Genomic DNA, 57096 nt, shown 5'->3' on the forward strand with positions numbered 1-57096 from the left:
AGCATCTAATTACTTTCAAATTCTTTGCGTGGGGTTTAACACCAACAATCAACAAAACAAATATTTATGACCTAGTCCCTGTGCTCTTATAAAACAAATATTTTAGCTCCTTTAGTCATAAAAATTATTAATTAATCCCTTGATCGTCAAGTCAGGAACAAGAATTAACGGACAAAATAGGCCAGCTCAACGTCTCACCAACGAAAAAAAGTAAACAGAGGGACTAATTTATTAACAATTATTAAAATTAATTATTTTCGAGACTATAGGGACTTATTTGTTTCTTCAAACTAAAACCAACAACAGCAAGCAAAGACAGTAGTATACTTCTTCATAAGGTTTTAGTGTTGGCAACTGTCATCTCCCCATTTCCCTCAAACAACCCCGCGTTTCTGCCATAACTGAGTGACCGTCCATGGGATCAATGAGGTCAGGTCACTTCTCTTGTCCTCCCTTTCTCTTTATCTCAGCATTTTTTTTGAACACTCTGTGAATTTTCTTTTTTTTTCTTTGGTGTTTTGTATGTGCAGTCGGCACCCAGAGGTTCTATGGGCTCAAAGATCAGACAAGGTTTACTTGACAATTGCATTACCTGATGCTAGAGACATATCAGTGAAATGTGAAGCTGAAGGGTTATTTAGCTTCTCTGCTGTTGGGGTTCAAGGTGAATCGTTTGATTTCAGTTTGGAACTCTTTGGAAACGTTGTTCCCGAGGTTAGTGCTTTATTATTTATTTCCTCATTGCATTTTCACTCTTTTGGTATAGAGTTGTGAAATATTTTGTGGGTTATTGTCATTTTATTGGAAAGTGCACAGTTGTATAGTTCACGGGTTGCAGCCATTTTGTTTCATTAGAAGGATTTTAATCATGGGTTCTTCGGTCCTTTTGTTTTAGGGGCTAATGTCAGTTTAGCTTTATGGTTTCTGAACAATTTCTGCATGCTGGTTTTACTGGTTTCAAGAAGGAAAAAAAGACTTGATTTTGGTAGATTTGAAGCTAAGCGGGGAATTGCTGCATACCTTTTGCCATACCTTTTGGCCACACTTGTTAATGCATCTTCATGTCATGCATTTTTGTGTGAAAAATCAGGCTTAGTTTGGAGAAAATTAACTCATGTATGTTGTGCTTCATGCTCTAATCCTTTTGGATGGGAACAATTAATGGATTAAGTAAGTCTGAATAGTTGTCAGGATATCCAACACCGATCTATGTAACCGTCACTACCGCTCCCCTTAGATTGTACAAAGTGCTTTTCTCCTTTCTATCTGTCATTATCGCTTCCGCTTTATCACCTCTCCCTTCACAATTTCTGTGTTGATTAGTGTTTTGTTCCAGCACGTCAGCCATCATTGTCTCTGGCATCTGTTTTTGTTGCCCACTAGCTCTAGAGCTATGGCCTACGCAATGCCTTTGCCTTTATTTTTTCTGTGCCCCTCCTCCCCCTCAAATGGGAGCCAAAAGGAGAGAACTTAAATTATGAAAAAATTGCCCATGCTAACTCAATGCCAAGTAATGCCTTTCTAATAAAAAAAAAGATGACCCCCCCCCCCTCTATTTGTATGTTGGTGGTTATCTTACAAGATAATGATCAACTATTGACGAGTTAGGATGGAGCCAGTTAGTCTTCTAGTTGTATTGTGATGAACGAGTTCACATGAAGCCAGGCTTCCAGTTCACCCTGATGAAGCATTTCTACTCAGGACAGGTTCCATCTTCTACTTGCAGAGATATTCTTTAGTCTATTATATACATCACATCTTTAAGGACATCAGAAGGAATATTTTGTAGAATTATTGCTGAGTGTTCATAAGCATCAATTATTAGAAAACTCTTGTATCTTAAATTTTTTTTCTCTGATCAAGCTTTTTTCATGCAATTATGATCTGTTACTCAAAGGTTTTGACGTACCATATAATATCCAATGTTTAGAATTTTCTCCTCCTACTTTTTCTTTGTTTGACTGACCCTCTCAAGTTAAAGAAACTTGGTGCCACATAACTGCGCATTTTGTCTAGATGACATTCCAATATGTAGTATTTGTAATATCAATGTTTAAATGCGAAATTCCTAGTAATTTTCTCTGTTGTTGTTTTTTATCGCAAACTTTTGAAACATTTTAAGTCTCATGCTTCAATTCTATGATGCTATGCAGGGTTGTAAAACTAAGGCTGGGTTGAGGAACATTATATGCTCGATCCAGAAAGAAGAGAAAGGTTGGTGGAAAAGGCTGTTAAAATCTGAAGAGAAACCTGCTCCTTACATTAAGGTGGATTGGAACAAGTGGTGTGATGAGGATGACAACGAGTCAGCTTGTAAGTTCTTCCAACCTGTTCTTTGTATTATGATATGAGGCCTCAAAGTTCTGCTCCTGGTCCAATTTTTGAAACACATCATGATTCTGCCCTGAGTTAGGGTATATATTATTAATTGAACTTTATGATATTTGAATCCTGGCCCAAAGTCCTGTCACGTGATGGTTTAATGCATTTAACTTGGGTTGTTTAATATCAAGATTTCTAACACAAGCTGGATTTTCCTGCGTACTGTGTTGCGCTGAAAATTATCGCCTCTTGTGTAATTTATATGTGGTCCTGTTTTCCCTTGAATAGCAGTGAGTGTTTTTCTCTCGAGTCCTGTTTCAGGCTTTTTTATTTATTTATTGATAAAGCAAGATATTGTTCTAACATCATTATAAAATGGGAGTGCACATAAATGAGGTTCTAGTAGTGTGGAAACTTTTGTTATTTCAGCTATCCTAAACTTAGGCATATAGGAAATTTAGATATTATCTTCTTAGCTTGAAGAAGAATTGTATGCTAAAAGACTCTTAAATAGTTGTTTTGACTGCTTCCACCCAGTGAGTTGCATCAACCACGTATGTCAATATTGCTATTGTATGGTTGGCATTCATTATCTTTCACAATGAATGCAGAATGCGTAATTCTGATATTTATAGAAAAATCAGTTAGCTTACACTATTCAAAGTGTTCTTAAGTCTTGATTTTTCACACGCTATGAGTCTGCGTGGCCTGGAATGACTGAACAATGCTGGAAATTTACGAGCAATACCATGATGGTGATGCTTTTGAGTTTTGTAAATGCTCGTGTTCTTCAATGGAAATAAAGGCTCAATCTTACAACCATTATTGCATCCCAACACAATCCTTTGTAATGTGGGATGCATGAATTTTTCCGTATTACTCTTTATTCATTGCATAATTTGCATGGTGGTTAGTTATTATAGAAAGCTTCCCTGAAAGTACTATAGCTTTGGTGATATATAATACCAATTACATAAATATGAATATGCATTGTCTTTGTTTGCATGCTATGTTGCTTTATGATCTCTATTAAATAACTCGAGAATATATTGTTCAGTATGCAAGAAATTACAGCTTATGTTTCTGATTGAATTTGATCAAATTTCCTTTGTCCCATGCAGCTGATGCCTCTGATGACAATAATGCTGCGGTAATTTTTTTTATTTTTCCTTGTGGTTATTTGTTAATATAAAGAATGTTTTTACCAGTGCTTCATGTCCGTGATTGATTATTCAACACCTGTTCTTTTGCAGCATGGAGAAGATGATGAGAGCAGTGATGATGATGGAATGCTTTGTAAGTTAGACCTTCATTGCTTTTATGAACTGTCATCAAAGTTAATACTTAGTAGCCTATGTGTGTGCTTTACATGCATAGATAGGGTTCTGCAACAGTGTTGTACACTCACTTTTATCATCTATATATGCATTATCATTGATTGTCATGAAAAGAATGCTTTGTTGTGGCTTTCAGTCCACATGGAAAATTTTAGCCTTTTGATTCCAAAACAATGAACTTGCTATAATTATTTCATTATTATACGGTCCATATCATTTCAAGGAAGTGTCAAGTTATGATTATGCGAATCAAATAAACTGCTTTTGTGCCTGTGCGACTTTACCTTTAAAAGTTTTGCCATTTCATCTGATATGGTTGTGATACCTAACTGTATTAGACATTACTTGCAGATCTTCCTGATCTTGAGAAGGCAAGGGGAAATTGACGACAATCAAGTACCATAGTGTGTTTTGACTTCAATTGGAGTTCCAGTGATTGCAGAACTGCATCAGTGATTAGTATGCTAGGAGATTGAAGTTGAAAATATGCAGATTGCAGAACTATTACAACGGAAGACTGTATATATTAGTTGTGTCAGTTTTAGTAAAGTAGAGGCTGGCTTGCAGGATTGATCCCTAGAAATTATGACTGAACTCTACTGAAATTACTCTTGAGTTATCTGGGGTTTGACTCGTATTCTCCCATTTCCCTGGTCAAGTGGCTGATGAAAACTTTCAAAACTTAACCATCAAGGGACTCGCAGTTACTGGACCATGGTACCAGTTGCTTGACAAGATGAAGGTTATGATTTGACCACTCTCTCAGCTATATTATATGGCTTCGGTAACTTTTACTTATCCTTTTACTTTAATGCATCCCTGCGATTTCCCCATGAAACGTTTCTTACCTTTATGCCATAAGGGAAATGTATGGGTGCAAACCGGCAAATTCTGTGTCAATTAAACAGAGGCTTAAAGTTTAGTCGCGGGCGCTATTACTTGGTGATTCAGTGTTCTACCGAGGTCAATCGGATTGAAGATGTATCAGCAGTGTAGATTTAGTTCTGGCGATTCAGAAATTGGGAGTGGTTTTTCAATAGTCATTCTAAGTGTGGCTCAGTAATAAGTTCTCGTGGTTGAGAAGACATTCTCATTCCAGTGGTTTTGGCATGTTGTTCAGTAGAATTTAACCATAAAAAATTAAAAATTCCCACAAATTGTGCCCCAGAATTAACCTCTTTTGAGGGTAAACCTAAAACATGATCCATCGACTTTCTCAGAAGAAAATAAAAGGTCCCAACTTTTAAATGTACAGATCATTAGAGGTTCAAGGATATGTAACAATGCAAGCCATGTCCTTGAGAAAAATTGAAACTGTCTTTCGGGCGAGCGTTGGAGGTAACAATGGGGTGGGATATTTTTGTAACCCCAAAAGTTTTCATGAACATGATCAACGGCATAAAAGTGCAACACTCTTGTGGATGATATCTGAGAGCAAGTCCATCAAGCTTCTTTTTATTGAAGATGGCCACAAGAAATTGAAAAACATATCAAAAACCGAAATACATGTGCAACATTTATGAAGTACATTGCCATGTTACTTTTCTTCTATGTTCTATAAGATCAAACCCTTATTAGATGATGCTATTTTCTGTTTGTCAACTGCTGCAATACATTCTTCAACCAACGGATAAAAGGGAAAAAAAGAGAGGAAATGTTCAATCATGCCACAGGAGGTTTGCCAACTTGAGCAGCAGACACTAATCCATGGTGCATTTCTAGCAGTTATTACTGTAGCTTTTATAGCAAGCCAAGGCTGCTAACAAACTATGACGGGCATTGAGAAGCGTCTTCTACCACATGAATGGGGACAATTGGGATTGAATCCCACCATTCTTTTAGCCTTCTGTTCCCTTGTGCATTTCCAAAGTGCCTCCCTAGCTTTGATGTCATGATGATGCTGTGTAATGTGATGGCTATGAGCATGTATTTTAAGGGAACCACTGCTAAGATTATTGCCAATACAGTCATTGCCGCCATCACCATATCAGCTTGCTGCAAACAACGACAAGAACTTTTTATTGATGCAAAAGACATTGAGCCAAGAATGTGAATTAAGGTAATGGAGCTCGATAGAACAGATCTTGCAAGAAACATTAGCACGACATGCAAATCAGTCCAGTAATGCCTAAGGAATTTAGAAACAAACATTTCCAATTAGTTTCCATCTGTCAGAATAGCAAAAGGTGAGAAAATCTCATATTCCTTGAGAAGTGAACAGAGCATGAAACTTAGAACACTGGAAACTACTTTTCAATATTACTATTGCGAGCCATTAGTTACTTGGGGAAGAGTTACGAGCATTCTGTGTGAAGCGAAACCAGGCTATAACTTCAGGAATCTGTTAAAATGGCACTCATTTTTATTCATGAAGTTCTGTGCAATTTATATGATGGAAGAGAAGACATGTTTCTTTTGCTCAAAAAGTTTTCAAGTAAAGATTGCTTTAAAAAAGTGGAATCATGGATTGGTGCAAGAAATACCTTGCGGGCTTTTGCGTGTATAAGTGACTGGATTTTCAATATCGATATATTTGCCAGCTGCATCATCTCATGAACATTTTTCAAACCAAATTGAGCTGCTACTATGCTCTCCATTGTAGTTTTCTGGTTTGAACCACTGCACACTACTACCTCGTTGCATTTGTCTTGAGATCTTCCATACCTTGCCAGAATCATCTTTAACACCAACCACAACAAGCCAGCAGCTATAGCCTTTCCAACCCACTCCCTATATTACCGAATACAGATATATTCTTCATCAGTCATGCATAACTCAAAGATTTCTTCACGCATGGTTTAGAGGATTAGTGTGAAAAAACAACTTACTTGTAGATGATAACTAAAGATGCAACAATCATGGTCAGGGTGGTGGCTGGTCTTCTCCATGAAATGACATCTTGAAACCACGGCACCACATTTTTCAGTGGCTTTAGCAACTCCTACGATACAGAGTATGAACCTATGAGATCTTTATTTTGGATGCATGACAATTATTTTACAAATCACAAATATGCTACCTTGCATATCCCTTGAAAGTTTAAACAGATATCAACTAAAAAATTTTAAGCTGGAAAATTTCTCCTTTGTTAGCTGCAACACCTACCTTGTTAGCCACTGAAGCAATCATGGCAGGCTACATCATGATGAGTGGACATATTGTTTCTTTGTTTACTTTTGAGATGCGATGAATCAATAATCTGTTATTTCTTATTTGTTTTCTACTGAAGCGAAAGAAAGATTACCATATCATGGTTTGTGTTGGAAATAAAGTTTGGATGATTTGGAAACTTACCATCAGAACGGTCGCACTTTCACCAATCCCTTCTTCTTTCAACACCTCAGTAGTAGCTTTGGCAATTTCAACTTCCTTTGCTTCCTCTCTTACTTGATTAATAGCACTCTCCAATGAGGAGGGAATGTCGTCTTGACCACTTGCACTTGTACATTCCTTTCCCACTGCTTCAACTTCTACACCTGGGAGCACTGACTGAGACATGTTCATTGTTCTTAGAATCGAGCAAGCGCTGCATGGATGCCCACTATTAACTTTCTTCAGGCTCTCGGCAAGTTGTTCTAGTACATAATCTCCCTTGGGTAACTCATCAAACAAGGCAAATATTAAGAATTTTGTTGGAGAAGGGGGCGATATTCTAAGCAATTCTCTAGCTGCATGCAGCCTTATGATTCCAGATATTGTTCTTGCATGCATCTCCCATGCTTGTATTGGACATTCCACATTATAACTCGACAAGAACTGGTGCATTAGCATAACCTCTTTGATGAGTGCAAGCCAATGATCACGTCTTGTGGAACTTGTCATCTCTGGAAACTCTAGCACAATTCCTTCCGAACTAGAGAATTTCAGAGGAAAAATCATTCATAATAACACAGACAACAAGATGTATCAACAAGATTAGCATAATTGTCACGATGCTCTAGCTTGAGGTTTTGGCATGCATGAAGGCAGGCAATACTAAAATTTTAAGTGAGGCATGCACCCTGAAACTGTCTACTATACCAGTTCAAGCATCAATATCATTAATATGCATATCAGATGGGATCTAAATTTAAGGTTGCCAATTTTCAAAAAAGAAGAAAAAAAAAATAGCACAACGTCAAGCAGCAGCATTAATAAACTAACAATAGGAATTTCATGCCCATTAGCTAGGACCTTGTTTGTGATTTGGCCACTAAAACTCGTGACAGTCTTACAAAGGCATAGTAAGTCTTACAATTCAGGAGACTCGTAGATTATGGCCTTGTCAAAAAGTGGAGCACCCCATGGACCAGTGGCGGCTGGCTTCACAGTGTGTGATATGTTTTTTGAAAGGTCAATCTTAAGTGCATCATCATACGTTATCACTCCCATAGCCTCAAAGTAGACAGCATAATTGGTCAGAGTAAGCCTACCTAGAAAAATAAACTTTGAAGTCAGATCACCATAGAAGAAGAAACCTCTAAAAATCATTAGAGGACCTATTTATTATTCCTTCGGATCATAAACACAAAATGAAAAGAGAGGAGGGTATACCAGGCCAACTTGTTCCTCCAACATGCTGCACTACTCTCTGTGAGCTTGCAGTGCCTTCGACATGCAGTATAAACTCATCATCGGCAAGCTCCACTCCCTTGGGCTTTGCATGCTTTTGCAAATGCTTTATGCATCTTATGACGAAGAAACCCACAGGCAATAAATCAGAAAAATTGCATTTCAAATGCAATTGTATCCCACAAACATATATTTATATCTTGTACTATTTTGGGCCATTACTATTATCCTGCAACATAAAACATGGGGCACATTGTTCTGAAGCGGAGCTGTTACCATATTGAGGCGGTGAACTATTTTACGGTCATTGTCCATTCAAGGTACCTGATTTCTAATAACTAAACGTGTCCAAAATAAACGTGTCCAAAATTTGAGCGGTTAAATAAACTGAGACCTTCAGCTTAATGCCAGAATGGTGCATGGCCAGCACTACATTTGTTTGCTATTTTGCACCTCAACCTGGTCAAAACTGGCTAACTGTGTTTAGGTATAAGTTCCAGGTTGAGATCTATGTGAAATTCAAAACTGGCTAACTGTGTTTAGGTATTAATTACAGGTTGAGATCTATGTGAAATCATCACATCAAAACTGGCTAACTGTGTTTAGGTATTAGTTACAGGTTGAGATCTATGTGAAATCATCACATGCCAAGTTGTTTTCTATGCCATCCTGTTATCCAATTGGAAAATCAAGCTTTTTACAACTAATTTCATCCCTTCATTATATTTTTTTATTTACTCAATCTCCATCAATAGATTAGCATACTGACTCCTTAAAAGTACAGTTCAGATGCATTACTTGTCAATTTCTTGTAAGAACTTTTTGTAACCAGGAAAAAAGAGCCGGTGGCCTGTAGGTGCTGTTAGAGTTTCAAATGCAAATCTTCCATTAACAACATCCACAACTAACGGAACCAATGATCCAAGCCAAACAAATGCATCTTCTCCAATGCTTGGCTCCTCATTAACCTAGTCACAGAACACAATCAAAACATAATCCAAGAAAAGAGCAACGAAAGAAGGAAGAAAAAATTCAAGCCAGCTGAAACAACTAGATAACCAGTTATACATGCCATGTAAACTAAATGTTAGATGGCTAATGTAAAACATATTCTATTACTTAAGGCGGACAAAAAAAAAAAAGAAGGGGGGGGGGGGGTTATAGGACAAATTGATGTCTGTTCTGCGATATTAAATTAGCAAAAAAGAATTTCTTACAAGAAGCGGCATAAGGTCGGTATAGAAAAGAGGAATGTCATCTTGTTCTTCAGGAACATTTGCTGGTAGCTTCCTGTCTTCTCTTCCCTTCCCCACTTGCTCCTGTGATCCGAATAACACATTAACATAAAAACTGAAATGGAAATGAAGGAGACAACAGATTTTATAACGATATTGAAATGTAGAATCCTTCCCAACGGTTCCAATCCATTTGAAATTGGCCAGACATATTTAACGATTACAAAGAATCTGTAGGACAACAGAATTTGAAAATTTGTAGTGCATATAACCAATCTCTATGACCCTAAATTTTTACTAATATCCTAAAACTTACAAGGCAATCACATATTAATGGTTCTACTAATGTTCTGATATTCGTATGAAATAAGTTCCCATATTTAACTAGGAAAAGAATGTACAAGAATTTACACCACTGCATAATTGGTTGCCTAGAGGAATACCATGGTTCTTGAAACCATACATTCATGTGACCAACAACCGTGTTTGCATTTGCCTGAAACTGATATATATAGACACAAAAGCATATATACGTAGGGAAAAAATCACAACAGAGAAATATATGCAAAACTGAAGATATGCTCTTAATTAGCCACACAGGAAAAGTGAAACATGTTGCGCAGATTGACTCTATGAGCCTCCTTGCAAACCAAAAACGAATCCTTCTAATCAGTTGGAATTAGCAGTAAATATACTTGGACAGAGGGCAAATATCTGTACCATATGAGATTCTTCATCCTGGGAAGTGGGCATCTCCCAGGCCAGCATCATATCAAACGTCAACCGGCTGAATGATCCATCAATGATTTTTTCTTGTATATATGGACACTCTACAGTAAGTGCCTTAGAGCAACAAAATTCCACTAATTTCCTTGAATAATCACCTATTTCCTGCTTCCATCCCGCTTCAAACTCTTCCACCAATTTCTCCACAGAAATACCCAATTTTCTGGACAAAATTTAACCAAACAATATGTTTCACAGTCATAAAATATGCAAACGGAAGAGTGAAATCATTTTTTTACAATAAGAAAAAAACTTTATAGAACACATTAAGGTGGTATCAACTAATGATGGCATGTACAAACATTGAAAGTTCTTGAGCCCATCAGCTCATTAACAGCAAGTTCCAAACCAAGAGAATGATGCAATCTATGTACATGGACATTTGGACATATAAAAACTATGAAGACACATGTATAGACAGAGATTTACTGGGCACATCTGTGGATAACATCATTAGCAATGGAGGATTGATGCTTCATCTTCAAGTTGGCTTTGTGAATTTGCACTCTGAGAGAGGTTAATAGAAGCAACCCTTTTGTGGAGAGACCGAGACCTGTTCGTTTCTTTGGTTGACACGTTGGGTTGGCCATGCAGACACTTGGTGCCACGCCCCTTATTTGCTCAGCAGTGTACATCTTCGCATTGCAATAAGGAGGATAGAAGGTGAAGGAAGAATTCCATTCCAGCCCATTTCCAATTTGGGTTATGGGCAAGGATTGCAAGGTATTTTCAATACTCTTGCTGCATGAAAAACACAAATGGCTTCCAATTTTTTTAAAAAAAATTCACCGAACACTTTTTCCCCTGGAATTTAGAGAAACATCTACAAATATATATTTTTTTTTAAAAAAAAAGAATTGTCAACCGGGCTCATAGTCAGCACTCTGTTAGATGCTGCAAAATAGGCTCAATCCTCTCTCTCTCTGACATTAATTTTTAGGTCTGTCAAGAACAAATAGAGTCTTTTTTTGGAATTAAAACCAAAGGGCTTGAAGTATACCTTTATGGTTTTTAGAAGAATACTATTTAAATTCTTAAAAAATAGTTTTTTTGCTAAACGAATTTTTTTTTTATTCATGCAATTTTTTTTTACCAAGTGGTATATTTTTTAATTAAAAGTAAAGGGAATTAAAATATAAATAAAATTATATCTCTTCAATCTAAACTACATTTCTTTATTACATAATTTATTTAAAAAAATATTTTTTTAATCATAATGATTGCTTTTCAAATTAAAAAAAAAAAACTTATCATAATTTGAAAGGCAAGATTTAACAAAAACTCTGGTTTTTTTTCGCAAATCAAGTCTATATAGTATGCAATTGAAGAAAAAAATAATTAATTTAAAAAGTTTTGTTAAAAACTTATAACAAAATAGAAATTTTAGTTTTATTGAATATTTATTATTGTAAATTTGAAAACATTTTGCATATTAGTTTCATGTATAATAAATAACAAAATAATTGCTAATATTATAAACAAAATACTAAAAGCTTATTTGAAAATAAAGGCAAAACTTGATGGTATTCAATAAAGTAATATTTTTATCTAATTTTAATTACTTTATTTATGACAATTTTTTATTTAAATCTTAAAAAAAACTAAAAAAAATGGTTTAATAAAAAAAATCAGATGCATGGACTTGGATGATTATGTGCGTAACCTAATAAATAAAAGCCTAGACACACGTGAACTTGCAAGATTAGGCACACACATCTAGCCTTCTTGTTTTTTCATCTAATAGGATAGAGATAGAGAACATATATTTTTACAAAATTAAATAAATGATGTGTTTTTTTTTTTTTTCAAGAGTAGACAACTTGTCATCTACTAGTAAAGGTTTCGTCTATGAAGATGACCTTTAATCGGGGTCTGATTTTTTGGACCCTCAAAATTCATTTCAACTCTTTTTTCATATGATAATTTTAAATTAAAAATTAATATTTTTTCATATGATAATACCTACAAAACACCATAAACAATTAATATTTTTTTTTATTTTTAATTAATTTTTTTATGTTTTTAAATGGTTTTAATGTACTATGTTAAAAATAAAAAAAAAATTATTTTAATATATTTTTAAGTAAAACAACTTTAAAATACAACTATTATCATATTCATAAACATCCCTTTAATAATACACGACAAAAGCCTCACTGTCATTATCCTCTTTAGCATAGTACTTGTAATATTCTCAAACTCTTAATAAGATTTTTGAATTGATGAAGAAATTTTTTTTTACTAGACTCAAATTGAAGTGTGAGATTAACAAAAATATTTTCCATCCGTTTGGAATATTTGGAATTGAGTTTAGTTTCAAGGGTTAAATTAATTTTTTTTATTTGTAATTTTTTTAGGGTATTTATTTGAATCTCATTTAAAATTTAATTACTAAAAAAATAAAAAAGAAGAGGAAGAAATACCCTCTAATTTGCATTACTAATTTCTCTTGGGATTGAGATTAAAAAAAATATTTTAAAAATACCATAGATGGATAATGATCAAGACACTGAAAGTAACAATATTTATAATTAAGGGTGATTATTTTTTATTCGGTTTGGTTTTTATAAAAAAAGTAATGAAACTGATTTTTTTATTTTAAAAAACTGAAACCGAATGGTTTCGGTCTGGTTCGGTTATTTTAGAACAAAAACCGGTTTGACTCGGTTTTTTTCCGGTTTCGGTTCGGTTCAGTTTTTTGGTTTCAGGCTTATAAAACCGAAACGAAACCGAATCGGTCGGTTTTTTAAAAATTCTAATTGGTTTTTTTTTTACGGTTTGGTTTTTTCAGTTATTTTTTTTTAATTTTCTTAATTTAATTGATTTTTTGATTTTTTCGCTCAGCTCTCTTTATAATCATTACATTGGTCTTTGCTTTTGTTTCTTTCACACACTCTGTTGCCTTCATAGTTTTTCATGGCAAGCTTTTTTGTATTATTATTATTTATATGCTATAGTTTTTCTTGTTATTTTCATGAAGAACACGTTTGAAAACACGGTCCAACCTGTATTTTTAATAATTTTGAATTTTTTTATTTAAAATTAATATTTTTTAGTATTTTTTGATTATTTTGATACGCTAATATCAAAAATAATTTTTAAAAAATAAAAAGATATCTTAAAGATATCATCTTGATGCATTTCTAAATAAAAAACACTTTAAACCGCAACCACTACTACAATCCCCAACTGACCCAAAAGCCAATTATTCATTTCTATTTTTTTTTTATGGCTAACAACTGATAAAGGCCATGATGGTCATTTTAGTATCATTAACTCTTTTTTATTTTTATTTTTGGTTTAGTTGTTTAGCCACCAATTACTTGCTTGGATATTGTTTTAGAAAGCAATTTATTGCTATAATTCTTCTTAATTGTCAATCATATCATTCTCTGTTTCAAATTTAGGTTGCCATGAACGAAGATTGAAAGTGGTATGGTTATCTTGGATTTTCATTTTCTTGAAATTAAAAAAACTAGAAAATTTTTACTTGGTTTTTATTTTTATTTTCTTGGAATTTCATTAAGTGGTTTAATATTTTATCTTAAATATAAAAATTATAATAATTTATTTATTGAATTTAAATTATATTTTAAATTAAATTTCATATGTGATTTGGTTTTAAATATAATGTGAGAAAAAATATAAGAATATAGGAATATAAGAGCACAAATCAATTTAATACAAGTGGTTAAATTTTGATTATTTTTGTGTTCTTGGAGAAGAAATTAATTAGATTTTAAAATTAATTTAGAGTTGTTTTTGTGAAGAATAAATCTTGACTGTTTGTAATTTTCCAATAATAACAACTCCTGAAATTCACAAGCAATCCACGTGTCGATTGTCCATAACGAAATCCACATCATGCACATTTTCCCTCCCCCTGGGTTTATCATTCTCCACGTGCATTTCAACTCATATCACGTGACCAAAACCTAACAACCTCCCTCTCCTTCTTTCCCACTTAACTATAACACTGAAACAGACCTCTCATTCTCTTCAAGAATGTCACGTGTTTAAAACCCAAACCCTAACAAAACCCTCCTCCCGCCTTCTCTCTCAACACAAAAACGATGACCCAAAACGACGCGGATATGGACGAAACGGAAGAAGAAGAATCCCCCAAAGAATCTCAAACTTTACAAACCCTAACAGCTACCCAATTATCTAGCTCAGTTTCAAACCTCTCCGCCTCCTCTCGCGCGATTCCATCGAACAAAGACTTCCATTTCTACTACAATTTCGACGAATTCAAGATCCCGATTCAAGAAATCGCAGAGAAGTCGCAATCGCTACTCGAATCAATAGGGTCTTCCTCTTCAAATCATATTTTCAAAGACAAGTTACAGTTCCCTACTGATGTCGACATCGACGAGGCGTATGATTGGCTGGTGAATGTAAACGACGAGATCTTTGAGCGTTTCGATGCTTCAATTGATGAATTTAGGAGAGTCCGAGAGGAAACGGGTCGGGTCGTGGGTGTAGATAGTGAGGATGGTTTTCAATTGGTGCTAGGGAAGAAGAATAAGAAGTCAATGAAGAAAACGGTGAGTGATGACTCAGTGAGTCGTGCTGGTGGTGACTCAGGAGTGAAAGTGGCGGATAACAAGAAGTGGATTTTGGGAAATAAGGCCAAGGTTCCGTTTCATATACCGACGATAAGGAGGCCGCAAGAGGAACATAATATATTGGTTAATAATTCGAATAGGGCTTTTGATCATGTTTGGTTGGAGAGAAGCGAAGATGGGCTGAGGGTTATTCATCCACTGGTTAGTGATTTACACATTTGAGGATTCTAAATTGTGTTATTCGGTTTGATTCACATATGGTTAATCTGTTTGTTTGTGGTTATTGTTATATTTGTAATCTTAGATTTTTGGAAAGCATGCGTGCAGAGTTGTGTTTTTTAGGTTTTTCTCAAGTATTATTGACTAACATGTTATCAATTGCAATATAAGTACCACAGGTTTACTCTGTCGGTGAGTAGTCAATTGGATACTAGTTATAAGAAAAAGATGAAGGGATAAAGTCTTAAAAAGAAAGAATACCATGCAGGAGCTGTTTCGGAAAAATGAATATTTTCCTTATTAATTTTATTTTTTTTCTAATTTTGTTTTTCTATTCAGTATTATTAGGCTTTTCTAGTTTTCTTTTTGTTTTTCAATTCAATACTAATAGGGTTTTCTAGTTTTTTTTTCTTGTAATTGCCTTTTGGCAAATGAGACTTGGATGGATGAAAAATGAGTATTATGGTGTTCTTAGCCTATGATGGCTTTGACTTGTAAGAAACCCAGTTATTCTTTGCCTCATTAGTTTTGGGACGTGAATCATAGGTCGATGATTTGAATAATCATAGTTAAAAGAGGCTGCAAAACAAGAAGTGCTTGTGTAGGAGGACTCGATGATGTTGTTTTGCCCTTGGGAAAGAGACGTCCAAAAACTAGTGTGTTGTTTCTGTTTGTGTCAGTTTGCTGTTTTTGGAAATCTTGGTGGCGGGATTCATAATGGGGGCGGCTCACACAAAGTTATTGTGTTAGAGACCCACAATAACGTGGCCCACACAGTTAGAACTACGATGGGGCGGCCCACACAAAAGTGTTCAATGGGTGGTTCACATTGACCCACGAGGAGCTTTTTTGGAAAAATAAATATTTTTTTATTTAATTTTATTTTTTTCTATTTTTATTTTCCTATTAAGTATTATTAGGCTTATCTGGTTTTTCTATTTGAAGTGAGTAATTCTATTTTTTATTTTTCTATTCAGTATCAATAGTGTTTTCTAGTTTTTTCTATATAAAGGGTCGTGATAGCTTTTTGACAAGTGAAACTTGGATGAATAAAAATTGAATATTTTGGATGTCTCTTCTTGTTCTTTGAGAATTTTGACTTGTAACAAATTTCGTTATCTTTCAAGTGATCTAATGATAATAATTTTGTAAAAATGGTGCAATGTGGTTTGCATCTATATACATGGTTGAAGAAGTGATGAATGCACACCCTCATTTAGAATTTTCGATTCATGATTTCTTCTTTTACAGATATTTTGGGATGTTAATTTCATTTCCCAAGCACCTGGAATGACCTCTGATTAGTTAGTATCTGTAAATATTTTGATTGCTCTATAAAAATATAGCTAGTCTTGGTATCTGGCCTGTATTAAAAGAAGTTCAATTAATCTTTACTGTTATAAGCATCTCTTGTTGTAATTTTTATCTTACATGGATCTGAATACCTAAAATATTCAGTGTTTTTTTTTTAATTTTTTTTAATTTTTATAACAATTGGTTGATGTTAGTATTACTGCCAAAATGATTCCTAAGCTGGAGACATAGCCAATGAAGTTAATTTAGTTATTTCCACAGGATTCATTTGTTACTTTCGTTTATAGGTGTCCAACTGCCCTCCATGAGATCTGCTGGGTGCATTGTTTACAGTTTTCCCTGGCTTGGAAATATCCTTATTTTCGAAATATTCTGTGCCACAAAGTTTTAATCCTTGAAAGGTGATTTCCATGATCGGGAAACCTTTCTTTTGACAATAGCAGGGTTCTTCTATTATCTTCCCAGCCTAAACAACCTTGATTGAGGGATTTGTGAAGGAGTACTGAATATCACCCATAGGTTTTCATTGCAACTAGAATTCATAGCAAAGAGGCAGATGCTGACAGCTCTATCCATGAATGAAGTATTTGTTTTCCCAATCCATTTACATGATCACGCGACCTTCTGATTATGTTAGTTCTATGCATGATTATGTTTCAATTGGTGATGGGTTCTATATAATCTGACAGAATATGTGTTCTTGTTACATCATTAACTATCTTTTGGTGTACCACTATGTGTTTGAAAGGCTGTTGGTTTTTCCTGTTTATACATGCTTGCTGTCTAGAATTTCTTTACCAACGCAATAAGATTTGGATGTAGCTATTGATTTATTGTTCTCATTCAACTTTAGTAGCCTTTTGCTTTCTGAAAGAGAGAAGACTCTAGTTAGCTTCTAATTATTGCTCTTTCATGTGTACAGGAAAGGCTATCTGTTCTTGATTTCATGGATAAAAGTACTGGAGATGTTGAGCCTGCACCACCTCTTCCAATAGAGAGTACTTCATTTAAGCTTGTGGAAGAAGTCAAGGATTTGAAGGAATTGGCAGCTAAATTGCGTGGTGTAAATGAATTTGCGGTAAAAACTATTTCAATTGTTGTTACAAGATATAACCATTGAATAACCAAACATAGATGTCTTATGAATGCCATTTGGTTTCTTTCTAGAGTTTTCAAATGCACAAACTTTTTATATTGTATTGCAGCTTTCATCATGTGATTATTTTTTTCTTATCATAAATCATTCTCAACATGCTTGATGGAATGTTCAGGTTGATTTGGAGCACAATCAATATCGATCTTTTCAAGGATTGACATGCTTAATGCAAATTTCTACCAGAACTGAGGATTTTATTGTAGATACTTTAAAACTTCGAATACATGTTGGCCCATATCTTAGGGAAGTTTTCAAGGATCCTGCCAAGAGAAAGGTCTGGTATTGAAGTTCTTTTTTCTTGCTTCATTGTGTCAGGTTTCTTCATATTTGTGATAGCATTTAATTTAATTAGGTCATGCATGGAGCAGATCGAGATGTTGTGTGGCTTCAACAGGACTTTGGCATATATATCTGCAATCTTTTTGATACCGGACAGGTCTTGTACTTTGACTTTATCACTTCTCCTAGTCACTTGATTTTATTTTTCTTGTTACTCAATGGTTCTTTATGTCAACATTGTATACCATGACTCTGCAAACTCATTTTTGCAATGTTTTATTCAGAAAATCTGGCATCATAGTTAGTTGATGGTTTGCTTGTGCCAATTTGGCAGTATGCCATATGATCTTGTGCAATTTGATTTTTCTCATGTACAACCTCTTCTGTCATTAAATAAATTAGGTTGGTCATTTTCTTTGTTATCTATCAAGTAGTTTCTTAATGTCGATTTTTGTGTCTTTGATTCAAGCAAGGTAGGAGGGTCTGGCTATGGAAATCAATTGTTAAGTTCCTGTGCCTTTTTTAAACAAATGTGTTAAGACCCCTTTTCTTGCACATATCAGTGGATAAAATAACCAATTTTGTGTTATTTTTTGTCCGAAAAAATTTCTTTCTTTTTTTCCTTCTTCTATAGCATCCATTAGCATTTGGTGCTTCTTATGATTAACATTTGTTTCAATCCTCAGGCCTCAAGAGTGCTGAAGTTGGAAAGAAATAGTTTGGAGCACCTCTTACATCACTTTTGTGGGGTTACTGCCAATAAAGAGTAGGTCCTCTCATGTAATCACTTGATCTGCCACTGCTTATGGCTTGATTCATATAACTTCGCACATTTGTGTTTTACCAGAGTGCAACATGTGCTTGTTTTCTTGTGCGTGTTTTTTAATACAAAATTTTAAGTAAAGATGACCTGTTTGTTCATTGCAGATACCAGAATGCAGATTGGAGACTACGCCCTCTTCCTGATGAGATGATAAGGTGAATACATAATTTTGAAATTGTCTTTTGTTTTCCAAACTTGTCCCTTGCACATTTTATGTTGAACTTGCCTGAATGTAAGCCATTTGATATAAGGAATAGTTGTTGTCAGTAATTTACAAAGAATCAGAAATTCTTTGGATGACAAAAAAATAAAAAAAATCAAAGAAAGAAAGAAAGAAATATTACTGTGATGAACTTCATTTTAGACTACACTGACTATATATTGTCAGATATCGTGGACATCTTATGGTATCATTTTTCCCCAGAGATTGGAAACCATTTGATATTACACATTCTTGTAGTAATGTCGCATGGCAAATATCTTCGACTGCATAGCTGGAAAAATTATCCTTGCCAACTTTTTGAACCTAGTTGACTCTTGTAAACACCAAAAATATCCTTGACTGTCCATCTAAATAAATCTGAGTTTACCTGTGCATTTGTAAAACTGATTATGAAATATTTGCTCAAGACTCCAGCTTATGCTCTGATCTGATCTCTAATGTGGGGTAGTAGGTTGCAGAAGCATGAAAAAAAATGGCTGTTGAGTAGTAGTTTGTTTCATGCAACAACTCCTCATAGTGCTCTTTTAGTGGAGTGTGACAGCTTCTCACGTACAAAGATTTTCTTGCTCATGCTATTTTATTCACTCATGTCAAGTGTATATTTCAATCAAAATTGATCAATTTCTGTCTAATTTTCTGTTATACCTGCCAAAAATTTCATCTTCTGAGCATGAGGCTGTTCTTCTGATACACGGATATCTGGTTTCTGGAAGAATGATGTTTCTATAGTTGATTTCTTTTATAAATATCATTTAAGAACTTCAATTTAGATAATTGTAAATGTTAATATGTCAATAAGAGAATAAAAAAATTGAATGGGGAAATCGTGGAGGAAATAAAAACAAGAAATCTATAAAAAAGAAATAGAGGCACAGAAAAACATATCTGTTAAATACTGTTCATTAGTGAAAAATGGAAGAAAAAGGCCAGTGTTAGTTGCATGGTCCACAAGTGAGATGGGCATGGAAGGAAATTTCACTTTACAAAGCGAGATGTTTCAGGTGTTTATTAACACATTGTTGGTATTTTGTGCAAAAAGTTCCATCTAGTAGTAAAGTTTCTTTCTAAATAATTTTCCAATTGTGCAAGTTTGTAATTCATCATATACAATTTGTTGTTTAGAAACAAGATGGGTTAGGACTTGCATGATACTCTGTGAAGTCTTTCTAGCTCGCTCATATCGCTCTGTTGTTTTTCCTTCATTGTCATTTGCATTATTAATTTTGGTTTCGGTGAAAGCTGATGATGCTAACTTTCTTCAATTATCTAATTGGCAACTCTTTTTTGGTGACAGATATGCCAGAGAAGATACCCACTATCTGCTGCATATATATGATTTGATGAGAGCTCTGTTACTCTCAAAGCCTATTGACAATGAAAATGCTGATCCTCCTTTGTTAGAGGTATGGTTTTGATAAACAATAGGCATTTTCTAGATTGTTCAACTATATGAGAGAATGAGACGACGGAGAACAGGGGATGAAATGTGACTTGTCATCTGTCCTTTCCTCTGTTTTATATGGGGTATGAGTCGTTTATTTTGGCTGGCATTATTCTTGCTTGGCAATATTTCTCATATTTTCTTTGATTTGCATGTCTCTGGGTAAGTGAAGACACATGAAAAATACCAGATTTCTTGAATGTCTGTAAAATTGAACATTGTATTTAACATCTCTGTTTTATGTTGTTATGAGTCTTTTAGTGCTACAGTTTTGATTTCTTCCATGTAATCTTTTGTGGGAACTGGGAATGCTTTCCTTCATCTGATTACTGCAGTCGATTATGATCTTAAAAATAGGATATGGTAATTCTTTAACTACAACATTACAATATTGAGTGAGTTGTAGTTGATAACAGGTCTACAAACGCAGTTATGATGTATGCATGCAGCTGTATGAGAAGGAGCTTTTCACTGAAAACTCGTATCTCAACATGTATGGGTATGTTACTGACGATTTAGTTATGATTCTATGTACCATCACATGAGCTGTGTGATATTTCACACAGCAATGCTGTTTTTTTTTTGGAATGTCTTTCTTTCTGAAAATTTGGGCTGTTTCTGTGCCTTTCTTTTTCTCAGTAATTACTGTATCTTGGAACAAAATCAACCAGCACTAATTTCTATGCTTTTTTCTGGGTGTAATTATGTCTTGATTTAGGTTGCCTAGTGCTGGTTTCAATGCTCAGCAGCTTGCCATTGTTGCGGTAAGTAGTTGCTTATTGTCATTTACTTCTTTAATTTGTCAAACTGAGTGGACTATACTGCATAGATATAACTTTGTTGCCGAGTTATTATAGTCTCCTGTTTTAACCCAGGGTATTTTGTGTACTCCATTTCTTTGTATGAATTCCAGGGGCTTTATGAGTGGAGAGATGCCATTGCCCGTGCAGAAGATGAGAGCACAGGTTATATATTGCCTAACAAAACTCTTCTTGAAATTGGTAAGAATCTTCTCAAATTTGCCATAACTTCAACTTAGTTTGTTTGTGAATATCTTATGGTAAAGGCTGACTCTTAAATCCTCTTTTGTTTGGAAATGGTGAAAGCCAAAGAGATGCCTGTTACAATTAGCAAATTACGTCAACTGCTGAAATCAAAGCACTCATATATTGAACGGCACCTTAGTTCTGTTGTTAGCATCATTAGGCACTCCATGCAAACCTCTGCTGCATTTGAAGCTGCTGTTCAACATTTAAAGGAGAGACACATGGAAATAGTAAGACTTTGCTTGCACAAATTTGATGATCTCCACATATATTATAGAGGTGTCTCAGTCCTGTATGGGGACTATTATGAATCTTAACTTACAAGGATGCCTAGATTACAAATTCATGTGTTACTCGTAGATCAACTAACTATTTAATTGAGGGCCAGCCCCCCTACCTGGCATGATAAAAGGCTGAGAATTCAACCCATTTTGTGTCATGTTATCTTGACTTCAGTTCTGAAATAAAAACTATTGATATTCTTGATTCTCAAAAAAAAAAAAAAGAAAGAAAGAAAGAAAGAAAAATGGAAGACTTGATATTCTAGGCAAAGCAGTGGTTTTATTTGCTTAAAGTGAAGCAACCTGTTCACTCAAGGTTAACGAGCCTTGGCAACTACAAAGTTGCACTCTAATTTGGAAAGCTGGGCAAGTAGAATGAGTTCAGGGCAAGCTGAATTGTCTTCCTGCATGGCTAGGTTTGTTTAGTAACTGCTCAAAATTCAGAAGGTCTTTCGAAATAAATTTGTAATCATGTTACCTGCAGGGCTGGAGACTTAATGAGGATAAACTTTGGATTCTTACTTTGCTGTGCATGCTGCTGCTGCTTTTTTTCTTCTTTTTTTTCTCTTCCTTTTGTGCTTCTTATAACTGAAAGATATATTTTATTAAGCCCTCACAAGAAGAGACAGAAGCTAATGATGGATCTGAAGCGCAAAGCATTCCTGGTGGCAATGGAATGAACAGCGGTGTGGCTGCCTGCCATGAAACTTCTGCGCAGCTGGAAAAGGGGCTTCTGAAGCAGGGAAGCAGTATTGTTGAACTTGGCAGAGGTGGACAAGGAAGCTCTGCCAAACATCATGGTGCAAATGGTGAAGTGAATACTGGATCCAGTAGTTATATTTCAGATGCATCTCCAACAGCTAAGGTTGTAAATATTTGATAAGTTGATCGAAACTTATCCTTGTTAGATATCCTTAGACTAACATGTTCACTTGTTTCTGTACAGGTTGCTGGAGCAACTGTTCAGGTTCTCAAGAAGCCAACTGGTGCTTTTGGAGCACTTCTTGGGGGTGCAGTTGCAAAGAGGAAACTTGATACTGATAAAAAGGTGAACGTTCTACCTTGACTTTGCTTCCTTTTCAACAATGTAGACAGCAGATAATCTAGAAAATAGTAATGGATCTTTCACTTGGGTGGTCTGCTTTGTGCTTGAATTTCCGAGCATATTAATTTTGGATTAAAATCAGTCTCTCTCACACACACTAAACTGAGAGTGAAGGAATGGCAATGTTTTTGCCCTTTTTGTTTTTTTTTTTGCCACTTGACTGTCATTATTTGGAATGGGAACTTTCATCCTTATTGGCAGTTCCACTGTGCAACTTATTCATACCATGGAACAAAACTTGGATGTCAACATGCTCAACTGAGGAAGTTGTCTTGATGCATCTTTACTGCCTTTTTATGCTTGGTTAAAAATCCTTGTATCTATTTTGACTTCTGGTTGACTTTTTTGTTTTTCAAATATTTAGGTCAAGGAAAAGATCAAGTTAGAAAAGATAAGATCCTCAGTAAACCTTCCATTCCATTCATTTATGGGCATCAATGAACCTCCAAAAGTAGTAGTAGAAGAGCCCATTGGAGTTTCTGAAATTTCACATCCTGAAGAATCTTTGGATGTCCCAGCTACTGGTTCTAGTTTGCAAGATATAATACTGTTGGACAATGATTCAGACATGGAACAAAACACTCATATTGCAGAACCAGATAGAGACGATTCCAAAACTACAAATGCCAATGGGGATGACAAATCTTCAGGATCTGCTTTGGAAACAGATGGAGAGGAACCTGTTTCTCTAGCTGATTTGTCTATGAGTTTCCAAAAGTGCTTCCCATCCGGTAATCAAAATAAAAAAACTGCAGAAGTTAAGAAATCTGGAGAACCAAGTGGCGGTTTGAAGCTGAAGCCATTTGATTATACTACTGCACTAAGATCTGGTGAAGATCCGGCAGGTAGGTTGAAAGTAGGGAGTGCCAAAAATCAGAGGGGCGTGCTTGACTCTGTGGGTACGATAAAAAGTTCACCAGGAGCTAAAATGCAAAAGGATGACGAGACAGGAGAATATCGCCAAGGCAGAAGACGTCAGGCCTTTCCAGCAACTGGGAATCGGAGTGCAACCTTCCGATGAGGGAATTTTGAGTCTTAGTTGTAAAAAAAGAAAACAACGCTTCAACTCTTGGAAATCTAATGCAATCTCACAATTTACTATAGATCCCGGATTGCAGCATTTTAGTCTACGGTTTCTGTCCTCCTATCATAAGCAACCTCTACATTGGCGTCGAAAACTTGATGCTTTCATGGAATTCATGCAACATGGAATTCATGCAACGTGGTTGGGATCACCACATGTGAAATGCCTCGCAGCCACCCCTACGAGTGAAAAACTTATTTAAACTATCTAGGTGGTGACCTAGTGGTAAGAACTTGGGATCAAGATGTTTGTTTTCTTTATGGTATCAGGTTTGAGCCCTGTGGTTGCTCATATGATAGCCACTAGAGGTTTACATGGTCGTTAACTTCAAGGCTCGTGGGATTAGTCGACGTGCGCGCAAGCTAACCCGGACATCCACGTTAAACTAAAAAAAAAACCCATTTAAACCAATGTTTTCATCCATACATCTTAGAGACCTCAAATGACCCACACCACCCATTTGAGGTATTAAATTACCATTTAACCTACCAAAAAAAAAAAACATTTAACCCAAAACAAAATAAAATTCCGATCTAAATTGAACTTCCATAAGAAAATGAAATTTATTGATATAAAAAAAAAAGAGATTTGTCGTTAAAAAGTTGGTTTTTGTCAAATTTCTCTCTTCTTTATTGTAATCCGATAATCTTGTTTTTTAAATTCAGAGATTCAAATGAAAGAAAAATGAAATTCTGGACCTAACCTTGTAATTGCAAAACTGAAAGGATTAAAAATGATTTTTTGACAAAACCCAAAGGCAAAAAATATGGAAAAGAGACTGTAACATTCTTTGTTTAAAAAAAGGGCCTTTAAATAATTCACTTATGTAATTTTGGTCCTCTACTTTTTAATCATTTTTAAATAATAAAATTAAATTATTTTTTTATCAAACAAAACATAAAAAAAATAACGAGTTTTAGTGATCAATATAACCATAAAAAAATAATAATAAAAAAACACTATAAACCTCAATTCTCAAAAAACACATCACAAAAAACTCAAATTAAAACAAAAATCAATCACTAAAAAAAATAGAATTGACACCATATTCTTTATAAAAAAACATGTCATTTGTTTTTTGTTTTATTTTTTATTTGCTGATGATTTTCAATCTTTTATAAATAATAATTTTTTTTTTGTGAAATTCATCGTAAACTTAACATCAAGATAATTTTATAATATAACAATAACCACATAAAATAAAAATTGAAATAAATTGGTAACCTTAAATCCTAATAAACATAATATTAAAGAATTAAATTGATAAAAAAGAAAAAAAAACATTGTTGTAATCCCAAGTGAATTGTGAGTAAATGTTTTTAATGTAATTCACTATATGACGTGACGTGGCACATTTTTATTGGATCAATGACGCGTCCCTTCTCTCTTTCCGACACCAATCCATTTCGTTCTTGAATTCATTTCAATGAAAAATCGAATCTCCTCTTCTTCTCCTTTTCTTTTCTCCTGGGCTCTTTCAATTTCTAAGAATTCATTTCGTAATTTATAAATAAAATATAAAATAAAAATCGCAACTATCTTTCTTTTATCAGAGACAAAAATCCTCCCTCAGTAGGATAACGAAATCGAAGAACGGCGATGGAAGGAGGAGGAGGGACACTATCGGAAATATACCAGAGTGCGAAGAAGTTGCTAATGAGAGCACAAGATGGGATCGAGAGACTGGAGCGACTGGAGAACTCGACTTCTAGTGGAGGATTAGATTCACCTGAGCTATCTTTCGTTGTCAAGAAGGATATCTCTCAGGTTCTTTCTCTTTGTGCCGATATGGATCGTCTCTGGCGCTCTGTTCAAGCCAAACCTCAACGCGATCTCTGGAGAAGGTATCCTATTCTTTCTTCTCTCTCTTTATATATATAAGTTAGGGTTTCTGTTTTGCGTGATGTGAATGTGTAAACAAAGGCGCATTGGTTTTGATTGTATTTTTTTCTTTTTCAATTACTCTCTTTTCTTGATTTTTGATGTTCTTTTAATTGAAGGATCAATGTGCTTTATATATATATATATATATTATTATGATCTATTCATTTCTTGCTAAATGTAAGTGATCTTCTGAAAAAGAGTGTTAAATTTGCAGACTGTAATTGATCTTCTGATTGCAAGGATGCTTAAAGCCCCTTGAATTTTAGATTCAAAATTGGTATTCGAAGGTAGAATATAGGAAGCCAAAGTTAGTGGGGATTCAAGATCTTCTATTTTGTTGTACGTTAATGTCAAGACATCCGCCTGCTTAAATTTATTTCAACCACCTATCTATTTCATGATAGACATGGGGGATAAGTTCTCTACCAAGAAAACGCTAGAAGACTATTTTGATCATGTATGGTTTATCTGTAATTCATCATTTTTATATTCACATTTACTACATGCCGTAATTTAACTACAATTATTTATAATCACTCACTTTGATAAACATTCTCATTGTTTTTGATAAACATCAGATAATATTCTATCCATGAAGAGTGTTTGGGATTATGGCTTTCTACATAGTTGTTGCTAAAGAGCAGAGCCAGAAGATGTATCTTATTTATTATACATGTGATTTTTGTACTATCAAAGAACCTTTTGATTAAACCATCCGCATAGTTGGGATGATAGTACTTTTTGTCTTTTGAACTCATGCCTCATAATTTTAACTTGAGATATTTGGAACAAGTTTCCATCTAGGGAATCACCTCTATTAGAGCTTTTCACTTGAGTAGTTGAATTAGGCTCTTTCCTGGGATCGACTAGTGGATTTCTCTCATTAATATTTAAATGATTACAGCTATTTCAGATGTCAAAATATTTTGTGATATTGTTTCAAGCACACTGTGGCCTTTTGAAATGTTGTATTCTGATATGTTGTTGTATGCTCCCTATTTCAAGTTCAGGAGTTTTCTTAGTAAACCTCAGCTTGCCCATTTCGATATATCTAATGTTGACAGAATGAAAACCAAGTTGTGTAGAAACTACACAGGTTGTCTTTTCCTTCAAGCAACGGGCTTCTATTTTTTTTTTTTATGATGATGATGACGACATCATCATCATCATCATCATCATCATCATCATGATGTGATGGTTGGGATATTGATTTGATAAACTTGATGCTTTATTGCACAGAAAGGTGGAGCTAGTAGCTGAAGAGGCTGGGTCATTGAAAGAGAGTTTGGATAGGTATTTTGCAAGGAATCAAAGACGGATGAAGGAAGCTCAGGAGAGAGCAGAGTTGCTTGGAAGAGCTGTATGTTTTCTGCTTATTGTTTAATGTATCCAACTGGTCAGAGAGCTCGGAAACTTTACTTACTATGTGGTGTCTATTTTATATTCCAGAATGGTGATTCAGCTCATGTTTTGAGAATATTCGATGAAGAAGCACAAGCAATGCAGTCAGTTCATAATTCAAAAAGAATGCTGGCAGATTCAATATCAACTGGAGCAGCCATTCTTTCCAAATATTCAGAACAAAGGGAACGCTTAAAGGTATTTTTGATAGTGTGATCAATTCCTTGCATACTCAAAATCGCATATCATCTGCCCATAGAATATGCGCTGCCATTCTTCACTAAAAGGCATATTTTGCAATTATGTGGGGTATCGTAATATTGCAATAATCCCATCCACATTTATGTTTTCTAATCCACTAACAAGCAAAATAACCACCCCAGTTTTATATGTTTAGAATTATTGATAAAACAAACAAATAATGATAAGCTCTATATATATTTGTCTTGTTATCAAGGGGCATAAGTGGCTCCTGTGTGGTGCTGGCAGGGGTTGAACTCACTAGTGATTATTTTAAAGCCTTGTAGAGCTAGGAAATTCTTTAGCTATAGAAAACCTAGATGGAAATGGTGGTTGCCTTCAACTGTGCACTTTCTAATTACCTACATAACTGGATCACAGTGTATGGATGTTAATGTTTTCATGCCCTAATTAACCTCTCTATCTCTTAAAAAGAACAGAGAGAAATTGCTGTCAGTTTACAAGATGTTATCGGTGGGAATATAGGTTTTAGTAGATGTTTTAAATAATTTTATATGTTGTGAGTTGAAAAAAAAAAAAATTCATCCTGAAACCATCTTTCTTGATTGTAACTGTTGCCTGGTACAGAGGGCACAACGCAAGGCATTGGATGTGCTTAATACAGTGGGGCTCTCCAATGCTGTACTGAGGCTGATCGAGAGGCGCAACCGTTTCGATAGATGGATCAAATATTTTGGAATGCTTATTACCCTTGTCATCTTGTATTTTCTCGTTAGGTCAAGTGGTTGAAGAGCGCTTGTTTTTTCATCTTCATAGATGGCTGTTCGGTTCGAAGCTAAGGAATTTGTACTTGAAAAATACATAATCTTATAGGATGGATTGGGAAGAAAGGCTATTGGCTCTCCTTTTGAAATGTTCAATTTCTGAATAATTATTTTTTTTTAATTTTTTTTTTGTATGTAGTCAGAAGAGGAGGTTATATGACTGAAAAGTTTCATTTGCTGTTGCTGCAAAACAAACCAAAATAGTTCGTTGTAGTTTTCAGATAGAAGAGTTGATAGATAAAAAAATGCATATATTATTTTAAATAAAATAAATAGTAATTAAAAAAATAAAAACTAAACATGATAAATAAAAAATTTTAATTAAAAAATAAATAAGAGGAAAACAAATAACAATCAAAAGAATGAGAATTAAATTTTATAGATAAAAAATTTTAATTAAGAAAAGAATAAGAGAATTAAATAATAATTAAGAAAAGAATAAGAGAATTAAATAATAATAAAATGAATGAGGACTAAAATTGATATAAATATCAAATTAAATCAAATTCTAAGAAACAAAATTTTAAAAAAATTCAAAATAAAATATATAGCAATCAAAAGATCGAAAAAGAATGAGGATCAAAGTTAATATAAAAATTAAATTAAATTTTAAGGAATAAAATTTAAAAAAATTAAAATAAAATATATAGCAATTAAATGATTGGAGAATCAAATTTAATATAATCAATAAATAATAAGATATTTTTTATTTTTTCACAATTTCTAGAAAGTCTTTAAATAAAAGAAAAATATTTTCATGAAAACTAAATAAAATTTTCTATTATTTGAATTTTTTTTATGTTGATTAATTTTTTAATAATAAATAAATATATATAAAAATAAATATATTAAAATTTAGAAAATAATTTTTAAAAATACACTTAAAACAAACATGGTCTTAGTAATTAAAACTCTTTCGGCCTTTTCTCTATTTCTCTATTAGGGGTGTTTGGAGGCTCATCTACCACACAAATATGTTGAAGGCTCATTATTTGACTAATTCAAGCCGGTTTCAGTTTTCGTTCTTTATACTGGAGTATGATAATTGCACGAATCATTCGAATGTGACGTGCTGAATATATTCTACCTGCACAACCTTCGTGATGTACAATGATTTAAAATCCTTTCAAACCATCACGTCATTCTAATCTAAAAGTTTTTTTTTCAAATATTTTTTGACTTGTTTTTTATATCTTGTGTTAAAAATCACACAACCTATATGATATAAATGAATTATCTATTAATAAATAAAAAATAAAATTAAATAAAAGGATTAATTTTTTTTATCTTGATTCCAAGCTTACTTAATTGTAGCGTGATTCTCCAAAATCCTCCTTGCAATAGCGTTGCCAACTCTATTCCATTCAAAATTTTTCTTGTAGTTAAAACTTGTACAAGAAAAATTTCATTAATATTAATAAACTAACTAAATTAACATAATAAAAAAAATATTTAAATTAATACTAACCATAAACCTTTTGAATCATGCATCAATCATAGGTTTCCATTTAAGATGTTTGGAAACCTGACTCCAATGAAACAATGGAATTTCCATTGATGATTTCATTGCTGATGTTATGGTTCTGACAACCTCAATGTTTGTAAAAGTGAAATTGCATTAGTTAATTGAAATTAATTTTTCAAAAATTATTAACATGTCGTTGTGAAGGGAAAACAAACTTATGTTGAAGGTCGTTTTTCCATTGAGGCTGATACTTCCGGGTAAATGGATCTCGTTGTGAAGGGACCTCCATTTGATGTGGCGGCATTGCACTTGACAAGTCCGCATCGAGCGTGGCTGCTTGTGTCTCAGGTGCCTATTCTTAATTAGCACCTAACGACTCATGGTGTCAGAAGCACTGCTAGAAGAACTAGCAGCGATCCTATCCGTACAACGCACTATTGACTTTTTCCCTAGGCTTCAACACATATAAAAGGATTAAGATACCATAAACTATTCATATTTTTAAACAATTCAGCAACACTTTCCCTATACAGTAAAATACCTAAAATTCCACAAACCAGTTGATTTTATTCAATTATATATACAATTATTATCATAATAATTAATAGCCCACTAAATAAAATACCCAACAATAATTAAATCAAACCCAACAAATAAAACCAAATTAATAAACCTTAACTAAAAGTTCATATAAATTAAACCAAAAAACATAAGTTAAAGCCCAATCTCTCAATTGTTTGAGCTATCCTCCATCGTCTATGATCATTCGCGTGCATAAATAATATTTCAGATTCGGTGTCCCCATCAATTCTCCCGGGGTTGGAAGAACTCGACCCCGTCGAGTATAGGCCAAGGCAACTCCGATAACGCTCTCAAAGATAAAGATCAAGCTGTTGTGATGTCTCTCTGATAATCCAAGTATATATAGTCTGAATCTGGTCGTCGAGCCCATATACTGGGATTTGCTGAAGTTCACCATCCCTGGTAAAAACAACTTGTGCATTCAAAGTAGCATTAATATGTTCCTTTTGTGCCTAAGATATGGATAATGAGATAGGGGTATCAAAAGAAGCATCAGAGATATGTTGTATTTTATAAATACTGAGGTCTTTCATGTTGTGGGTAGCGGCGTCTGGTGGTTTGTGATTCTGATTTGGCTACTGAAGTCGCGGTCTGCTGTGGTTCTGTGGAGGTGCCGCTGAAGGTGGTTTGGTGTGATCTATCGGCGGCGTGGGGAATCACCTCCTGTAGGAGAATCTGTCGCCGTGGGTATTGGAGTGACCGGCGCTGAGGTAGAGTTTCCGGTCGGCGTTGATGCACGCTGTAATCGACTCCAGATTTGCTGAGTTTGCGTCGACTGTTTGCTGGTGGAGAAGATGAACAATGTTTCCTCTTTTTTTTTTAGATCAATCTAGGGTTAAACGTAAACATATGGATCGTTTAATTGTAAAAACAATTAAAAGCCATGCTCTGATACCAAATTTGATGCGGGACAATAAATAATAAGAATTAAAGCCGGGAAAAGAAAGAAGCTTTTAGAGAAGAAGCTAAGAAGAGAAAGCCAAGAAAGAGAAGAAAGGGGATTGAAGATATGCAAAGTTTGCAATATTTTAATTAATCATAAAAAACTCCTTAACATTTAGAAAAGTAGGATATAAATACTAAAAACCTAACTAGAACAAGCGTTTGGGCTTATAGCCCACTAAATAAAATACCCAACAATAATTAAATCAAACCCAACAAATAAAACTAAATTAATAAACCTTAACTAAAAGTTCATATAAATTAAACCAAAAAACATAAGTTAAAGCCCAATCTCTCAATTGTTTGGGCTATCCTCCATCGTCTATGATCATTCGCGTGCATAAATAATATTTCGGGTCGGTGTCCCCATCAAATTAGGTTATATATACAATTATTATCATAATAGTAGTATATTGTATATCATATAAAAATCAATCTTAATTTATAACTTTAACTTGTTATTGAAATTAAACTTATAATTATGAATATATGATAATTAATGATTATTAACTAAGAATATTTTAAATTTATTAATGTTTAATAGGATATTATTAACTAATAATAATTAAAATCAATCCTATACATTTAATTGAATTTGAACAACAAAATTGAAAAACAAATCCAACTAAAATTCAAAAAAAATGTTCTCATATGAAAAAAAATTCCAACAACAACAGTCATACAATTATTAAGAACAAGAAAAAAATAAAAAAAATTAATGAAAAAAATAAACAAAAAAAAAGAAATCTTACCTTATTTCATTGTGAGCTGAGAAGAGAAAACAAATTGAACATTATGTTAATTAACAAAAAAAAAATTGGAGAAGTTAGTAGAAAAAAAGAGGAGAAGACATACTTGCACGTGATGAAGAAGAGAAAAGAAGAGAAGAGAAGAGAAGGAGTTGAGGAGAAAAAGAGAGAAAGAAGAGAAATAAAGAGAGGGACATTGGTGTTTATTTGCAGAAGAGGAAAAGAGATGAAGAGGAAGAGAGAAGAAAAAAGCTAGTTTGTCTGGTTATGATTTTAGGAATTCTGGTTTTTTAATTTCGTGTTTTTTTACCAACAGCTTTACCAAAAGACAATTAAATATTAATATTTTTAATATTTCCATATGTGTTTTCGTCTATAACATCTAATTAAAATTTTAATTTTATCATTCCCTCCCAAATGATAACCCTGGTACATGAATTACATCTCCATCACAATTAACAAGAAATGTGTAATGAAATTAAGTATCCCAAGAGATAAGAATAATTAAACAACCCTTACATGTGTTTTGAACCATATGAAAAATTATTCTTCTTTTAATCAAAAGATTTAAGATCGATTCAGTCAGCTATGAGTTTTAGGATAGTAAAAATTAACGATGTTGTCTATGAGGAATTCAACAATTTATTAGTTTATGATAGTATGAGAGATAAATGATTCAAAAGTAACGACATATGAAGTATTGTACTTACTAAATAAAAAGTTTCAGTTTATCGCAGTTAAATAACACATAATTATATGCTTGCTTGAATTCTATTTCTGTCAAATATCTTCTCCTCACAATATTTTTTTGTACGTATTGTCCAAAATAGGAGAATATTGATAAGTTCCCCCTCAAAGACACTTACCCACCATTGTTATGCTTTGGAACGCGATTGATTTTTGTTCTCAAGTGAAGCTTGGAATTGTACGAGATAAATGTTGAGATGATCTCTTTAACAATATAAGCCTCACATATCAAAGCCTCAACATGCGCCTTGTTTTTTTTACCTTTCTCTTAAGGTTGAACAAGTACCTTCATAAAATTAAATGAATGTTTTCAATTTTTTAAAAAAGATAATAGAATTTTAATTATGATGCATGTGTAATCCCTAATCTCTCAAATGGATACATCCATCTACATTGGACTAGGCCTTCAACTTTTGCTTCAAACGGTAGATGTATGGGTAGATGCTCCATTGTGTCGAAGAATAATGAAGAGAATATCATCTCAAGTTTGCAAATTGTCTGGATGATATTCATTTCAAACCTCTTTATGTGTTGTGTCTGTAAATTGTTGGATCATATATTTCTAAAAAAATGACTGATCTTGATGAGTGCATCCCATATTCCCTTTAACAATAAATTCTGGTAAGTTAGTGGAATAAGTGTTTGCATAAACATGTGGCAGTCATGACTCTTCATTCCATACAATTAGCAATCCTCCAAATTTACCAACCTTGATATGTTTAAAGTATGTCTATCAGGAAAACACATACTCTTAATCCATTAGTAGATAAGTAACTGTGCATTCTTGTCTAAGATGAAATTGATTTTAGGCTTTGCGTCCCAAGACATCAATTTTTCTATAGAAGAATTAAAAAATTAAAAATAAGTTAACCAGGATAATTAAGGGCAATCAAAAAAATAAATTTAGGAGAAAACACATAGTAAAGGTTGCTTTTAATAAGAAAGTGTTTTTTATAAGTTTTTTTTCTTGTAATTCTTTTAATTATATTTGACTTGTATTTTTTGTTTTGTAGGAAACATATAACGCTGCAATGGTTTGAAAAACATGTAGAAAACACTTTCACCCATACTTCTCATGATCTTAATTGTGGTTGGAAGATGGAGAAATTAACAAACTCAATAAAAATTGGGCTAATAGGAAACTTATGACATCGACCAGAGAAATGAGATCGGATTATACTGCTTCGACTCTAGATACGCACAGCCGAAGCTAGTATATGCTGCAATTTGAAGTGACGGTCCTAGAACAGGTGGAAGAACGTTTTTAGTGATTTCCATATGGACTTCACAATTGCATTATGTTAACAGAAGATTGTAAGCACTTGGTGCATTTGGACACTATGTGGCCTAGCTAGGTTTATAAGGGACCTAGCTAGAAAATTGTGTCTGGATTGAAGGGACTCAAGTAGATTGATTTTTGTTCTTTAGTGAAGCTTGGAATTGTACTATATAAATATTGAGATGATCTCTTTAATAATATAAACCTCACATATCAAAATTTCAATATACATCTTGTTTTTTTATTTTTTTCTTAAAGTTGAATAAGTACCTGCATAAAATTAAATGAATGTTTTTAATTTTTTTAAAAATCCTCACATATTAAAAATTAAATGAATGTTGAATAAGTACCTGCATAATATAAACCTCACATATTAAAAATCCGCATAGAATCTGATGGAAGGACTCAAGTTTGTACTAGTTTTCGTCGTCTTGGCTTTGGCTTCTTCATTTGCCTCTGCCTCTGATCCTGGTCCGCTTCAGGACTTCTGTGTTGCCATCAAAGAAACCGATGGTGGTATGTGCTTAATTTTTAAGTGTTTCGTTAAGAGTTTTTGTCAGGAGTTACATGATAATATTGCACTGAAAATATCAGGCATCCTGTATATATTTTAATTATCTATTAATTGACTGACTTTTTACGGGCATCAAAAATGCCTTTCTCATGCATGCAGTGTTCGTGAACGGAAAGTTCTGCAAGGACCCGGAGCAAGTTACTGCAAAGGATTTCTTCTTTCCTGGACTCAACGTTCCTCGGGACACTTCCAGTGCAGTTGGTTCAAATGTCACTGCTGTCAATGTTGCTCAAATTCCAGGACTCAACACTCTTGGCATATCCTTCGCTCGCATTGATTTTGCACCACATGGTGGCCTGAACCCACCCCACACTCACCCTCGTGCCACTGAGATCCTAGTAGTCGTGGAGGGTACCCTCTATGTTGGTTTTGTCACATCTAACTTAGCTAACGGAGATAATCGCCTAATCACCAAGGTCTTAAATCCCGGAGATGTTTTTGTGTTCCCAGTCGGACTCATTCATTTCCAGCTCAATGTGGGAAAAACCAATGCCGTTGCATTCGCCAGTTTAAGCAGCCAGAACCCTGGTGTGATTACAATTGCAAAAGCAGTGTTTGGAGCAGATCCACCCATTAATCCTAATGTTCTAACCAAGGCCTTCCAGGTGGACAAGAAGGTAGTCGACTATCTTCAGAAACAACTCTGGACGGACAACAACAATTAGAAGAACACATTTATTAAGAAGACATGAAGCTGCAGCCTCATGTTTGGCATGTTTTCAATTCATTACTACGTACCTCTTTCATTTTTATTATCCTAAATAAATAGGTTTCTGCTCCTGTCTTTTATGCTCGGTTTGGCAATGATATAAAAAGCGTAACAATATGACACCAAAGAATTGCAGTTATCGTACTATTTCTAAATACTAACGAAAGCCCACGAAATAATGACGGCCTTCGGGTTCATTTCAAAACAACCAAAATGAATGGGCCAAAACCCAGTTTTATTTTGCAATCCTTGCATGTCCAATACGCGTGTTCAAAATAAAAAGGATCCTTTTAAAAGGGATCGATGTCAAGATTTAAATTTTATGAATAACCAAACTCATAAGTTTTTTATTTTTATGTGTCGACGTCAAATTTTTCATGAAAAAATTATAAAAGAATTAAAAATAAGTAAAAAAATAATTAGGTAATTAAGGGTAATTAGAAAGACAAATTTAGAAGAAACACATAATAAATGTAACATTTTGTAAGAAAGGATGTCGTGAGGGCGCCGTCAATCTTCCCTTAAGCATAACTAACCCCTTACCTGAGTCTCTGGAACCAGTGCACATTTTAAGATCCCTAGTTTGCTTGATTTCTTTGTGGCGACTCCAATTTTCAATGATAGTTATTTGGTCCCCACCGAGACGTCCATCGATGTGAGACAAAATGATGACTTTGCTGGGAGCTTCAGGGTTGAGCCTTTACTTGTATATTCTCTCTTGATTGCTATGTTATTTGCTTGATTAGTTTTGTAAATATTTTTATTTATTGCTATTAATTTTCAGCACTGTTCATTTTATTCATATTATTTAATTGTTGTGTTCACATGCTAGTTTAGGTATATTTTGAAAAACAAATTAGAACAATAGAAAAAATATATCTTTTTATTAATTTTAGTTAATTTTAATCCCGTCATCATTTCTATTATTTTTGTTTAAGTTTTTTTGTGCGTTAAAAAACCATGAAAATCATATAAATGATAAAACAAACATAACTAAACCGACAAGTCTCCTATTTTTAGGGACCGAGATCAATTTTTCTATAGAAAATTATAAAAAAAAAATAAAAAAAATCAATTATAATAATTAAGGTCACTAAAAATAAATAAATTTAGGAGAAAACACATAGTAAAAGGTAACCTTTAAGTTAAGATAAGAAATATATTGAGTTAGTATATAGTTTTTTTTTTACATAAAAAAAAAGAAGAATTAATGTATGAATTGACAATGCTAGAAAGATTTTGGCAGGAAAGGGAAAACAAGGGGATGGTCAAAAAAGTATGGGAAAACCCCAGCGCAATTAAGGAAGCATCAAGCAATTAACAAATTTTATATGTGAAATTGCAATCTTAATTTTTCTAATCTTATGTATTTTTAACAATGTCTTTGTACTATGTTGCATGATTGTGGTATGATGCCCACAAATATGCAAAAAAAAAAAAAAAAAGTCAGCTCTATTGACATCGTGGTTAGAAAAATCATAGACCGAGTCACGTCACAGAGGATAATTGGGGGCTGTTTCTATAATTTATGGCTTCAGAACACTTTAAAAGGTGTTCGCAATCTAGGACGCAGAACCAATACAAAAAAACAAATGGTTCGATGAGTAGGCACACCCTTTCATTTGTCAACCATGCAAAGGGCCTGATAAGAATGTTTAAATTATTTTTTTCCTTATTTATTAATGTACCATTTATTTTTTTAGACATTTTAACAACTTATTTATTTTACAAGAAAAACAACTTGGGCGTAACCCTACTCCGATGGAGTTATACGAGGAAACTTGTATAAAAAAGACAGATAGGGGGAAATGGGTGAAGAAGTTAGCAGATAGCAGAGCGAAAATGTTTTATTTCTTGTAATTCTTATAATAATTATATTAAGGAAACTCATATAAAATATATATATTTTTAATTTCTTGTAATTCTTATAATTGTATTTGACTTGTATTTTTTGTTTTCTAGGAAACATATATTGCTGCAATGGTTGAAAAACATGGAGAAGACGCTTTCCCGTATACCCCCCACGATCCTCAATTGTGGTTGGAGGATGGAGAAACTAATGGACTCGATAGGAATTGGGTTTATGGGATTTGTATGGCATCAACTGGAGAAATGAGGTCGGATTTTATTGCGCACACAACAATCCAACCCAAGCTAGTCAACGCTGGAATTTGTAGCGATGGTCCTAAAACAGGTCAAAAAGCGAGTAGCCAAATTTGTGTAGCGATATATTTATTATTGTAAAATTATTTTGGAAAGAATATTAAAATTAATAAAATTTTGGTGTTCAATAAAATTATTATTGTGATTTTCGTTATTGTTTTCATTAACAACTAAATAATTCAAAAACAATTACTGAAATTCCGATGAAATCACCGGTTAATTAGAAAAAAACAAATTTGTTGATGATTTTGTCAACAATATATAGCAGCCATTTCATTGAAAAGTTACGAAATGGTTCAAAAGTTTTCTTCTAGTGGGACAATTTAATGGAATATTGGAAATGGAATGTTTTATCAGTAATTTAATTACAGATAGAAATGGTCGATGAAATGCTGACGGATAGCAAATCTCCGAAAAAAGTTTTTCTAACAATGTTTTTTCGACGACATGTTTTTGTCAGTAAAGTAAATCTAACTGTCGAAGATGTAAATTGTTGATGGAATGGTGTTTACACGCTAACAGAATACTCCACCAGCGTTTACAATTTTCTTCTGGTGGGACAATTTAATGGATTAGTGAAAGGAATAAACATCCAAACAAACATGCATTTTCAATAAGAACAGTTTGGCTGTAACAGGATCAAATGCAGTGAATATTAGATGAAGAATGAAGACATGATCTTACCAACAATACGAGGTTCATATGGAATACTATTCAGTTCTACAAGACAGTTAAAATTAAAATAAGATTAGATGACTATATAATTATAGACCTTAAGCCAGCTAGCTCCAATATATGTTTGAAATATTAACAACGTTTTTAGTGATTTCCATATAGACTTCACAATTGCATTATTTTGACAGAAGATTGTAAGCGCTTGGTGCAAGTGGACAATATCAAGAACGAGCTAGAAAACCATATCAATAGGACAATCATAAGAAACTTCCATTGAATTAACTGCCCCGGACAATTAATCTTTAGTTCTCGACCAACTCTCACATTTTCACCGGAGTTCTTTGATAAAGCCTTGTGACAGGAGACATGCACACCCAGTCCTGTTAACTTAATGGAAAAGTATCATGTTGGAAAGAGTATTATAAAGAGAATATTGGCATATGATGGATAATGTCAAATGTTTTGAGGACTTGGTTTCATCACTGACATCATAGAACGAGCAACTACTGAGTCTTCGTAGCCTTCATTTAGGACTAATTCAATGACTCCAACCTATAAATAGCCTTGCATCCTCGCTAGATATCTCACCCCTCTCCACAAGAAAAATCCGCATAGAATCTGATGGAAGGACTCAAGTTTGTACTAGTTTTCGTCGTCTTGGCTTTGGCTTCTTCATTTGCCTCTGCCTCTGATCCTGGTCCGCTTCAGGACTTCTGTGTTGCCATCAAAGAAACCGATGGTGGTATGTGCTTAATTTTTAAGTGTTTCGTTAAGAGTTTTTGTCAGGAGTTACATGATAATATTGCACTGAAAATATCAGGCATCCTGTATATATTTTAATTATCTATTAATTGACTGACTTTTTACGGGCATCAAAAATGCCTTTCTCATGCATGCAGTGTTCGTGAACGGAAAGTTCTGCAAGGACCCGGAGCAAGTTACTGCAAAGGATTTCTTCTTTCCTGGACTCAACGTTCCTCGGGACACTTCCAGTGCAGTTGGTTCAAATGTCACTGCTGTCAATGTTGCTCAAATTCCAGGACTCAACACTCTTGGCATATCCTTCGCTCGCATTGATTTTGCACCACATGGTGGCCTGAACCCACCCCACACTCACCCTCGTGCCACTGAGATCCTAGTAGTCGTGGAGGGTACCCTCTATGTTGGTTTTGTCACATCTAACTTAGCTAACGGAGATAATCGCCTAATCACCAAGGTCTTAAATCCCGGAGATGTTTTTGTGTTCCCAGTCGGACTCATTCATTTCCAGCTCAATGTGGGAAAAACCAATGCCGTTGCATTCGCCAGTTTAAGCAGCCAGAACCCTGGTGTGATTACAATTGCAAAAGCAGTGTTTGGAGCAGATCCACCCATTAATCCTAATGTTCTAACCAAGGCCTTCCAGGTGGACAAGAAGGTAGTCGACTATCTTCAGAAACAACTCTGGACGGACAACAACAATTAGAAGAACACATTTATTAAGAAGACATGAAGCTGCAGCCTCATGTTTGGCATGTTTTCAATTCATTACTACGTACCTCTTTCATTTTTATTATCCTAAATAAATAGGTTTCTGCTCCTGTCTTTTATGCTCGGTTTGGCAATGATATAAAAAGCGTAACAATATGACACCAAAGAATTGCAGTTATCGTACTATTTCTAAATACTAACGAAAGCCCACGAAATAATGACGGCCTTCGGGTTCATTTCAAAACAACCAAAATGAATGGGCCAAAACCCAGTTTTATTTTGCAATCCTTGCATGTCCAATACGCGTGTTCAAAATAAAAAGGATCCTTTTAAAAGGGATCGATGTCAAGATTTAAATTTTATGAATAACCAAACTCATAAGTTTTTTATTTTTATGTGTCGACGTCAAATTTTTCATGAAAAAATTATAAAAGAATTAAAAATAAGTAAAAAAATAATTAGGTAATTAAGGGTAATTAGAAAGACAAATTTAGAAGAAACACATAATAAATGTAACATTTTGTAAGAAAGGATGTCGTGAGGGCGCCGTCAATCTTCCCTTAAGCATAACTAACCCCTTACCTGAGTCTCTGGAACCAGTGCACATTTTAAGATCCCTAGTTTGCTTGATTTCTTTGTGGCGACTCCAATTTTCAATGATAGTTATTTGGTCCCCACCGAGACGTCCATCGATGTGAGACAAAATGATGACTTTGCTGGGAGCTTCAGGGTTGAGCCTTTACTTGTATATTCTCTCTTGATTGCTATGTTATTTGCTTGATTAGTTTTGTAAATATTTTTATTTATTGCTATTAATTTTCAGCACTGTTCATTTTATTCATATTATTTAATTGTTGTGTTCACATGCTAGTTTAGGTATATTTTGAAAAACAAATTAGAACAATAGAAAAAATATATCTTTTTATTAATTTTAGTTAATTTTAATCCCGTCATCATTTCTATTATTTTTGTTTAAGTTTTTTTGTGCGTTAAAAAACCATGAAAATCATATAAATGATAAAACAAACATAACTAAACCGACAAGTCTCCTATTTTTAGGGACCGAGATCAATTTTTCTATAGAAAATTATAAAAAAAAAATAAAAAAAATCAATTATAATAATTAAGGTCACTAAAAATAAATAAATTTAGGAGAAAACACATAGTAAAAGGTAACCTTTAAGTTAAGATAAGAAATATATTGAGTTAGTATATAGTTTTTTTTTTACATAAAAAAAAAGAAGAATTAATGTATGAATTGACAATGCTAGAAAGATTTTGGCAGGAAAGGGAAAACAAGGGGATGGTCAAAAAAGTATGGGAAAACCCCAGCGCAATTAAGGAAGCATCAAGCAATTAACAAATTTTATATGTGAAATTGCAATCTTAATTTTTCTAATCTTATGTATTTTTAACAATGTCTTTGTACTATGTTGCATGATTGTGGTATGATGCCCACAAATATGCAAAAAAAAAAAAAAAAAGTCAGCTCTATTGACATCGTGGTTAGAAAAATCATAGACCGAGTCACGTCACAGAGGATAATTGGGGGCTGTTTCTATAATTTATGGCTTCAGAACACTTTAAAAGGTGTTCGCAATCTAGGACGCAGAAACCAATACAAAAAAACAAATGGTTCGATGAGTAGGCACACCCTTTCATTTGTCAACCATGCAAAGGGCCTGATAAGAATGTTTAAATTATTTTTTTCCTTATTTATTAATGTACCATTTATTTTTTTAGACATTTTAACAACTTATTTATTTTACAAGAAAAACAACTTGGGCGTAACCCTACTCCGATGGAGTTATACGAGGAAACTTGTATAAAAAAGACAGATAGGGGGAAATGGGTGAAGAAGTTAGCAGATAGCAGAGCGAAAATGTTTTATTTCTTGTAATTCTTATAATAATTATATTAAGGAAACTCATATAAAATATATATATTTTTAATTTCTTGTAATTCTTATAATTGTATTTGACTTGTATTTTTTGTTTTCTAGGAAACATATATTGCTGCAATGGTTGAAAAACATGGAGAAGACGCTTTCCCGTATACCCCCCACGATCCTCAATTGTGGTTGGAGGATGGAGAAACTAATGGACTCGATAGGAATTGGGTTTATGGGATTTGTATGGCATCAACTGGAGAAATGAGGTCGGATTTTATTGCGCACACAACAATCCAACCCAAGCTAGTCAACGCTGGAATTTGTAGCGATGGTCCTAAAACAGGTCAAAAAGCGAGTAGCCAAATTTGTGTAGCGATATATTTATTATTGTAAAATTATTTTGGAAAGAATATTAAAATTAATAAAATTTTGGTGTTCAATAAAATTATTATTGTGATTTTCGTTATTGTTTTCATTAACAACTAAATAATTCAAAAAAAATTACTGAAATTCCGATGAAATCACCGGTTAATTAGAAAAAAACAAATTTGTTGATGATTTTGTCAACAATATATAGCAGCCATTTCATTGAAAAGTTACGAAATGGTTCAAAAGTTTTCTTCTAGTGGGACAATTTAATGGAATATTGGAAATGGAATGTTTTATCAGTAATTTAATTACAGATAGAAATGGTCGATGAAATGCTGACGGATAGCAAATCTCCGAAAAAAGTTTTTCTAACAATGTTTTTTCGACGACATGTTTTTGTCAGTAAAGTAAATCTAACTGTCGAAGATGTAAATTGTTGATGGAATGGTGTTTACACGCTAACAGAATACTCCACCAGCGTTTACAATTTTCTTCTGGTGGGACAATTTAATGGATTAGTGAAAGGAATAAACATCCAAACAAACATGCATTTTCAATAAGAACAGTTTGGCTGTAACAGGATCAAATGCAGTGAATATTAGATGAAGAATGAAGACATGATCTTACCAACAATACGAGGTTCATATGGAATACTATTCAGTTCTACATGACAGTTAAAATTAAAATAAGATTAGATGACTATATAATTATAGACCTTAAGCCAGCTAGCTCCAATATATGTTTGAAATATTAACAACGTTTTTAGTGATTTCCATATAGACTTCACAATTGCATTATTTTGACAGAAGATTGTAAGCGCTTGGTGCAAGTGGACAATATCAAGAACGAGCTAGAAAACCATATCAATAGGACAATCATAAGAAACTTCCATTGAATTAACTGCCCCGGACAATTAATCTTTAGTTCTCGACCAACTCTCACATTTTCACCGGAGTTCTTTGATAAAGCCTTGTGACAGGAGACATGCACACCCAGTCCTGTTAACTTAATGGAAAAGTGTCATGTTGGAAAGAGTATTATAAAGAGAATATTGGCATATGATGGATAATGTCAAATGTTTTGAGGACTTGGTTTCATCACTGACATCATAGAACGAGCAACTACTGAGTCTTCGTAGCCTTCATTTAGGACTAATTCAATGACTCCAACCTATAAATAGCCTTGCATCCTCGCTAGATATCTCACCCCTCTCCACAAGAAAAATCCGCATAGAATCTGATGGAAGGACTCAAGTTTGTACTAGTTTTCGTCGTCTTGGCTTTGGCTTCTTCATTTGCCTCTGCCCTCTGATCCTGGTCCGCTTCAGGACTTCTGTGTTGCCATCAAAGAAACCGATGGTGGTATGTGCTTAATTTTTAAGTGTTTCGTTAAGAGTTTTTGTCAGGAGTTACATGATAATATTGCACTGAAAATATCAGGCATCCTGTATATATTTTAATTATCTATTAATTGACTGACTTTTTACGGGCATCAAAAATGCCTTTCTCATGCATGCAGTGTTCGTGAACGGAAAGTTCTGCAAGGACCCGGAGCAAGTTACTGCAAAGGATTTCTTCTTTCCTGGACTCAACGTTCCTCGGGACACTTCCAGTGCAGTTGGTTCAAATGTCACTGCTGTCAATGTTGCTCAAATTCCAGGACTCAACACTCTTGGCATATCCTTCGCTCGCATTGATTTTGCACCACATGGTGGCCTGAACCCACCCCACACTCACCCTCGTGCCACTGAGATCCTAGTAGTGGTGGAGGGTACCCTCTATGTTGGTTTTGTCACATCTAACTTAGCTAACGGAGATAATCGCCTAATCACCAAGGTCTTAAATCCCGGAGATGTTTTTGTGTTCCCAGTCGGACTCATTCATTTCCAGCTCAATGTGGGAAAAACCAATGCCGTTGCATTCGCCAGTTTAAGCAGCCAGAACCCTGGTGTGATTACAATTGCAAAAGCAGTGTTTGGAGCAGATCCACCCATTAATCCTAATGTTCTAACCAAGGCCTTCCAGGTGGACAAGAAGGTAGTCGACTATCTTCAGAAACAACTCTGGACGGACAACAACAATTAGAACACATTTATTAAGAAGACATGAAGCTGCAGCCTCATGTTTGGCATGTTTTCAATTCATTACTACGTACCTCTTTCATTTTTATTATCCTAAATAAATAGGTTTCTGCTCCTGTCTTTTATGCTCGGTTTGGCAATGATATAAAAAGCGTAACAATATGACACCAAAGAATTGCAGTTATCGTACTATTTCTAAATACTAACGAAAGCCCATGGAATAATGATGGCCTTCGGGTTCATTTCAAAACAACCAAAATGAATGGGCCAAAACCCAGTTTCATTTTGCCATCCTTGCATGTCCAATACGCGTGTTCAAAATAACAAGGATCCTTTTTAAAAGGGATCGATGTCAAGATTTAAATTTTATGAATAACCAAACTCATAAGTTTTTTATTTTTATGTGTCGACGTCAAATTTTTCATGAAAAAATTATAAAAGAATTAAAAATAAGTAAAAAAATAATTAGGTAATTAAGGGTAATTAGAAAGACAAATTTAGAAGAAACACATAATAAATGTAACATTTTGTAAGAAAGGATGTCGTGGGGGCGCCGTCAATCTTCCCTTAAGCATAACTAACCCCTTACCTGAGTCTCTGGAACCAGTGCACATTTTAAGATCCCTAGTTTGCTTGATTTCTTTGTGGCGACTCCAATTTTCAATGATAGTTATTTGGTCCCCACCGAGACGTCCATCGATGTGAGACAAAATGATGACTTTGCTGGGAGCTTCAGGGTTGAGCCTTTACTTGTATATTCTCTCTTGATTGCTATGTTATTTGCTTGATTAGTTTTGTAAATATTTTTATTTATTGGTATTAATTTTCAGCACTGTTCATTTTATTCATATTATTTAATTGTTGTGTTCACATGCTAGTTTAGGTATATTTGAAAAACAAATTAGAACAATAGAAAAAATATATCTTTTTATTAATTTTAGTTAATTTTAATCCCGTCATCATTTCTATTATTTTTGTTTAAGTTTTTTTGTGCGTTAAAAAACCATGAAAATCATATAAATGATAAAACAAACATAACTAAACCGACAAGTCTCCTATTTTTAGGGACCGAGATCAATTTTTCTATAGAAAATTATAAAAAAAAAAATCAATTATAATAATTAAGGTCACTAAAAATAAATAAATTTAGGAGAAAACACATAGTAAAGGTAACCTTTAAGTTAAGATAAGAAATATATTGAGTTAGTATATAGTTTTTTTTTTACATAAAAAAAAAAAAGAATTAATGTATGAATTGACAATGCTAGAAAGATTTTGGCAGGAAAGGGAAAACAAGGGGATGGTCAAAAAAGTATGGGAAAACCCCAGCGCAATTAAGGAAGCATCAAGCAATTAACAAATTTTATATGTGAAATTGCAATCTTAATTTTTCTAATCTTATGTATTTTTAACAATGTCTTTGTACTATGTTGCATGATTGTGGTATGATGCCCACAAATATGCAAAAAAAAAAGAAGTCAGCTCTATTGACATCGTGGTTAGAAAAATCATAGACCGAGTCACGTCACAAAGGATAATTGGGGGCTGTTTCTATAATTTATGGCTTCAGAACACTTTAAAAGGTGTTCGCAATCTAGGACGCAGAACCAATACAAAAAAACAAATGGTTCGATGAGTAGGCACACCCTTTCATTTGTCAACCATGCAAAGGGCCTGATAAGAATGTTTTAAATTATTTTTTTCCTTATTTATTAATGTACCATTTATTTTTTAGACATTTTAACAACTTATTTATTTTACAAGAAAAACAACTTGGGCGTAACCCTACTCGATGGAGTTATACGAGGAAACTTGTATAAAAAAGACAGATAGGGGGAAATGGGTGAAGAAGTTAGTAGATAGCAGAGCGAAAATGTTTTATTTCTTGTAATTCTTATAATATATTTGACTTATATAAGGAAACTCATATAAAATATATATATTTTTTAATTTCTTGTAATTCTTATAATTATATTTGACTTGTATTTTTTTGTTTTCTAAGAAACATATATTGCTGCAATGGTTGAAAACATGGAGAAGACGCTTTCCCGTATACCCCCCACGATCCTCAATTGTGGTTGGAGGATGGAGAAACTAATGGACTCGATAGGGAATTGGGTTTATGGGATTTGTATGGCATCAACTAGAGAAATGAGGTCGGATTTTATTGCGCACACAACAATCCAACCCATCTAGTCAACGCTGGAATTTGTAGCGATGGTCCTAAAACATGTCAAAAAGCGAGTAGGCCAAATTTGTGTAGCGATATATTTATTATTGTAAAATTATTTTGGAAAGAATATTAAAATTAATAAATTTTGGTGTTCAATAAAATTATTATTGTGATTTTCGTTATTGTTTTCATTAACAACTAAATAATTCAAAAAAAATTACTGAAATTCCGATGAAATCACCGGTTAATTAGAAAAAAACAAATTTGTTGATGATTTTGTCAACAATATATAGCAGCCATTTCATTGAAAAGTTACGAAATGGTTCAAAAGTTTTCTTCTAGTGGGACAATTTAATGGAATATTGGAAATGGAATGTTTTATCAGTAATTTAATTACAGATAGAAATGGTCGATGAAATGCTGACGGATAGCAAATCTCCGAAAAAAGTTTTTCTAACAATGTTTTTTCGACGACATGTTTTTGTCAGTAAAGTAAATCTAACTGTCGAAGATGTAAATTGTTGATGGAATGGTGTTTACACGCTAACAGAATACTCCACCAGCGTTTACAATTTTCTTCTGGTGGGACAATTTAATGGATTAGTGAAAGGAATAAACATCCAAACAAACATGCATTTTCAATAAGAACAGTTTGGCTGTAACAGGATCAAATGCAGTGAATATTAGATGAAGAATGAAGACATGATCTTACCAACAATACGAGGTTCATATGGAATACTATTCAGTTCTACATGACAGTTAAAATTAAAATAAGATTAGATGACTATATAATTATAGACCTTAAGCCAGCTAGCTCCAATATATGTTTGAAATATTAACAACGTTTTTAGTGATTTCCATATAGACTTCACAATTGCATTATTTTGACAGAAGATTGTAAGCGCTTGGTGCAAGTGGACAATATCAAGAACGAGCTAGAAAACCATATCAATAGGACAATCATAAGAAACTTCCATTGAATTAACTGCCCCGGACAATTAATCTTTAGTTCTCGACCAACTCTCACATTTTCACCGGAGTTCTTTGATAAAGCCTTGTGACAGGAGACATGCACACCCAGTCCTGTTAACTTAATGGAAAAGTATCATGTTGGAAGAGTATTATAAAGAGAATATTGGCATATGATGGATAATGTCAAATGTTTTGAGGACTTGGTTTCATCACTGACATCATAGAACGAGCAACTACTGAGTCTTCGTAGCCTTCATTTAGGACTAATTCAATGACTCCAACCTATAAATAGCCTTGCATCCTCGCTAGATATCTCACCCCTCTCCACAAGAAAAATCCGCATAGAATCTGATGGAAGGACTCAAGTTTGTACTAGTTTTCGTCGTCTTGGCTTTGGCTTCTTCATTTGCCTCTGCCTCTGATCCTGGTCCGCTTCAGGACTTCTGTGTTGCCATCAAAGAAACCGATGGTGGTATGTGCTTAATTTTTAAGTGTTTCGTTAAGAGTTTTTGTCAGGAGTTACATGATAATATTGCACTGAAAATATCAGGCATCCTGTATATATTTTAATTATCTATTAATTGACTGACTTTTTACGGGCATCAAAAATGCCTTTCTCATGCATGCAGTGTTCGTGAACGGAAAGTTCTGCAAGGACCCGGAGCAAGTTACTGCAAAGGATTTCTTCTTTCCTGGACTCAACGTTCCTCGGGACACTTCCAGTGCAGTTGGTTCAAATGTCACTGCTGTCAATGTTGCTCAAATTCCAGGACTCAACACTCTTGGCATATCCTTCGCTCGCATTGATTTTGCACCACATGGTGGCCTGAACCCACCCCACACTCACCCTCGTGCCACTGAGATCCTAGTAGTCGTGGAGGGTACCCTCTATGTTGGTTTTGTCACATCTAACTTAGCTAACGGAGATAATCGCCTAATCACCAAGGTCTTAAATCCCGGAGATGTTTTTGTGTTCCCAGTCGGACTCATTCATTTCCAGCTCAATGTGGGAAAAACCAATGCCGTTGCATTCGCCAGTTTAAGCAGCCAGAACCCTGGTGTGATTACAATTGCAAAAGCAGTGTTTGGAGCAGATCCACCATTAATCCTAATGTTCTAACCAAGGCCTTCCAGGTGGACAAGAAGGTAGTCGACTATCTTCAGAAACAACTCTGGACGGACAACAACAATTAGAAGAACACATTATTAAGAAGACATGAAGCTGCAGCCTCATGTTTGGCATGTTTTCAATTCATTACTACGTACCTCTTTCATTTTTATTATCCTAAATAAATAGGTTTCTGCTCCTGTCTTTTATGCTCGGTTTGGCAATGATATAAAAAGCGTAACAATATGACACCAAAGAATTGCAGTTATCGTACTATTTCTAAATACTAACGAAAGCCCACGGAAATAATGACGGCCTTCGGGTTCATTTCAAAACAACCAAAATGAATGGGCCAAAACCCAGTTTTATTTTGCAATCCTTGCATGTCCAATACGCGTGTTCAAAATAAAAAGGATCCTTTTTAAAAGGGATCGATGTCAAGATTTAAATTTTATGAATAACCAAACTCATAAGTTTTTTATTTTTATGTATCGACGTCAAATTTTTCATGAAAAAATTATAAAGAATTAAAAATAAGTAAAAAAATAATTAGGTAATTAAGGGTAATTAGAAAGACAAATTTAGAAGAAACACATAATAAATGTAACATTTTGTAAGAAAGGATGTCGTGAGGGCGCCGTCAATCTTCCCTTAAGCATAACTAACCCCTTACCTGCGTCTCTGGAACCAGTGCACATTTTAAGATCCCTAGTTTGCTTGATTTCTTTGTGGCGACTCCAATTTTCAATGATCGTTATTTGGTCCCCACCGAGACGTCCATCGATGTGAGACAAAATGATGACTTTGCTGGGAGCTTCAGGGTTGAGCCTTTACTTGTATATTCTCTCTTGATTGCTATGTTATTTGCTTGATTAGTTTTGTAAATATTTTTATTTATTGCTATTAATTTTCAGCACTGTTCATTTTATTCATATTATTTAATTGTGTGTTCACATGCTAGTTTAGGTATATTTGAAAAACCAAATTAGAACAATAGAAAAAATATCTTTTTATTAATTTTAGTTAATTTTAATCCCGTCATCATTTCTATTATTTTTGTTTAAGTTTTTTGTGCGTTAAAAAACCATGAAAATCATATAAATGATAAAACAAACATAACTAAAACCGACAAGTCTCCTATTTTTAGGGACCGAGATCAATTTTTCTATAGAAAATATTAAAAAAAAAATCAATTATAATAATTAAGGTCACTAAAAATAAATAAATTTAGGAGAAAACACATAGTAAAAGGTAACCTTTAAGTTAAGATAAGAAATATATTGAGTTAGTATTATAGTTTTTTTTTTACATAAAAAAAAAAAGAATTAATGTATGAATTGACAATGCTAGAAAGATTTTGGCAAGGAAAGGGAAAACAAGGGGATGGTCAAAAAAGTATGGGAAAACCCCAGCGCAATTAAGGAAGCATCAAGCAATTAACAAATTTTATATGTGAAATTGCAATCTTAATTTTCTAATCTTATGTATTTTTAACAATGTCTTTGTACTATGTTGCATGATTGTGGTATGATGCCCACAAATATGCAAAAAAAAAAAAAGTCAGCTCTATTGACATCGTGGTTAGAAAAATCATAGACCGAGTCACGTCACAGAAGGATAATTGGGGCTGTTTCTATAATTTATGGCTTCAGAACACTTTAAAAGGTGTTCGCCATCTAGGACGCAAAACCAATACAAAAAAACAAATGGTTCGATGAGTAGGCACACCCTTTCATTTGTCAACCATGCAAAGGGCCTGATAAGAATGTTTAAATTATTTTTTTCCTTATTTATTAATGTACCATTTATTTTTTTAGACATTTAACAACTTATTTATTTTACAAGAAAAACAACTTGGGCGTAACCCTACTCCGATGGAGTTATACGAGGAGAAACTTGTATAAAAAAGACAGATAGGGGGAAATGGGTGAAGAAGTTAGCAGATAGCAGAGCGAAAATGTTTATTTCTTGTAATTCTTATAATATATTATATTAAGGAAACTCATATAAAAATATATATATTTTTCATTTCTTGTAATTCTTATAATTATATTTGACTTGTATTTTTTGTTTTTCTAGGAAACATATATTGCTGCAATGGTTTGAAAAACATGGAGAAGACGCTTTCCCGTTAACCCCCCACGATCCTCATTGTGGTTGGAGGATGGAGAAACTAATGACTCGATAGGAATTGGGTTTATGGGATTTGTATGGCAATCAACTGGAGAAAGGAGGTCGGATTTTATTGCGCACACAACAATCCAACCCAAGCTAGTCAACGCTGGAATTTGTAGCGATGGTCCCTAAAACAGGTCAAAAAGCGAAGTAGAGCCAAATTTGTGTAGCGATATATTTATTATTGTAAAATTATTTTGGAAAGAATATTAAATTAATAAATTTTGGTGTTCATAAAATTATTATTGTGATTTTCGTTATTGTTTTCATTAACAACCTAAATAATTCAAAACAATTACTGGAAATTCCGATGAAATCACCGGTTAATTAGAAAAAAAACAATTTGTTGATGATTTTGTCAACAATCTACTAGCAGCCATTTCATTGAAAAGTTACGAAATGGTTCAAAAGGTTTTCTTCTAGGGGACAATTAATGGAATATGGAAATGGAATGTTTTATCAGTAATTTAATTACAGATTAGAAATGGTCGATGAATGCTGACGGATAGCAAATCTCCGAAAAAAGTTTTTCTAACAATGTTTTTTCGACGACATGTTTTTGTCAGGTAAAGTAAATCTAACTGTCGAAGATGTAAATTTGTTGATGGAATGAGTGTTACACGCTAACAGAATACTCCACCAGCGTTTACAATTTTCTTCTGGTGGGATCAATTTAATGGATTAGTGAAAGGAATAAACATCCCAACAAACATGCATTTTCAATAAGAACAGTTTGGCTTGTAACAGGATCAAATCTGCAGTGAATATTAGATGAAGAATGAAGACATGATCTTACCAACAATACGAGGTCATATGGAATACTATTCAGTTTCTACATGACAGTTAAAATTAAAATAAGATTAGATGACTATATAATTATAGACCTTAGCCAGCTAGCTCCAATATATGTTTGAAATATTAACAACGTTTTTAGTGATTTCCATATAGACTTCACAATTGCATTATTTTGACAGAAGATTGTATTAGCGCTTGGTGCAAGTGGGACAATATCAAGAACGAGCTAGAAAACCATATCAATAGGACAATCATAAGAAACTTCCATTGAATTAACTGCCCCGGACAATTAATCTTTAGTTCTCGACCAACTCTCACATTTTCACCGGAGTTCTTTGATAAAGCCTTGTGACAGGAGACATGCACACCCAGTCTGTTAACTTAATGGAAAAGTATCATGTTGGAAAGAGTATTATAAAGAGAATATTGGCATATGATGGATAATGTCAAATGTTTTTGAGGACTTGGTTTCATCACTGACATCATAGAACGAGCAACTACTGAGTCTTCGTAGCCTTCATTTAGGACTAATTCAATGACTCCAACCTAGCTATAATAGCCTTGCATCCTCGCTAGATATCTCACCCCTCTCCACAAGAAAAATCCGTATAGAATCTGATGGAAGGACTCAAGTTTGTACTAGTTTTCGTCGTCTTGGCTTTGGCTTCTTCATTTGCCTCTGCCTCTGATCCTGGTCCGCTTCAGGACTTCTGTGTTGCCATCAAAGAAACCGATGGTGGTATGTGCTTAATTTTTAAGTGTTTCGTTAAGAGTTTTTTGTCAGGAGTTACATGATAATATTGCACTGAAAATATCAGGCATCCTGTATATATTTTAATTATCTATTAATTGACTGACTTTTTACGGGCATCAAAAATGCCTTTCTCATGCATGCAGTGTTCGTGAACGGAAAGTTCTGCAAGGACCCGGAGCAAGTTACTGCAAAGGATTTCTTCTTTCCTGGACTCAACGTTCCTCGGGACACTTCCAGTGCAGTTGGTTCAAATGTCACTGCTGTCAATGTTGCTCAAATTCCAGGACTCAACACTCTTGGCATATCCTTCGCTCGCATTGATTTTGCACCACATGGTGGCCTGAACCCACCCCACACTCACCCTCGTGCCACTGAGATCCTAGTAGTCGTGGAGGGTACCCTCTATGTTGGTTTTGTCACATCTAACTTAGCTAACGGAGATAATCGCCTAATCACCAAGGTCTTAAATCCCGGAGATGTTTTTGTGTTCCCAGTCGGACTCATTCATTTCCAGCTCAATGTGGGAAAAACCAATGCCGTTGCATTCGCCAGTTTAAGCAGCCAGAACCCTGGTGTGATTACAATTGCAAAAGCAGTGTTTGGAGCAGATCCACCCATTAATCCTAATGTTCTAACCAAGGCCTTCCAGGTGGACAAGAAGGTAGTCGACTATCTTCAGAAACAACTCTGGACGGACAACAACAATTAGAAGAACACATTTATTAAGAAGACATGAAGCTGCAGCCTCATGTTTGGCATGTTTTCAATTCATTACTACGTACCTCTTTCATTTTTATTATCCTAAATAAATAGGTTTCTGCTCCTGTCTTTTATGCTCGGTTTGGCAATGATATAAAAGCGTAACAATATGACACCAAAGAATTGCAGTTATCGTACTATTCTAAATACTAACCAGACGTTGTACCTTTACATTGCCGAAGCTTGTTCATGTCTTAGAAGATACTATTGTGACCCGCATGACGCAGAGACAGGTCAACTTTTTTTTCTTTTTCTTTTTTTAATGAGAAGACAAATAGGTGCTAGTGGAAACTATATGAAAATTTAAATGATGGGACTTGATTGATTTAATGAGTGGAAAGATAATTTAAACGACTAGAATAAACAATAATAAAAAAAAAAACTTTTGCAAAATCAATAATCAACAAAATGACCTGCTAGATTATGCTTGTATGTCTGGCCTTCAATTTTTTTTAATGTAGATCACATGTCATTTTTTTTTTATTTTTTTAATTAAAAAAAGCAGCACGCACTTGTCACCCGCTACGGCAAACAACTTGTTGCTGGTTATACCTAGATTCTTATAACTATAGGATTGCCAAGAAATTAGGGCAAGGGTGTTTTACACAAAAAAATCCATTTTCAATCATTACTATTTACTTATGTAATATTTTTCGGGTCTATGGTACAAAAATTTTAGCTCGGTCGATGTGATCCCACAAAAGCCATAGAATAATGATGGTCTTCAGGTTCATTTCAAAAAAAACCAAAATGAATGGGCCAAAACCCAATTCCATTTTACCATCCTTATAGGTCCAATACCCGTGTTCAAAACAACAAGTCTCCTTTAAAAGGGATCGATGTCAAGATTTGAATTTTAAATAACCAAACCGATAAGTCTTTATTTTAGAGATCGACATAAATTTCCATGAAAAAATTATAACATAATTAGTTGAGAATAATTAGGAGGCTAACCTATTGGTTAGCCAACCTTCATATATATATATTATATATGTGTGTGTGTGTGTGTGTGTGTGTGTGTGTGTGTGTAGGGCAATATACAATAGTAATGGGGAGGTTACAAACAAGAGTATAACTACAACATTTTCTATATAGTATGCCTACAATATTTCCTATATAGATGCATTAATATGCCCCCTCATGCTGAGGGTGGAGGATCAACTCAAAGCTTGAAACGAAAAGCAGTAAACGAAGCAGTAAGAAGTGGCTTAGAAGACATCTGCAAGTTGATCGTGAGAGGAAATAAAATGAATCTGAATCTCCTTCTTTGCAACTCTATCTCGGACAAAATGATAATCAATCTCAACATGTTTTGTGCGAGCATGAAAACAGGATTCACAGACAAATAAGTGACACCAAGGTTATCACACCAAATGATGGAGCAGAAACAAACGAAATCTGAAGATTTGTTTAATAAATACTGAAGCCAGATAACCTCAGCAGTGCCATCGGCTAAGGCTTTGTATTCAGCTTCAGTAGAAGAGCGAGCAACTATACGTTGTTTACTTGATTTCCATGAAATCGACATCTGACCAAAGAACACAAGATAACCACCCTTAGATTTTCTATCATTACCCAATCTGCATATGTAAAGCCATGTAAGGCAAGGAAGAACTAAGAGTAATATGGAGGCCATGTGTTGTCGTATCCTTAAGATAACGCAAGATGTGTTTAACAACATCCCAAAAAAAATATGTGGGAGCATGCATAAAGTGACAGACTCTGTTAACAGCAAAGCAAATATTTGGTCTCGTAAAAGTGAGATATTGAAGAGCACCCACAATTTTACGAAAGCGTGTAGCATCAGAAAACAAAGGATCAGGTAGTATGGTAGTTTGGGATGTCGAGATAGGAGTATCAACGGTTTGCAAGATAACATTCCAGCCCGAGTGAGATGTCAAGTGTATATTTATGTTGTTAGAGCATAAGACCCATACCAGTAGGTGGTAACCTCAACACCTAAAAAATAAGAAACAGTACCCAATCACAGAGCTTAAATTCTGCGCTCAGTAGCTGGATAAGGCATTGAAACAGAAGAGAGTTGCTACCCATAAGCAGAATATCATCAACATAGACCAGAAGATAACAAATATCAGCACCAACAGAGAAGATAAATAATGAGGTATCCACCTTAGAGGCACAAAACCAGTAGATAGCAGGAAGTCATTCAGACGAGTGTACCAAGCTCGCAGAGCCTGTTTAAACCATATAAAGACCTATGCAATCGACACACATGAGAGGGGGAGTAGAGTCAACAAAACCTGGAGGTTGTTTCATGTAGACCTCCTCATGAAGAACGCCATTGAGGAAGACATTATTGATATCAAGCTGATGAATTTTCAAATCACGAAACGACAATGGAGAAGACTAATCTGACGTCGTAGTTGCTGTTGGGATGCCAATTACCTCGAGAACTACCATGTTACGGCTGAAGTTTGAGCTGTGATGAGACATAGCAAATGAGTGGAGGGTTGTGGTGTTGGGCAGCAGAGGTGGCTGCGACAGCAAAGATGAAGGCATCAGAGAGACAGTGGCATCCATGGACTGAAGAGAGTTCTTGTGCAGAAATTCATTGGTGAGAAGATGGCTGTATAGATTCGCATACGAAATTGATTCTGCCTTGATTATAAGACTCGTTATCAAGTCTTTGAACTCACCACGAAGGCCACAAAACACATAGAGATTGAAGTCTTCAAGGGACATGGGGCGACCAACATCAGCCAATTCATCAAATAACGATTTGGCTTGCTGCATGTAGGTACTTACCGATGAGCCACCTTGCCGAAGAGTTGGAAGGAACCATGGAGTTGCATGATGGGAGAATTGGACGGAGACGCAAGGGCTTTATCAAGAGTGCACCCAAACACAATGCGAGGTATGTCAATCTACCACGAGATGCAACACATCCACGGAGAGAGAGGAGAGTAATGCACTCAAAATAAGTTGATCTTGTTGCTTCCAACGAAGAAAAGAAGGGCTAATTGTAGAGGAAGGACCAGCAGAACTGTCAGAAACATGAGACGGATGACACGTCATTGAGCTGTCAACGAAGTGAAAAACACCTTTACCAAGGAGATATGGCTTCATCTGCATTCGCTAATAGAGATAATTTGTGTTTGTAAGTTCAACGAACAACTTGGTGGGTGTTTGATAAAGCAACGATAGTTGGAGTTTGTGTTCCCATAATGTGCAGAGGAATGGCAAAAACTTGTGAGGAGGAGTCATAGACATGCTTTGCATGTGGGCTGCTGTTGTGGAGGGAAGACACCACTGGCAACAGCTTGTAGATGGTTGGCCAGCTGGGTTGCACCACCGGTGGTGAGGGTGAAGTCGGCGGCAATAGTAAATCCATTTAGGAAAAACAGAGAAGGCCGACTGCAAGGGGAAGAGGGAGAAAAGAGTTTTGACGGCAGAAGGCTCTAATACCAACTTGAGCATAATTAGAAGGCTTATCCTATTCGTTAACCAACCTTTTCTATATATATATATATATATATATATATATGTGTGTGTGTGTGTGTGTGTGTGTGTGTGTGTGTGTGTAGGGCAATATACCATAGTAATGGTGGAGTTTACAACACAAAAGTATGACTACAATATTTTCTATAGTATGCCTACAATATTCCTATATAGATCCATGAATAGAATTAAAATAAGAAAAAATAATTAGGTAATTAAGGGCAATTAGAAGATAAATTTAGGAGAAAACACATAATAAAGGTAATCTTTCGTAAGAAAGGATGTTGTAACGGTGACGACAATCTTTCCTTAAGCATAACTAACCCCTTACCTAAGTATCTGGAACCAGTGCACATTTTAAGATCCCTAGTTTGCTTGATTTCTTTGTGGCGACTCCAATTTCAATGATAGTTTTTTGGTCCCCACCGAGACGTCCATCGATGTGAGACAAAATGATGACTTGCTGGGAGCTTCAGGGTTGAGCCTTTACTTGTATATTCTCTCTTGATGCTATGTTATTTCTTGATTAGTTTTTGTAAATATTTTATTTATTGGGTATTAATTTTCAGCACTGTTCATTTTATTCATATTATTTAATTGTTGTGTTCACTGCTAGTTTAGGTATATTTTGAAAAACAAATTAGAACAATAGAAAAAATATATCTTTTTATTAATTTTAGTTAATTTAATCCCGTCATCATTTCTATTATTTTTGTTTAAGTTTTTTTGTGTGTTAAAAAACCATGAAATCATATAAATGATAAACAAACATAACTAAACCGACAAGTCTCCTATTTTTAGGGATCGAGATCAATTTTTCTACAGAAAATTATAAAAAAATAAAAAAATCAATTATAATAATTAAGGTCACTAAAAATAAATAAATTTAGGAGAAAACACATAGTAAAGGTAACCTTTAAGTTAAGATAAGAAATATATTGAGTTAGTATATAGTTTTTTTTTTTTACATAAAAAAGAAAGAATTAATGTATGAATTGACAATGCTAGAAGATTTGGCAGGAAAGGGAAAACAAGGGATGGTCAAAAAAGTATGGGAAAACCCCAGCGCAATTAAGGAAGCATCAAGCATTAACAATTTTATGTGAAATTGCAATCTTAATTTTCT

General features: G+C 34.3%; 7 protein-coding genes across 20 annotated transcripts in view; 6 read left to right on the plus strand and 1 right to left on the minus strand.

Moving 5' to 3' along the window:
- Positions 1-274: 274 nt before the first annotated feature.
- Positions 275-4416, plus strand: LOC7482372 (co-chaperone protein p23-2). Its single transcript, XM_006375850.3, has 6 exons — positions 275-429; positions 531-714; positions 2154-2313; positions 3444-3472; positions 3576-3618; positions 4011-4416. The coding sequence occupies exons 1-6, from the start codon at positions 416-418 to the stop codon at positions 4043-4045; spliced, it is 465 nt and encodes a 154-aa protein (XP_006375912.1). The 5' UTR covers positions 275-415; the 3' UTR covers positions 4046-4416.
- Positions 4417-5088: 672 nt separating this feature from the next.
- LOC7489690 (uncharacterized) lies at positions 5089-10989 on the minus strand. Of its 2 annotated transcripts, none has more exons than XM_002319680.3 (10): positions 10661-10989; positions 10166-10394; positions 9428-9529; positions 9009-9178; positions 8193-8326; positions 7894-8071; positions 6954-7512; positions 6488-6600; positions 6143-6389; positions 5089-5654 (listed from the first exon to the last, which is right to left on the minus strand). In XM_002319680.3, exons 1-10 carry the CDS (start codon positions 10864-10866, stop codon positions 5427-5429), a joined length of 2166 nt encoding a protein of 721 aa, XP_002319716.2. In that variant the 5' UTR covers positions 10867-10989; the 3' UTR covers positions 5089-5426. The 2 variants fall into 2 exon arrangements, with proteins under 2 accessions (XP_002319716.2, XP_052302179.1); XM_052446219.1 differs by having other exon boundaries at positions 10534-10672.
- Positions 10990-14163: 3174 nt separating this feature from the next.
- On the plus strand, positions 14164-23789 carry LOC7482373 (protein RRP6-like 2). The gene is made up of 14 exons (XM_002319146.4): positions 14164-15000; positions 17255-17410; positions 17604-17762; positions 17841-17924; positions 18454-18533; positions 18695-18745; positions 20108-20216; positions 20671-20753; positions 20973-21018; positions 21168-21255; positions 21361-21530; positions 22192-22446; positions 22528-22629; positions 23051-23789. Exons 1-14 carry the CDS (start codon positions 14305-14307, stop codon positions 23705-23707), a joined length of 2736 nt encoding a protein of 911 aa, XP_002319182.4. The 5' UTR covers positions 14164-14304; the 3' UTR covers positions 23708-23789.
- A 1372-nt stretch (positions 23790-25161) lies between these two features.
- LOC112323812 (membrin-11) lies at positions 25162-28201 on the plus strand. The gene is made up of 4 exons (XM_024583324.2): positions 25162-25614; positions 26894-27014; positions 27104-27253; positions 27884-28201. The coding sequence occupies exons 1-4, from the start codon at positions 25370-25372 to the stop codon at positions 28043-28045; spliced, it is 678 nt and encodes a 225-aa protein (XP_024439092.1). The 5' UTR covers positions 25162-25369; the 3' UTR covers positions 28046-28201.
- A 6023-nt stretch (positions 28202-34224) lies between these two features.
- Positions 34225-57096, plus strand: part of LOC7489692 (germin-like protein subfamily 1 member 16) — a 64696-nt gene continuing 41824 nt past the window's right edge. For 2 of the 13 annotated variants that reach the window (XM_006375854.3, XM_052446354.1), the window contains exons 1-2: positions 34225-34360; positions 34518-35035. In XM_006375854.3, the coding sequence (XP_006375916.1) occupies positions 34240-34360; positions 34518-35035 (639 nt within the window). In that variant the 5' untranslated portion in view covers positions 34225-34239. Of the gene's footprint in view, positions 34361-34517; positions 35036-38537; positions 38708-38864; positions 39383-48054; positions 48288-51571; positions 51738-51895; positions 52414-57096 lie in introns of those variants that run through there. The other 11 variants (XM_052446348.1, XM_052446352.1, XM_024583449.2 and 8 more) reach the window with 6 other exon arrangements.
- LOC7474643 (germin-like protein subfamily 1 member 16) lies at positions 42906-43950 on the plus strand. Its single transcript, XM_002319637.4, is given in 3 exon segments — positions 42906-43000; positions 43002-43056; positions 43214-43950. Coding segments are annotated over 3 exon segments (687 nt in total). The 5' UTR covers positions 42906-42934; the 3' UTR covers positions 43780-43950.
- LOC112323845 (germin-like protein subfamily 1 member 16) lies at positions 47540-48044 on the plus strand. The gene has a single exon (XM_024583465.2). It carries the CDS (start codon positions 47540-47542, stop codon positions 48038-48040), a length of 501 nt encoding a protein of 166 aa, XP_024439233.2. The 3' UTR covers positions 48041-48044.

Source organism: Populus trichocarpa, chromosome 13, assembly GCF_000002775.5.
Source record: "Populus trichocarpa isolate Nisqually-1 chromosome 13, P.trichocarpa_v4.1, whole genome shotgun sequence".
Lineage (NCBI taxonomy): Eukaryota > Viridiplantae > Streptophyta > Magnoliopsida > Malpighiales > Salicaceae > Populus > Populus trichocarpa.

Excerpts from the sequence above, each read along its gene's own strand:
- LOC112323845 (XM_024583465.2), top strand. The coding sequence starts at position 47,540 with ATGCATGCAGTGTTCGTGAACGGAAAGTTCTGCAAGGACCCGGAGCAA.
- LOC7489690 (XM_002319680.3), bottom strand. The coding sequence starts at position 10,866 with ATGTACACTGCTGAGCAAATAAGGGGCGTGGCACCAAGTGTCTGCATG. Across the intron at positions 9,179-9,427 it reads CCGACCTTATGCCGCTTCTT|GTTAATGAGGAGCCAAGCAT; the intron begins GTAAGAAATTCT and ends TTCTGTGACTAG. Across the intron at positions 6,390-6,487 it reads TCTTTAGTTATCATCTACAA|GGAGTGGGTTGGAAAGGCTA; the intron begins GTAAGTTGTTTT and ends TCGGTAATATAG.
- LOC112323812 (XM_024583324.2), top strand. The coding sequence starts at position 25,370 with ATGGAAGGAGGAGGAGGGACACTATCGGAAATATACCAGAGTGCGAAG. Across the intron at positions 27,015-27,103 it reads CAGAGTTGCTTGGAAGAGCT|AATGGTGATTCAGCTCATGT; the intron begins GTATGTTTTCTG and ends TTTATATTCCAG. Across the intron at positions 27,254-27,883 it reads AACAAAGGGAACGCTTAAAG|AGGGCACAACGCAAGGCATT; the intron begins GTATTTTTGATA and ends TGCCTGGTACAG.
- LOC7482373 (XM_002319146.4), top strand. The coding sequence starts at position 14,305 with ATGACCCAAAACGACGCGGATATGGACGAAACGGAAGAAGAAGAATCC. Across the intron at positions 15,001-17,254 it reads TGAGGGTTATTCATCCACTG|GAAAGGCTATCTGTTCTTGA; the intron begins GTTAGTGATTTA and ends TCATGTGTACAG. Across the intron at positions 17,925-18,453 it reads ATCTTTTTGATACCGGACAG|GCCTCAAGAGTGCTGAAGTT; the intron begins GTCTTGTACTTT and ends TTCAATCCTCAG.
- LOC7482372 (XM_006375850.3), top strand. Across the intron at positions 715-2,153 it reads TTGGAAACGTTGTTCCCGAG|GGTTGTAAAACTAAGGCTGG; the intron begins GTTAGTGCTTTA and ends GATGCTATGCAG. Across the intron at positions 3,473-3,575 it reads CTGATGACAATAATGCTGCG|CATGGAGAAGATGATGAGAG; the intron begins GTAATTTTTTTT and ends GTTCTTTTGCAG.